The following is a 61,378-nucleotide window of genomic DNA, read 5'->3' on the forward strand; positions in this document are numbered from 1 at the left end:
CCACGAACGGGTTTGCGTTAACATCGACGATTAAATGACAAACGGTTTGGCAGAGGGCATGAGTCGAGTCCCAGCCGCGAAAGCTTCCACGGCTTTCTCGAGACACGTTCGCGCGGCGCGTCAACCCGCTTGAGAAATAGAAGTAGCGTTACGTAAAACTGTGATTAAAGCGCGCGCCTTCGCCCACCGGCTGGCTGAATAAGCCAGATAGATTAGTCGGTGGTGCTGGTACGAGAGCGTCGAAAATCGCGGCGCGATGCGCCACTTTACAAGCGAGCAGCGACGACGACTAATCCCGGCCTCGTGTGAAGCGGCACGAGCGCGATCGCGATTTAAGAAAGGGACGCGCGCGCGCGCGCGCGTTCATCGCGTACACTCGCATTCGCTCCGGTATCTGTCGCGAGTAGGCGCGAGCACGAACGAAAGTAAGCTGAATCGCGTGTCGGAGAGGAGGCGCAGGTAGCGATGGACCGGCGAGCACTTTTGAATGATCGCACGAACCGAGTCGCGGGCCGTGCAGTCGTGGCTGATTAAAGGTTGCTACACTTTTCTTCGCGGTGAGTTTCGCAGCGCGCGATCCGTGTCCGAGTAAGAAAAGGACTCCCGGGAATTTTGAGAGAGAGAGAGAGAGAGAGGATCGCTGAAGAACAAGTTTTCTCACCGTATTTCGCGCCGGACGAAACACGGCAGGAAAAAGTGCAGCGGTCTTTAAGAGCCCTTGAATAATTTCCCGATTGATTTTCGCGCGCATGTGACTTTTTTTGCAGAAATACACCTTAGGACGAATACGCAAACAAACGAATTATTTATGACATATATATGCGAACGCAGAAGGCGTTCTTGCTACTTTCGAACTGTTGCTCGTTCCACTTTCCAAGTATTAATATTAGCCTCTTCTAGCGCCGGGGTATTCTCAATTTCACCTATAATTTGCCCTACGAGATAGCCGGGCTGCGCTTGTAATTCTGGAATTATAGCCCAACACGATTCTCGCTCCTTATCTTATAGTACCCGCTGTAACTGGAAGTGGCTGTTAGGCGAATTACAGGCCGCCGCGATTTTCCGTTAAAAAATTATATCGACGGCGCGTTGCGCGTTTTGCCGCGGACGATTGGAAGCGCTTCGAAATGTGCCGCGCGCGCTCGATCGTCACTATTACGTTCGGTGATTATCGGGCGATCTCGGGCGAAAATAAATTTTTTAATAAAGCTGGACACCAAGATTCTATCATCAACGGCCCGACAACATCGTGAATCCTTGGATCCTTGGCGAATACTAAATACCTAATATTTGATACCGAGTACTTTGCACTTGGACACTCAGTATTTAGCCACTTTCAACTTTCTACCCACTTCCATTCTTAAAGATTTAAATATTTAAATGTCTAAATATTGAAACATTTAATCTACACATAACATCTAAATATTGAAATATTTAAGATACTTTAATACTACCGCTACGATGAAACCAAAGAAAAATTTGGAAAGCTCCACTCCAGCCTCAAGTATCTCCGACCGAAAATAATCCGATGGTCGCGATATTCACGAACGATATTCACGAGTCATGAATTTTTTTAAGATACGCAAAGCGTCAGAAGTCTATCTGAGCCTGCGAATTTATCACGTATACACTGTAAACTGAAGTGTGTTACAATAACATGCTTGAAGCGTGTTAAAGTATGTCTCCACTTTAGACATACAAAAGCAGCAGATTAAATTAACACATATATGTATGTTAAAAGAACATATTTATGTATGTGTTAAATATAGTCGTTTGTATGTGTGTTAATGGTTAGGTTTATTAGTTAGTTTATTAGTTAATGGTTAGGTGTATTAAAATAACACACTTTCAGTGTGTTATGAAAGTATATTAAAATAACATATCTCAAATGTGTTATGAAGATATATCAAAATAACACACCTCAAGTGTGTTGCGAAGGTGAATTGAGCAACATTGCAAATCCAAGTGTGTTATTTTGAAATGCACAAGCATATAAATGAGTGAATCTTTTTTACATATTTCTTCCATTTTAAGTCACACGTTACTTAACATATTACGTTTAAACATATAATAATAATTAACATATATTTAATGATTTAGTCTGTAATAATATGAAAGCAAGTTATTTTTACATTAATTTGTTCAATAGATACGATACTTTTTTGAAGGCGAGTAATCGCCGATTTTGTCGATTTGTGTTCTTCTCACATGTATTTTTTTTAATACACATATGTGTGTTCATTTAAACGTGTGTGTGTGTATAAACAAAATTAGTGTGTTATCATGAACACATTACTAGTGTGTTACGTGACTCGGTGTGTTATCCAATATATCATCCAAGTGTGTTCTCAGTGTATTTCGATTATCATTCTATGTCTAAATAACACACTCTACGTCCCCGGATTGTTGAGGAAAAGTAACACGTTTCTATAGTGTGTTACATGGTGTGTATACAGACAAGTGTGTTATTAAAACACACTTTTGTCACAGACAGAAAACGATTTATTTTGACGCACTTAGTGCCTTAACGCCAGCTAATGTGTCAAAATAACGCACCAACATTCAATTTTAACACACATGTTCCGATGCCAAGACTTTTACAGTGTAATCACGTTCGATCGGTCCAGGAGAATCGCGCTTCGAGTCTCGCGCGGTAGTAACGAGTATATCGATCGATCGGTCGAAAATACTTGTGACGACAGACAGCGTGCATGGCACGTTTACAATCTAGCGTCTTGCTCGAGCGATACCGGCGCGGCGGCGTCCGCGTTTTTGTATAGGTTATACGCCGTGTGTCGGTCCGCTGTAGGCTCAGGTAGGCAGGCGGGCAGGCAGGCAGGCAGGCAGGCAGGCAGACTGGCAGGGTCGCCGGTGCGTTTTTCTTTCCGCAAATCGTCCGTGAGGGAATCGGGCCCGAAGTCTCGCCATCGAGCCTGCCGTGTGTGTATCGAAACGTCGATCGGAAAGTGCGGCCCTTCCGCGGAGCCGAGAGTCCGACGAGTCGACCGGGTCGTCTCGGACTACCGTGGTAAATCTCCGGATTTTTTACCTCGCGGCTAACTATAACGTCGAGCCCAAGGGAAGAGTTGTTAATTCGTTACTCGACATCTCTCGTGCGCGTTCGTGCTTTTCTCTCCGTCTCTCTCCTTCCTCCCGAGACAGACAGAAGGAGAGAGAGAGAGAGAGAGAGAGAGAGAGAGAGAGAGAGAGAGAGAGAGAGAGAGAAAAAGAGAGGTAACTCACACACACGCCCGCTCGGTCCCGTCCAGTTCCCGGAAAAAACGACCGGGCCTTGAGACGGATAAAACATTTACACGCGACAATTTTGCCACACGGTAATAATTAATTTATTATAAATCTCGGCCGGCGCGTGTTACGGCCCGGCCGCTGCGAGTTTCCCCGAGAGAACGCGGCTACCCGCCGAATGTACAACGAACCTTCCGCACGTGTGTACGCGCACGACACGTACGTGTGAGACGTACACGTGCAACTTCATTAGCATGATGTCAACAGTTAATTTGCAGCTCGAATTGGGAGATCGTAGGCTTGCTCGTTTCTTCGGCCGCTTGCTCGCTCGCTCACTCGCTCGCGCGTGCATACCGTGCAAACGTGGAATGTCCGGTCCTCGTTCCAACGGACGCGCGAGATCAGCTTGCTGACTTATGACTGCGCGATAAAATATGCCGTACAACCGTGTGTGCGAAACCGCAGGAGCGGAATCAGCGCGGTTCAGCAAAAACAATGAAAATTGCACTCGACCGGCGAGCTGAATAGTCGCACGCGGAGAGAAAAAGAGAGAGAGAGAGAGAGAGAGAGAGAGAGAGGGAGAGAGAGAGAGAGATCTCGGTTCGTGCGAGCGGATTCGGACGGGAAGTCCGTAGTAATGAGAAACGACACCTCCGTTAGCGCGGCCGCGGGAAAAGTTCGTCCGAACATTCGGCCGCGTTTAAACTCGAGACAACTGAAAACAACCGGTTGATTTCGTTGAGGCCTCCGTAAAGGAGAGTCTTTCTCCGAGTCTATAACCGAGACTCCCCCGCGTGCTCCCCCGTCTATCACCGAGGGAATTGCACCTTTCCCTTCCTGTGCCCTCGTTATTTTTCGATATTCTCGCGTACATCCGCTCGGAAAGTTCATCGCACGACTATGCTCACATTCCCGCTGCCTGCGGCCGCTCTTCGTTCGTTCGTTCGCTCGCCCGCCCGCCCGCCCGCTCGGCCGGGCCTGAAGAATCCCACGCGGTTCGGTCCCAGACGAGTTCCTTACTCCTCCGGCAGGATTGCGAAATCCAGACGGTGAAACTGATACAGAACCGGGCGAAAATCGAACGCGCGCTGCTCGTAAACGCAGGTATGCTCCGCACGGCGGGCATGTGCGGGTGGAAGGGCCGAAATAGCGGTACGTCTACGATTCATAGACGTTTCTACGGACGTTCCGAATGCTAACGATGACAAAGAGAACGCTCCTCCGTCAGGATCGGAAGGGTCGGGCCGCAGGTACGGCGAGGCGGAATTAGTACGAGCTCGCTGGATCGAGCAGCCGGCGACCATGAGCTATGACAGAATGATCGAAAGAGAGAGAGAGAGAGAGAGAGAGAGAGAGAGAGAGAGAGAGAGAGAGAGAGGAGGGACGAAGGAAAGAAGGTTGCGACTCTTTCATTCTCTCTCTCTCTCTCTCTCTCTCTCTCTCTTTCTCTCTCTTCTTCTCGTCCCTATGCTGGCCATAATAATACCGTGATAAACCCTGCCCCGAGCGGAGCCGGTGATCTAGCAGGTCAAATCTGCTCCCTCACGAGTCCTTCCATCGTTGTCCTGTCGCCGTAGACTCGCAAACCTCCGTTTTCCCTCCTTGGCCCCTTCGTCGTTCCCTATTCTTTCCTTCGTCACGTTGAATACGCGCTGCCCACGAGAAAGCGGCATATTTCTTGCGAGATACAGATCGCCGTGGCAACGCGATAACGCGTTGAATTTTCAGCGGCGACGCAGGATCGAACGCGCTCGAAGGGCAGGAAAGGGAAGAAGGGAAGGAAAGGAAAACGCTAGCTTGACTCTCTCTCTCTCTCTCTCTCTCTCTCTCTCTTTCTTTCTTACGGATAATCTATACGCGCGGGACGACAATTGACGCATCTCGCGCACGACGACGACGACGACGCACACGTTCGACAGGACTCGTGGGTGAGTAACCTGATTTTCGATCCGATCGAGATCTCTCACGCATCGCGTAGCGGTGAAACGCGATCAACGCGAGCTTCGTGTCTCGCGCGCACTGCATTATCAATCTTGTAGCATAAACAGAGATACCGGGCGTTTATCGCGTGCGGTCGCACATCCTATAAACATAGATACGGAGTAAACGACGTCGCACTTACCAGAGAAAGAGAGACGCATACATACACACACACACATATATATATATGTATGTATATATATACATACACAGTTAATTTTGTTAAGTTAATTTTGTACTTTTGTTAAAATTATTTGCGTGTAGAAAGTTTTGTGTTAAATTTTTTACACAATCATGTGTTAATTTAACATATCGTTGTTGTGTTACCTAGACTTTCTTGTGTTAAATTAAGATTATCTATTTTCAAGTGTTAAAATGACATTTCCAGGTATTCAAATAGCACAATTTATATGTAAATGCATGAATTCTTGCTATGATGCATATTTTATATGTTGAAGTCAACACCTAAAATGTGTTACTTTCCTCATTATACCGGTTATCTTGTGTTAAATGTATAATGTTAACATTTCTGGTATGTGAAGATTGGATTTTTGACACATAGATCAATCTAACATTTTCATTTCGTTAAATCATAGATCATTACTTTTCCCAAATGTTGAAGTAACATTCATTGTATGTCAATTTAACACAAACTTCTGATTCTTGACGGCATTCAAATGTTAAATTTTTGTGTTAATTTTTTACATACCATGTGTGTTATTCTTTAACATATTTGTTGCATGTTAAATTAACACATAAATAAGAGTGGATGATTTGAAACACATGAAACATGTTAAATTTAACACATCATTTCTTACAGTGTATGTACGTTGCAGTACAAACGTATGCGCACGCGTTCGTACAAGTATTTGTACAACTGCACTCGCTACCTCACGTTATCTCGATCGACAATAGCTTTCCACGCATGTGCACGTTGAGCGTTGATCGTTGACCGACACTCGCGGCCGAAAGCGAAGCGAGCCTGCCGAGTCTTTGCGTGAGCCTGTTGCAAGCGTCGAAATCGTCCGCCCCGCCGGCCGCGCGTCACGTTACTCAATAATTAACTGCCCGCGTCGGCACGACGCGAGCTGAAAGTCGTCGCACGAGCGCAAACTCGATGTAATTCAGTTTAATTTATTCCAATCGAATTGAAATTCCGCTCGAATTAATGGCTCTTTTCTCCATTAAGTTACTCTCAAACCCTATTAAATTCAATTTAAAAACCCGATGAGAGACCCTCCATTATCCTTCCTACTCGTAACTCGCGCAGCGTGCGAGTTAAAATCCGACAATCCCCCGCGAGATGAATCCCGCCAAGTCCCTCGGAGTACGTGTCGATCGCGCCACCGTGTATACTTTTGTCCTTATCGAGAGCAAACTCAAGCGGCACGCGCACGTTCGCAAATAAAATATCGGCGGCAAGGGGCTGTCGCGGCGAGTCGCCGCGAGCGGAGTATTTAATTTCCACGCCGCGGAATCGGGGTGTCTTCCTGCGCGGCGGTGGCGCACGAAGGAATCAATCTCTTTCATCTTCTCCGCGCGACACCTCCCTCGCTTTCGCCGGTCGTCGTAATTCCACGGGACTCGCAGGAGCTCCGAGAGGACGCCACTCGAGAGGAGGTCCACGCTTCCGCCGGTGAGCTTCCGCCGAGACCGCGAAGCGCTTTCGAAGGAAAAGGAAAGCGCGCGCGAGACGTGCGGGAGCAGGCAGCTCTTAGCGTCCTCGCGAGAGGCGAGACACCGCGCGCGCGCGGGTAACGTGCCGGCGATACAACAAGCAGCAGCAGCAGCAGGTGAAGCTCACAGCTGCTGGACAGCTGGACCGATATCTGCTCCCAGCTACATTCCGAGCGCGACGCGATAAGGCTCGGCCGCCGTACCGTCTCCCAGCGCAACGCGCAACGCGCGTCGCGTAATGCACGTAATGTCAGTCAATACGAATTATGCGAGTGCGAGTCCGCCGCGCGGCGCGGCGCGGCGCAACGCCGTCTCGCCGTCTCGCTCGGTCTCGTCGCCGCCGCTCACTTAGCCGCCGATTACTCGCGATTAGATTACCGCTCGCTCAGGCGGCGGACCGCGTTGCGTGGACGGCTATTATCTAACGAGAAGTTAGCTGGTTAAATGGCTGGCTAGCGAGGCAGCTGACTAACGAGTCGCGACGTGTGATTGCACGTTGTACACAAGTTTCCTACCTTCGCGCACCGCGATGACGTCTCGGGCTTTTTCTAGACACTCGTCTGATTGATTCGTCTTCATTTTTACTTGCAATCAACGGAAAGCGTCGACATGTGGTGAGTATTATCGACGAACAGGTCGGCGCTTCAAGTTTCAAAGTCGTCCGCAATCCGTGTTCTCGCGCGAGACGCGCGAGACGCGCGATTGCGTTTTATGGTAATGTTACATTTGACAGCGAGGAAATATCAAACGGCCGCGGAGACCGCGAAAGATCAGCGTGCGACCCGCGTGGCAGGTAATGTGGTCGGCTACGGATTGTTTAGGACAGGGAAACATCCGGCTTCGTCGAGAATGTGTGGACCTCTGTGAGCGTACGATAAATACGTACGATAGCTCCGCGCTGAGCTTCTTTTCAGCTGAGCTTCGTCGACGATTGTCTAGCTCGACGCGGGGCTTCAGGACGTTTCTATCGCAGGAGGCGCCCAGGATATGACGTCAATATGCGTGTCGTCTACGAAGATACGTGCGATACACGCGGCTTGTTTTTACCGTCGATCGTGAGCTCGCGCGACTCCCGAAGACGCTACGTGATGGGCATCGAAGATGCCCTACGGAAAACTGGCGAGTTACGAGCGAGACGTTTTCAAAATGTTTTTCAAACTACGCAAGGAGAACGGATGATGTTAGTCGCGGTCAGGGAAATGTACGTAAATTCCGAGAAATAAATCGGACGGCAAATTATAATATTTCCGAAACTAACAACTGACTGAAATCATGTCGGACGCAGATTGAAATGCGCCGCTGAGTATATTTCACGCAAGTCACGCAGTAGAAACCAATCTACTACTGAATGTCTTAAATAGGACAGATTGTAATATAAATAAAAATTAAACAAGAAAGAAAAAAGATTATAATATGAGACACTTGAACGGATCCCCAAAATAATTTCGAGAAGCAGAAAATTCCTTAATATTTGTTCGACGGTAAAATTAGTACACAAGCTTATCATTATTCGACAAGCAATAACGGCTCTGAATCTCCCTCATTATACCCCGATCGACTCGAAAAACAATACGAATCACCACACTCATGATTCATTAATTATTTACTAAATAATCTAAAATATAAATTATTTACTAAAATTTACTGAAGTAGCTCCAATCTTTTTGGACTTTAATCTATCGGAAGAAAAATGAAACAGCTCTCTGAGTGTATGCAAATTTCTTATTCATTCCGCATGAGGAACGTTAATTCAGGTATAACAGTCCACGCGAATATACCAATCCGCAGTTAATCGCGCTCTCGGCGAAAGCAAGAAAAAGACTGCAGATTATTCACAACAGCTCAGAAATCGAGCTCCGAAATCGAGCGACAATCGAGAGCGAAATAAAAAACCTCCTGCCTCTCGTTCACGACGCGCGCATATGCGTAGTGGAGGTCTCGATCGAGCAATCGGTTCAACTTAAGCCGGCTAATTCCGCGAAGCAGGTCTAAGATGTGTCCGAGGGTCCGACCGCATAGATATGCATTTTGATTTGTTTCGCGTACACGAGCCTTCACTGACTCACTATCGAGTGACTCACGCGCGATATGCGCGAGCGCGAGCGCGGCCGGGCGATCACGCGTTCATACTCACTCGCCGCAAGCGTGCACCATCAGCATGACGAGAAGCGAGGATAAGGTCCTCGCGAGTGCATGGGCTGACTAATTTCGCGATATCGCCCTCCTATAACGCCGCGTCGCATCGTTACCGTCACGTGAGGAGCGCGATGAGGAGCGGGAACAGTCCAAGGTGAAGCGTTACATTGTACAGGGTGATTCCAGGGAACGAGCTGGACTCGTTCAGCCCGCTCTCGTCGACAAACACGACGACGAAAGTAGGAAGATGGACGCTCCAAACGCTCTTAATGACATTTGGAAATTCTGGAAATCCTGTGTGACGTTACTCTTTGAATCTGGTCGAGCGATTTCGCGCTCGAAACGAGCGAGACGACTTCGCAGTGAGCGAAAAATCACTCGGGACTGGAGCGACTCGACGGAGTAGTTCCAACTTCTCGAGTGGACCTAACTTTGCCCGAAGAAATTCACCGAGTAATTTGTACAGAGGGAAAGAAGAGAATTTTATTTGAATAATGGAACATTGACTCTCGGCATTTTTCGCCTCTTCACCGTGCCGCTCCGTCCGTTTTATTTGGCGCCTACATAGGCGCATTTAGATAAAGCGTTGAGGATTAGACGTCGCGCGGTAATATATATAATGTCTGAGTAATATTATAAAGATAAAGCGGACCATTATGACGCAGTTTCATCCGCTCGCACCGCAGGTACACACGACGCTCGCCGCCGGTCCGCCGGGGAAGAGCCGCACGAGAAAATCCTTCGAAGTCTCGCGCAAAAACAAAGCCGGGCGAGCGAGATGACGAGTGATCCGGGTACCCGCAGCGAGGACTATCGGGACAGCGTCTCTTGACCGCGCGGAGAAACGCGATCCGAGCTACGGGTACTCGGAGACCTTCGAGAGCCAGGAAGAGAGAAGAAGACGCATGCACAAGCGCGCGCGCGCGTGTTTCGTGCATCCTTGGGGCCGTGCATGGCTCGTCGGGACGAGGCGACGCGATCCCTCCGAAACCTCGACGAAAATTATTTATCGCAAATTTTCTACCAACCTTCTACGTTTGAATTCCGTCATGGTGGCAACGACAAGGAGAACAACAAGATTTTGTATATCGAGTACAAAAGACTCGACGAATAAATAATTCAATGCCGCGAGAAATGGGGCAAAAGAATGTATCAAATATCCCAGACAACCCGCCTTTGAGACCCGCTCTTGATGAGAGTTTTGTGGAACGGCCTGTACAAGACTGTGTTATATAATTAAAATAGCTGGCTCGTTCCTTTCTCTCTCTCTCTCTCTCTCTCTCTCTCTCTCTCTCTCTCTCTCTCTCTCGCCCTGTTGGTACGAGGAGAACTGCTGGTTTATCGAAGCTCTCCTCGATCAACGGCGAAGGAGTAGATAAGGAGGACAAGCTGGATCGCACCACGGTGGCCGGTCCGAGGGGACGCGGGGGTGATAAAGCGAGAGGGACGTGAGCAGTTTAAAGGAAGAACGATCGACGGCAGTCGCGTGGAGCTCGCGAGGTTCCGTGTTCGTACATTAAATCCGTACGCAGCATACTAATGACAGTTCGCTCGCGCGCGCGCGCGCGGGGCCCTTAGCCTATACGCAGGACTAATATTTATTAAGGAGGCCCTCACGCGCGTCCATTCCGCATGCACGTGGCGTGAGACGCGCGCGTGGGTCGTCGTCCCGGTCGCGTGGTGCAACCACATCAGGGGCCTTCTTAACTGCGCTGCTCATTGTACTCACTTCGCATTACCTTTCCACCACTTGACATTCAGGAGTAACAATAACCGCGATTGATTCCAATATCGTCCCGGAGTTTAACGCTCCGTGCGAGCGCGCGTCCGATTCTCGAGCGTGCGCGAAGCCGCGTGTATTCGTGTCGTGGAAGAGAGAAAAGAGAGAAGAAAGAGACGAGACGTCGCGCGCGGGTTGATTCAGCAGTGTTAAAAAAATATGGGAACGATAAAATAATAATAATAAAATAAACACGAAAACGGGGACAAGGGTGAGACACGAGAGAATGATGAGGTGAATTTATAAATACAAACAAGTGAACTCTCGAGCGCGAAAAGTGTGCACGGAAAATTTCGAAGACAAATAAATAAAGAAGAATCGAGACAAAACGTTGATTTTGAGTGCAATTTTTTAAGTCCTCAGGCGATGCATTTGATATTCTCGAGGACACCTCGCGCGGAGAGTAATTCTCTCCGCGACGATCGTCCCGGAATTGAGCTCGTGAGAGCAGCATTTTGGAAATTAGCCGAGGAGCAGAGCCCCGAAATGACGGCGCATCAAGCGACGGGAGGATATCCTGCCTTAACTTGGTTCGCGTCGTCGGGCGAAACATAAGGTCCACATATTCGGCTTTATCCGCACGGGATGTATATCATTTCGGCGGTGAGGCCGGCGCGCGAGAGAAGAGACGCGCAGCCGAAGGAGGAAGCGCGGCGGGAAAGAGAAATATACGGCGGGAGAGAAAGCAGGAACGCCGCGAAATAACAGACGTAGCGTGTCGCTACCCACCGTGACACGGTATGCACCGCATTTCGTGAATTTTCACATCCGGTGCATTGTGCGAAACGGCGCACCGTGGCATCACGTCGCACCACCCAGACCTTTAAATTACCTGCGGAAGTCGCGGCACGAATCCACCATCGATTATTTCGTCCCCCCTACCTAGCCCCCTCGGGCCCTCGTACTTATATGCGCTCCGTTTGTTATCAGAAACTTTCCCGACCGTTGAGACTGATAACGGAAAAAAAATATAGAAATGACGTTACGCGTTCGTGACTAAATTTAAGTCAACATCGCGATACACCGTACACGTGAGCGACCGAGAACGCTTTGTTATATTTTTTATCTGAAGCTGAGACACTCCAGAAACGGGTTTCTTTATTAACAATTGACATCTATTTGTTCCTTATCGGGTCGGACGATAAGATCAATTATTCTTTAGCACGGCGATGGAATAGACGGCATGACGACGACTGGACGATAGATGCGAAAATCGAACACGTTTCGCCATCTGGTGGGCAACGCTCGTACCTTCGCGCGGTGCGCTTTATTTTACAAAAATATATCGAATGAGAGACGGAGTGAGAGACGGGAAGAAAAAATCAATAAAAATATATTACAAGCTGTCGTTGTATTCCGTGTAATACGATATACTTGTGAGTCCATCTTATTTTTTTTATATGCGCGACAAACTCGTGACTGCGTAACTTTTCTTCTGAATAATCGTCAGAAGATAACTCGTGGTTCGCTTCTTACCCAACAGCGGTTCCGTTATCTTTAATTTTTGAAATGTCAATGTTTGGAATGTCTTATCTGAAATTTGATATTATTGTATACAATATCTTTCAAAGTCTTTTCATAAAAAAAAGTACTCATCCCTTTTAATCTTACGTACTAACGTGGGAAAATGCGGTAAAACTCGAAATCAGTAACCCATCTTTGTTGCTGATAATGTTGCCGATGATAACACGCGCTACGGGAAACTATTTTATCGTAGGTCGACGAAGAAACCGATGAAACTGTTATATTTTATTATTCCCTGTATTATTCTCTCAATTATCCGAGTAAAAATCACGAGAGTGATTTCTGTTAAGAAAAATCAAACCAATAAAAACAATATTATTCCTCGTCTATTTTCTTAATTACTCAAATTTCACGATGTCGTCTGTTTTGACTTGTCATATTAAGCTTTGAAAGACCGAAAACAATTTGTACCAACCATCGTTGTGACACGCGTGAAAAAGTGGTTGTCAACTCGCAGACACTTAATTACTCGATTTGATAACGGAAACTCTATCTCTTCTTATTATTACACCCGTGTTGCTTTATCTTATAAAGCTGCATGAGTCATCATGTTGTTACAACAATTCTACGATATATAAATAGAGGATGAAATGGAATCTACACGCACGTAAGAGAGAGAGAAACTTTTATACTTGTTTTACAAGCTCAATGACGCAAGATCTAACTCTCGCTTCGAGAGAGAGATATTATTTAAATATTAAACTTTAAATCACAGTCGTCTTGAAACAGGAAGATCATTTATAGCCGGCAGCGCGGACAATCATGTATAGCGGCGATTCCACAAATCCCGCTATCAAATAAAGTTCGAAGGCGAAACCGAGAAGAACGAAAAAGAAGCGAGAGAGAGAGAGAGAGAGAGAGAGAAGGAGAAATAGGAAAGTGCGACGGTTTCCCCAGGGAATGCAAATCGAACGCGAATCGAATTTATGAAAAATGTCTCGGTCAGCTCCAAACGCAATTCCCGTCACGTCGGTCACGTATTTCGTTTTACCGCTCCTTTCGGACGAGCGGCCGGGGATTAAATGGCTCTGCCGAATTACACACGGCGAGTGTAAACAGCGAGCGAGAGCTCGCGTCTTTGATTAACCCGCCGCGAGCTGTCGCTCGGGGGAAATTATCAGCGAGATTTAATTACGGATACATCCGGAGCGCGAGCGCGCGTCAGCAGACACGTAAGATTCCCCCGCGCGGTAACCGCGTCCGAGAGAAATAGATGCACTCATCCACTTGTCGACCCTCGAGGAGGATTGGGGTCCACTTGGAGGCTCGGCCGATAGATTTCACCGCGCGCGCGCGCGCGCTCGTTCGCGGATGCCCCATGTTTTGCTTCGATTTCCTCTCATCTAGCCCGACCGCATCGAGCATGAAAACTCGTGCGCGAGGAAGCTAATAAATAAATAAATAAATAAATACGAAATAAGCGACGAACGCGCTCCGACCTATCGTCTGCTGATGCAGCGTGAGCTAGACGTGGCAAAGGTCGGATTGCAAAGCGAACTCGTGCGAGTCAGCCTGACCTGAATTTTTGCGATACGAATTTTTGCCGCGCGCGCGCGCGCGCAGTGCGACGCAGAAATCGGCGAGCGATCAGCAACGTAAACACATTCGCGCGTTTCCGTCAGGATTAGATTTGAACGGTTCCAGTACGTCACGCTAAAATTCCAGCGCGGGAATTGCAGTCGGTGCACATCCGCGATCCGTCAGCACCTTTACCGTGATACGGAGTTTGTCTCGTTTTAGCCGGAATTGGCCGGGGGTCCCCGCGCTCCTCTTCGGATTAGCGAACAACTGGAAGTCGCGGATGCGTCACCTCGCCGAATGTCACGCCTTGGTTTTTTCTCCTTCGCTTTCATCTCGCGCGAGATGAGCTAGCGGTCATTAAAAGCTCCGACGCAGCAAAGTTTGATTTACTGCGAAGAATTGTCTCGAGCGAATTTTGGACATTCTGCGGGCCAGTGCAACGGACATGATGACCCCATCGTCATCGTCATATACATTTCATATTTCATTCTTCTTTTTCTTTTATATATTTTGTATTCATCGTCGACTCGTGTGTACTCCGCATTTGTCACCTGGAGATATTCAAAGGAAAATCTTCCAAATAAAAGTTACTCGTCAAAATTGTTCACACTTCATCAGTTGCATCATTTTATATACTTGCGCATCTCATTGTTGAGTTCGCCCCTCTCCTTCAAACTTTAACTAATATCCTTTTTACGAGAAACAATGGCCTCGCTTTTGCCACACGCTTTTGCTCAGACGATAATCTTCGCGTTGCCAAGGATTCCTCGGGATAAGTAGAGAGTATAAAAATAACCGAGCCGCGATATTATACACCACAATATGCACGTCGTTTGACAATCCCTTCCTGTCGGCTCCCTTCGAGCAAATAAATCTATACGGAATGCACATCGAGCCGTGTGACTCGCACGCAAAACCGCAATTGCATCGCTGCGTGCACGCGCGCGCACGCGTGTGCGAGAGCACGGCGTATACACGCCGAGAAGCAAATTGCTGTTTTATTTCACCAATGTAATCACCGATAATGGCTGGCGGTGCGCGATATTAAAAGAAGTGCAATTTTCGTTCTGTATATATATATATATATATATATATATACCGGGTGTTTCAGACCACACGGGTCACCCGATTTTTTTGTTAACGCGACATTTTGAAGAAAAATATTTCAGACAAAAGTTGTAGGGCTTCAAAGGATCTGTTTACTGACGCTATGAATTTGACCTTGGGATAACCTTGAAAAGTCCAGTCGAGATCAATATAAAAATCTTAAGTGGATACCTCAATTTTTTATTACATCATCTTTTTCTAACAATTAATTTGAACAACTTTTGTCTAAAACATTTTTTTATATACCTAATATTTTTTGAGAATTTAAGAAATACTTGGTAACTTTTTCAATATTTAACTCACGATAAACACTCATTAATTATTTGTCAAAAGAAAAAGTGGTACTAGACTTTTTTGCTCTATTTGGTCTCAAGAATATATTGTTCCGATAGCGCTCTGGTTAATTTGACGATTTTGAAATTTCCAAAAATCAGCAAGTTGACACAAGTCAGGACTCTATTATAGATTATAGTCAGATATTGTAGTCAGGGCGTTATTATAAAAATATATTCTTGAGACTAAATAGAGCAAGAAAGTCTAGTATCACTTTTTCTTCCGACAACTAGTTAGCGAGATATCGTAAGTTAAATATTGAAAAAGTTATCAAGTTTTCCTTCAATATCTAGAAAAATATTAAGCAAATGAAAAAATATTTTGACAAAAGTTGTTCAAATTAATTGGTGGAAAAAAACAGTGTAATAAAAAATCGCAGTTTCCATTTCAGATTCTTATGTTGATCTTGACTGGACTTTTCGAGGTTATCCCAAGGTCAAATTCATAACGTCAGTAAATAGATCCTTTGAAACCCTACAACTTTTGTCTGAAACATTTTTCTCTAAAATGTCGTGTTAACGAAAAAATTGGGTGAGCCGGGTGGTCTGAAACATACATACCCGATATATTAAAAGAATTGAAATTTTCCTTCTACATACACACACACACATAAAACGAAAATTTCAATTTCATGTATATATAAAATTGAAATTTTCGCTTTGTGTGTATGTGTGTGTGTGTGTGTGTGTGTAGAAAGAAAATTTCAATTCTTTTAATTCCGCGCATCTAAAATAAAAGTATTCTATTTGTAAAGTGATTTTTCTCACAGTCTCATATTCTAAGTGAAGCCTTTTACAGAAAAAAGCATTCCTCTTTCGATAAAGCGATTAAAGTGAACCATTCATCTAAAATTTATTAGATATTCTGTTTTCCTCTTATTTTAAGAGGATTTCCTCTTATATCAATTAATTTTCCTTCTATATGAAGAGGAATATGTTCATTTTGAATGTCGGCTTCTTTTGTTCAGTCATGCTCTACCTTCAGACTCATAAAGATAATTTACCCATATTTGGTCAAATACAGTTGATAATCTACTGCAAGAAGTTGAATAATATATTCTTTCTTTTAACTATGTTTCATACAATTGGTTATGATGAACATCTTTGTAGTCCATAATAAAACTAATTGGAAATTTATTTGTTATGATGATCTTATTTCATTCGTGTCTATTATAGAACTGGAACCAGAAGTATATATATATATATATATATATATATATATATATTATTTTTCGCTATACATTATAATAATTTTTTCAAATTAACTAGTATAACCAGCCAGAATAAAATACAGTAAGAATAAATAATAATCCTCTTAAAAAAAGGTTAAATAATCTGTATATAAGAGGAAATTTATATTAAAATCAATAAGATTTGCATTATACGTATAACATATAGTCCTTCTAACTTTAAGAATAATGTGTTCCTCTTAATTTTAAAGGAATCTTCTTAAAGTCATATTTAAGAATAAAATTCTCTAAAATTTAGACGATTCCGTTTATTCTGAAATTATTTCTTTTTGGGTGCGAGCTTCCAGCTATTATCAGCGATTACATTGAAAAACAGCAGATAAACATCACATTCGTAAGGTAAAACGACAAATATATACATGTATAGTAGTACATATGTATAGTATATATTTACTGTTCTCCGCCGGTAGAGTCGCTCGCGAGCGCAAAAGCGGTTAGCGAATCGCGCTCTCCCATTTCGCGATTATGAACTGTCCCAGGCAGCGCGTATTACTTATGTTACATTCGGTGAGCCGCAGAGTAATGCGTTCCATTACCACCGCCAGCGCACGCATTTCTCGCTCGTGTTTGCTCTCTCGGTGGCGTCGGGCGGATCGCGCGACGCTGGAACTATTTATTCTGAGAGAGAGAGAAAACAAGAACGTGAAGAGCGAGCGAGACGAGGAGGAGGAGGAAGGAGAAAGAAAAGGAGAAATTTCCCGGTTAAAAGAAATTGCCGCTCGCCGCATCGGCGTCATTCGAAATCGAATCGATATCTCAGTCTCTCTCGTTAACGCGACCACTTAACGCTTCGATCGTCCGGTCGTCCGAAAGTTCAACTGACCTTCTGATAACTGATTGCGAGGATCGATGCGTGCCCGGAATTTCCCCGGCTGTGAAGGGAGTCTCCGCTGAAGAGAATCGAAAATTTGCGCGCGCCGTTTATCAATTAGGCGAGCGTTTCGCTTAATTGATAAACGACACGCGCGCACGCAACGTTTGTTTATCGCGCTTGCTGCAATTTAATTTGCACGACTACGTATATTATAATTCACACGTATCCCTCCGCCCTTCGTTCCATCCGTCCCCAGTTCCTCATGTCCGATCGTCAATGAGAAAATCGCGGGGGCCGATGACTCTCCGGCATTTTCGCGCGCGCGCGCACGCGGAGCGTCGTAAATTCAGCGCCGTTTCGTCGACGCATTGACGAGAGCGATAAACTAATGAGCGATAAATCGATCGATGCCGTGTAGATGAAGAAACGCGACCGGTTTCGCTGATTAAACAAATTTGTATGAGCGGATTCTGTTAACATCCCGCTGGCCGCAAACCACCCGGCTCGAATTGACACATTTTAAATCTCGATTTCAAGCCCATCGAACGGATTGGAGAGAGAAAGAGAGAGAGAGAGAGAGAGAGAGAGAGAGAGAGAGAGAGAGAGAGAGAGAGAAAGAGAGAGACGCGAGATGTTGGATGTGGTTAATATTTCGTTATTGCGCAACATTTTTTCAAACGTTCAAACACTATAAAATGCTTTTAAGGAGTGGTTGCACGCACAATGTAATTCAGAACGATGTAACATTCGTGTTTTACGAAAACAGTAATAACCACATATATTAATAACACAAAATAAACACTGACACCGTTCCCATGGTTATTAATTTATTACAAGATTGGACGAGTTATCTGTAAATAACTCGCCGGTGTTATTCGTCATTCATCGAAGAAAGAGCAATTTGTTACCGTAACTGTTGCTAACGTAGAGAAATGAACGCCGTTACCACAAGTCGCGTCGCCGACGAGAAAATAACTTGTGGTTATATTATAGATACCGGCTCGTTCAGGGTTATTGTTTATATTAAAGTTAATATATATTAACTGCGGCGTATCTGAGAACTGCGGAGTTACCTGAGAATGACGAAACGTGATCGCCTCGGGCTCATATTAAAGATCGAGAGATACGAGAGAGAGAAAGAGAGAGAGAGACAGACACACACACACACACACACAGAACGGATAATATTTGCATAACATCTCTTATTAATTACTTAGTTATATAAAATCATTATTTTCATGTTACACACGCTTGCGTAATAACAACGTTACGTCATACAATCATATCATAATATCCGTAGACGAAAGACGGAGAGTTACGGTCAATAAGGAGCTTGGTCGCGACCGACTGCTCGGCCGCGCAGATATCGCGCATTATTCGTGCAAATCAATAAAGTATACCTTTTATATAACCAATTAGCGCGAGAGGCGTGATTACATGAAAATCATGATTTCTCCTCGAATGTCGTCACGATCGCGCGGCTGAACTTTCATATCTTTCGGTTAATTGCAGATACGCTACGAAAAGATAAAACGACACGAGATCAATAGATATTCGGAGAAATAATTTTCTTTCCACTTCTCACTGAATCTATTAGCGCGTATGTGTAAAATATTTTACGATCGAGCTCGATTTGTGTATCTAAAATTGTTATCATGGATAATGAATCGTACTCGCCAGCGACGGGGAAGTCATTGATGCTTCGCGATTGATGTTTCTCTGTGAGTATTCGGGAAGAATGAATATCGGCTGTTTTCGTTGAGGAAGTTATTTATGGCTTCGACCTAATAACACTTCGTATCCAACGACCGATTAATTATTTTAATCAGAGCAGGGCTCATTTATCCGATTGCTCGACTCGAATCTCCTGATTTATTCGTTTTTCGAATTTTCGACGTGTCGCGTCGTATTGAGCGAACGAGAGAGAGAGAGAGAGAGAGAGAGAGAGAGAGAGAGAGAGAGAGAGAGAGAGAGAGAGAGAGAGAGAAAAGACTGGTGAACTGTGTGACTCACCGCGCGCGATCACACCCGTTCCCATACATACATCAGATGCATCGGACTGGTATTTCATCTAGCCGCTTATATCGCGTTACGCCCGCGATGGCTATTTGTTTCAAGTGCCCGCCAACACTGTTTTGCGTTTTGCGGGCATTATTAAAATGGGCTATTACACAATTTGCATGGCGACAATGGCATAAGGCGGCGGCGCGCCGGGAAAGGGGCGCCTGTGCGATAAACGGTAATAACGCAATTCCTGATGTGGTGAAGGGTAGGTTTGAGAGGAGAGCGCGGGGGGTGTCCTCCGGGTTCGAGGATGCCTGCCGAGATGGGACAGATCGCGCGAGAACGACTTGGGAGGAAAAAATGTGCCGCTGGAATGTTCCGCTAAAGAGACGAGGAACGTTGACGTCGAAGGATGTAATTATTCCGGCGTGTCCTTTGTCGTCGCGCGCACGCGGTGACTGACGGCGAAGCGTTTTTGTCGCGCGTGTACGTCGCGTCGTGTCGACGACACGACATTTTTCGCCTTGAATGCGGAAGGCACGCATACATACCCGCGGAAGATCGCGTCCTCGCATCCGCATCTGCGATCTCGTTTTCATATCGCGGGGATACGATTAAGATTCTCGCGGGAATTTGAGCTCGCCCGACGGCGACAAGAGCGACGTCCAAGATTGGTGAGAAGCGATTTGTGATCAAACATCGCGACTGCATTACGGTACATTTAAGCAGTACAGATAATGTACCGGTATGTATAATATTTACGGGTACCAGCACGGTGTTCCTTTGTCATTGAAAAATAATTCGAGCGCAAGTTCCCGCGAGCTCGATAAGAGACTGCACCGAGTCCTTTGTCCTGGGATTAAAAGGTTCGCGGACCTCCACGACGGAAATTTTATCCGGTGGATGTCGCCTATGCTTGTCAGCGTATTTACACTGCAAGAATGGCAACGTGACCCGGCCACCTTTCAGAAGGGAACAAATAGTACTCGCGACAAATTGAATACTTCTTGGTGCACTCTTGATGGCGCGAAACCGATCGCGCGTGTATGCACAAGTCCTACGCGAGCCATGCTTTCGCAAACAGCGAGAACAATCGGCACCGCGAATTGCTTGTCGCACGGGCGATACATTGATCTTCTTGTAGGAGCTAAAATGTAACTTTCGGGAAACTAAAGATTCCTCATGAGATAAGACAACAAGAGTCCCGATCAAGTCTCATCAAAAGGTATATCTTCGAAACATTGGGAGGAGGGAGGGGGGACGGGAATCGATTCCCGTAAGTTGTGTATCTTTATATCGGCCGACGAGAAAAAGAAAGAGAGGGCAATAAAAAAGGCCGAATATTTTATCGAAAGACAGGTATATATCGGGTGAGTGCAAAAGTTTCACAGCAGTTCTTACAGATAAGTAGGATGTATAATGTACCAAAAGTAACAGGGAACAATGGTGACTGCCCAAGTAGAATGAGCAAGTCGTTTTTAATAAAACTGCTCGATCCATTTTTCTATCACGAGATCCATCAAAACTTTCTCACTCACGCGATATATAATAATTGTCGCATTCGCCGGAAACGAGCAACGCCGACTCGACGCACAGTCAATTCTCTCTCACCAATTTTATTCATTACTCATCGTTTTAAGTTACAACGCGAAGTGAAACGAGACGGTGCGTATTAGGCTCGTGGTGAGATTGGAAAGTTTCGTTTTCGACTGGAATCCTCGCGTCGGTATCAGCTCGAGCTTTATATCGAAAATTGATGGCCCGAACGTGACTAACGACCAGTGACTCGATATGTTCCCTTAGCCCGATCTCGTTCCTCTCATCTCTTCTCTTCCTGCCACCCTCCCTCCCCCCTCTCCTCTTGCTCTATCATCCCCGCTCGTAAAACGTTTGTCTAGTGACTCGCTTAATTTTATTATCATTTCCCTACGCAACCGTAGCGTTGTTAAATGATCCGAGATGACTCCGTCGAGAGTTAATGCAAGCCCCGTTAACGCAACTCGATATTCTTGGTTATATCGATCGGCAGGACATGCTGCTGCGGGGAGTCGCGGCGCGTATGTCGGATTGTCGTATTTTACAGGATCGAACGAAGCCAGCCGAGAAAACGGGGAAACAGCCGCGATCGGCGCGAGTGGGCGATTTTCGACTCGTATCTCGTTTCTAAAGCAGGCGCCGCAACGAATATAGCTATAGAGAAGATATTCAGAGGTATCGATTGAAATTCGAAATCGTGGCTTGACCTCACCGCTAGAAATGAAATTACGAGCTTTTATTCACCCTAGTTTATTTCGGACGATATTGCGTGCGATAAGTGACCACAGCCGACGGCCGGAAAAATGAAGCCGGTACCGAGGGCGTATCCAGTATAAAAATTGGACCGTCTCGAGAGGAAGCAGTCAGGTCAAAGAAATATCGAGTTTTCTGACAAATAACGCGGCAAATTAAATTCTCGCCGCTGTCACTCGCCGTAGGTTTTCTTCTGCCTCTGCTGACCCGCGACAGTTCGGAGCGATTCGCGAGCAATCTCTCCCCCCCTCCTCGCTTTTTCTAAATGTTTAAGTACTCGGACGATAGAATCCTCAAGACTAATCGGGCTAAAATTGGAGGCTGCTACTCGCTACGTGAGCGAAATCACAAATTTCTTCTAAAACTTCACGCGAGAGATCTCGAATGCATGGCAAATGTAGCACACAGGAGGAGGATTTCACAAGAAAGGAAGACTATTCTCGTGTGCGAACTCTAAATTCGCCAAGGGTAGGAAAATGTGTCGCGGACCAAATAAATCGTCAGTCATGAACAGACGCGAAACACATTCACGCATTTCGATGGCCGATCAAACGGCCTTCGATTAGACTCGCTCGAATCAGTCCTCGCTTGGTCGAAGCGAGACTCCGTATCTGTCCAAACCGATTATCGAAATAAGAAGAACTTAATTCATTCATTCACAACACATATTCCAACTCAAAGCTGCCAAGCTGTCGGCTGAGCCAACCGAGGAGCAGCTTACAGCAGCGATTTTTTCCGCGAGAGTTGAGGGACAAATAAATATCCGGCACGTTCGCGTGGAGAATATTTTATTTATCGCTCGAGCCAATAGTTTCACGCGAGTGCGAACGCGATGCGCGGGAAAAATGTGTCGGTCGTCTCGTTGTAACCACAAATGGGGACTTATTGGCGATCGAACCAGCCGGTCAACGTCGGGTAATCTATCAAGGTAGCGACTTCCCGCGAGTGTCCGGGATGAGCACCTGTGGAATACACGTCCACCGGCGGAAATCCCGGTGGCGGCGGCGGCGGCGGCGGCGGCGGCGGCGGCGGCGGCCGTCGCTCGTCGACGGCTCTCGCGCGAGATTTCGAGTTCGACGCGCGATGAGATATCGCGGTCGTGGGTGGCCGCAGGAATAGAGCAGCGGGTTACACCGTGACCGAGGTACACGAGTACGTTTGATTGGACGAGAATGCCTCGGCGGCGCTCTGCGGCGAGGGTGGGAATAGCCCCGACGCGGGGGTGGGGACCGTGCATGGGGTGAGAGCCGCCAAGTCGCGCGCGGGCTTATATAAACGGGCGGCAAACGCTTCGCCTTCGCAGAGCTGTATCCACCGTCGACAGGACGACGTACCACCGCTGAGCCACGCAGAACCGCTTCTCACACAGCTCCGATCACTTGCCATCCCGGCTCCTACCAGCGCAAAGGTGAGTGTTGCTTGCACCCGGCAGATGCACCCTCCCCGCGTAAGAAGCTCCTTCCGCGTCGATTACAAATCCCGGCACGATTCGTCGTCGCGGCGAGATCGGTCGTTGTTGAATCGCGAGCGACCGAGAGAAAGCACCAACCGGACGCGCTGGATCGAAGGATCCTTGCGAGCACAAGATGATGAGCGACGGAGTCTTTCGCTCTTTCGCTCTTTCGCTCTCGCCGTCGCTGTCGAGACGGGCGTTCGATTGACGAGCAGATCTTTCGCGCGAGAGAGCTTTTTTCCTTCCGCGAGCTGTCCCGGAACGATTTGTCGTCGCGATCGGAGAGATCGTCGGTAACTTTGCGACTGCGAACGGCTGAAAGTACCAACGGGGGAGGAGGCTTGATTTCTCGGCGAGTATTCAGTAATGAGATATTGTTATTCCTCGTTTGATTCGCAGACTGTAGAAACTGTCGTTTGACGGGATTCTGAGATCGATTGGAAAGACGCGTAAAGCTCATTCAGTCGTCCGCTGTTGTTAGCAACAGCGACCTTTCGAGCGCATCGAGCAATATACCCCGAGAATCCCCGCGTTCGCGCGCGATTGTGATCAACACGGCACAAACCGGTGCGCGGCAGATAGAGAAACAGATTTACACTTGATTAGGCAATAATATAACTCGAAGCGCGTTGTCTCGCACAGTAGTGAGACTTCGCGCGCTCCGACTTGGACAGTAGTAAAGTACGTGTCTCTTCGGGCAGTAGTTATCCCCGCGCTTTGTCAGACCGTATAAATCATGGCGAGTACACGTTAATGCTACCCCGTTTCTTGGCACAAGTGCAGCATGTTTGCGCGCATCTCGTTGATTCTAGAGCAAGATAACTTGCAATTCCCTTCGATAGTCGCGTGGAAAATTTATTTTAACCCGCAGGGAAAATTCACGATTAGAAGTAGAATCGCAGTAAATGAAGTAGCGAAGTGCTTTTTTGTGCCTCGGACAGCGAGGATATTACTCATTGAGGTGCTCGAGATCTACTTTGGTCGATATCAATGTGAAAAAAAATTTTGTCTCAAAGATTTTCTCAAAGATGTCATAGAATTAAAACAAGCTAAGCGGCGGGGCGTTTATTCGGGTTCGCATAATAGAACTTCGTTTCCACGCGTCCCTTGTGTAATTCTTAAGCTTGAACTTTGATCTTACCGTGCTTATATAAATCTTTCTGATTCCGAAGAGAAATATTAGAGAAACACGTAAGAACTGAGAGAAAAAGACAACCTATGAAAAAGTGCTTGCTCCTTTTTTGAGCAGTGCACGCGTACGATTTTCTTTCGATCGCACAAGTGCCAAAAATGCGTTTTTGATATCTGTGATATATAAAACAGACAATTGGGCTTGACACTTGGCAGTGTTTTTACTCGGCAGGAACGACCCGAACAGACCCACAGCGGTGTCCGCATGACGAGGGTTGAAACGTGATGGTAGAGAGAAAAAATTTACATAAACTTTGCGTAGCTTCAGTTTCGACGACGAGCGTATTGAGAGGGAACGTCAAACTTCGGAGACAAAGGTTCCAAGTTATTCTCTGGTTAACTTAACTGCGCTAAGTCACGTATCTCTTTCGTCGTAGCGCGCTAAGATATTTCGCAGCTAAAAAGACAGGACAGGAGTCCGTCTGTCATTAGGAAAGTATTTTTTGCATCGGCACGCATCCATGATGAAACGAAGGGCGAGACAGAGGCGCGCTATATGATGGTGACGCGAAGATATCGTGCGGATTAAACGACCACATTGCGAGGATGGTACACGAAATTTCGCAAAGTGCAACTCGTAAATCCGAGCCGAAAACGCGCCGCAGTCTATATATTTAAAAGCTGCATTGTCGAACGCTGCCTCAGTTACAGCGAAATGAGATGGAACGGAGAGAGAGAGAAAGAGAGAGAGAGAGAGAGAGAGAGAGAGAGAGAAACTTGCCCTAATCGAATCGCCGAGTAACGCTACCAATCTACTCGTAAAAATTGTTTACGAGCCGCATCTTCAAACGTAATTAGATATAAAGGCTCGATGCTCGCGCCGGACCGTCGAGCGGACTTACGTTTTTGCTTCCTTCTCGAGAGCGTATAATACGAAAATTCGTTGGCGAGAAATTTCGCGCTGCTTTATTTAATACTAAATGCGAATAAAGACTGTGCCAGAACGGGAGTTTCTCGCGAGATTCCCCGAAAGGAAGATTCTTTTGTTCATTTATTCATTCATTAAAAAGATATTTACTTAATGAGGGAGAGACAAAATCTCAATAGCCTTTTCTAGCATCACTACGTCGGATCTGGGCGATTCGACTAGTTGAAATTAAGTATGGTGTGCAAACAAGGAGAATTCCGCGTTATCGCGCAAAATTCGACGACGGACCAACGTTAACGCATCGCTCCCCCCGTAAAATAGCGTTATCAAGCGCTCACCGCGCGCGCTCGTAACTCGTAGCTTGTGGGCGCGAACCTAAAGGGCGTGAAGCAATACGCGTGTATCCGTAGTAGCGGTAAAAGGGTTAATTGTTGGTACATAAAGCGACCAGCGAGATACGCGCGCCGCAATAGCCAAGAGAGAGAGAGAGAGAGAGAGAGAGAGAGAGAGAGAGAGAGAGAGAGAGAGAGAGAGGAGAGGACGCACGCGGTTTCACACATAGCGCCCTCCACCGGGCGCGCACACAGGCCCGGAAAAAGCCGATGCGCTTATTTAGACACAAAATATGAAGGCATCGGAACCCACACCGCGGCGAACTCATTATGATAATTCGCACAATCGATTAATATCCAATTACAGCCGGCGCGCGCGCCATCGCCGAGCGCGACAGGAATTATGTATACACGCGCTTACGCTCGCAACGGGATTACTCCGCGCGATGTGTATATTCTCGTAATTTCCTCTCTAATTACGATGATCGGCTAATAATGTCGGCTAATCAAGGGCGCGCGCTTTCGAGTTACAAGCGGTTATTCGATTAAATCGCTCCCGGGACAAAAATTGACACTTTTTCAACAGCGCGCGTCGAGACGCGATCGCTTGATGACGATAGGCTGATTACAGGCTGATCATTAGGCGCATTTCATCGAACGATAAACAGTTCGTCGCGATCTTCGCTCACGCGCGTGCATTTTACGCACAGTTATCAGTCGAGACTCACACACATTTGGCATATAGGTTTGCGCGATTTCAACGAGCCTTGTCTTTCGCGAGCGGTAACGTAATCGGCTATGCGAGAATGAGGTGTGCATTCAATCGCGCTGAAGTGGACGTTAATCGTTTAAAAGTTAAAGACAAAAAGACACTTTTTTACGCGTCATTTCTCTACACTGAAACGGTCCAGAACTGGAACGACTGGCCGATGGAATTCAAATATCGAGGAGCTGTTGCGAAGTGGCGAAACTCGCCGCGAAGAGGTCGGAATTTCGGCGGATCGGATTGCGCTGCGGTGACTCTAATAATCGATCGTCAAATATTGACCGACCGTTTGTCCGGCGTGCGGGAATATGCGCGGGCAAATATTTTACGATTGACTTTAGATAGGAACTATACACGCTTGCGGGTATTTACGAAACGATTAGCGACAGTGGCTAGCTGCTACGTTCGGGAAAGGTCGCGTCGCGCCGCGCCGCGCCGTTCCGGCAGGAAATTGTCGAGCTCGAGAATTGGCTCCGGGATTAACGGTGGAAAAGTAAAATGCTGAGCGCACTTTTGCCGACGTTTAAATACGCGAGCTCTTTCGTGAAAGAGCCAGTCGCGATTAATCGCCTCTATAAAAGATGAAAGCGTTCTTGCATCCTTTGTCTCAACGCCGCTACGCCTTCCAGCAGGCACTTTCTTCGCAATTCTAATAATTCGCGATCACGGTAACACACACACACACACATCAAGAGACTACTACTTACTTACCGTTATTATTTTCGAAACGTTATTTCACGGTTTTTTCCGCGTCGGAGATGAGCAGTTCTCTCTCTTGTTACATTCGATTCTATCGTAATCGCGGCGAATCAAACACGGTGGTCGCGCACCGAAGACGACGAGACGTTGCCGGCGTGTTTTTAAAATAATAACATTGGAGGATGGTGAGCGCATGGGCAGCAAATTGTGTGCGGGGCAAAATTCGAAATGCCCGACGAAATGACGCAACGAATAATGTTGTTTCGCCGACGATAAGTTCGCGGCTCCCGTATGAATGGATCCTTAATGGTACCGAGTCCTACCTGTAATCGGAACGCGCTCAAACTTTCGCGCTCAACGAAGCGAAAGCCGCGGGAGCACGTCGCTTGTGAACGCGATATATCCTCGCCGCGGTAAACCATTTAAAATATTTACCCTCAGTCACAGTCGGAACCAGCAGGTGTGTGCTCGTATACATGTACGACACGACGGTTATATATGTGTGTATATATATATATATATATATAGCGTTCATTCTAGAATTTACGTAGCACACCTAAACGTGCTGCCGCCATCGTCGGTCGCCTCGCTCGCGTGTCGTTGATTTATAAAAAATACCTTCATCTAATTTTCCACCTCACGCTCGCCCGAGCGTTATCACAGCGTGTATTTTACACGCATAGTGTTTTCCGATGTGAAAATATACGAAAACGCCGCTGACGAACAGCAGATAATTGACGGCCCTCTACGGTAACACTTAGCACTCGGTACATATTCATTCCGACAGCCGATTACGATTTTTACCGAAATCTCGTGTATTTTTTTCCCCTGTTTTTTCCCGATCAACGCAAACGTATTTCTCTCTCTCTCTCTCTCTCTCTCTCAACGAGAAAGAGAGGAGAGAGAAGAGAGAGAGAGCGGGGGGAGGGGCGGAATTTCGCGTGATTTCGTTTCTAATTTCACTCGATGCGGTAATTTCCGTAAATTTGCACGTCACATGAAAGCTCCGGAGAATAATATTTTCGACCTGCCCAACACCGAGCGCGTTTTTTCCACGCTGTTCGCGAACGATCTCATTCCCGGGCTTACGGCGCCTTTGGAGCCGGCCGCTTTAATTATTTCCGCGGTGCGCGCCGGGGGCACGGTCGTATGTGTTTATCAAGCAAACTCGCGAATCCTCGCAGGAGCCGAGCACATTTTTGAGTGCAAACGCGTTGCCTGGCGTGGGAGTAGCGTCATTGATTTATAGGCAAACTCGGCCGTCGTGTCTATTGCGGCGAGCGCGGAAATTCCATCGGGCGGGCTGAAAAGCGGCTTGTAATATAAGCGCGAACAACAACGAGCAGCACGAATGTCGAGAGAGAGAGAGAGAAAGAGAGCCGAGTCTCTCCAAGTAAAAGCCTACATAACCGATTTAACGGCGGCCGGCGTTTTTCCAACGACCCCTCGCGAGCTCGTCGTTCTGCGAGGGGGAGTTGATCGCGTCGCGTCTCCTTTCGCATTCCTCTCTTTCGGAGGCGATCTCTTCGTGCAGCAAATTTGATTAAACGCTACCTCCCCCTCCGCGACTCTTTCGCGGATATCAGATTGGCTCGAACAGACAACAAACCTTCGTTATCCTGTATTCTCTTGACAGTCACGTTTTCGTACGAAATATCTTGCAACGGGAAGCCCGATCTGACGTTTTTCATTAATTAACAGCGATAACTCTCGCGTGTCCCGATGTGTGAGTAGCTCGTCGTCGCTCCCCGATTTCAGAGAGTGTCAGAGAAAAATCAATATTTTCTAATTTCTTTTTTATTTTCTCACGACGAAAATCAATATTTTCACCGCCCTCGTCGCGAGCAATTTGCACCTTGCGCCTGCGAGGAAGAGAGACGAATGCCTGAGAATTCTGAGCTTTTTATTAGTGCGGAGAAAAAAAATTTATCCCACGGCTTGTGGAAAGGAAACTGTCACGCCGTGGAGATGAATACCCACTCCGCATATAAATAACGCAACGCCAGGCCGTGACGTATGTGGAATGTGGTCGCCAAAGACAGGGAGGGACAGACGCGCGAGTCGAAACTGCCGAAACGTTCGCCCGACCCGAGAAAACATCATCGAGATATTGTTTCCATAAAGGAGAACACGGAGGCGGTCGGTTTGTCTTCTTGATCGAAAAGATACGGCAGCCTCTTAATAATAGAGGTCGAGCCGATGGCACAGCCGAGACTTACACGTGGGGGTACTGTGAGAAACGGCGCAACAATACAGATGTACCCAGAGTTCGTTTCTATGAAGATAAATACACACGAGATGCGGTATTTTCTCGCGCCATGGCTGATTTATCTCGGTATTGCGAAGCTGCGATTTTAAATCGGTTTAATATCAAACGTATCGAATTGCGAAATTCAAATGACCACTTGTGCGGTAACCTCAAGGTGAGATTGTATTGAATAAAACAAATCTTCTTTAAGAGTTCTTCCCAGGTATTCGTCTAACAAACGTCTTCTAGATAAAATCGCAAACGTGCTTCACTTCAATGCTGGTAGAATAATAATCTCGAAATCACACGATTATGCGGAAGTGTTTGAAATTACGTATTATTATGGATGTCGCAGGAGACGAGTACTGAATAATTAATTATGCCTGAATATACGTCAAATACATAATCTGTGACACCAGTGATGGTTCCGCGAACTGACGTTCAATTCGAATTTAATTAATCCCTTGACTGGTGAGCTAAATTTCGTCAAAGCGCTCAAGTTCAGAAAAATGTATTTCCAAAAGTTAAGCAATGTCATTAAAATTTTGTATCTATGGGTTTTTGGCGCCACTGAATATGAAGTCAATATATAACTAAAATCATAATTTTATTTCATCAAAATTGGCTATCTGTTACGAGAAAAAGTTAAATAATAAAGATATACAATACTTTTATATAAAATCAATAAAATAACAAAATATCGAAACAACGAATAAGTATAATTTATGATGATAAGCTATATAATATATGGATAATATTTTGATTTTTAACCATCTCTATTGGTGTTTGTGGGCTCACCAAATTTTTATTTTTCAATTTCATCATGAATAGAGCAACCTCAAAAAACCTTTGAATGTTCAATTTTAGAAATTTTGAATTTTCAGAAATATCAAAACGCAACGTTGCATATCCGCTAATCAAAGGATTAATTCATAACATTGGGAGCAGAATCTAACAATGTGAAGATGATGAAACACTCAAAAGAGAGTTAGAGAGAGAGAGAGAGAGAGAGAGAGAGAGAGAGAGAGAGAGAGAGAAAGAGAAAGAGAAAAAGAGAGCTTCCGAATAAATTACTCATATAATAACTATTGAAAGATAACGAGATAACTAGACCACATATTTTCACTAGAATTTGAGAACCTCCACCGGGAGACAAATTCGCGGGCTCATCGATCGTGTAACGCTAGTCCGTCGGCTCTTGTGTGTTAAAAGTACACGAAGTGTATTAAAAGTACAATGTTAAGTCGCGACATTCAGCTACACGTAGCTCTGCTTGTAAAATAAGACAAGATGTAAAATAAAATAAGAGCGCAAGCAGTGCTCGATCTTTGTACGCTGGCTAGCTCTCTCACGTCGACGACGGAACAAACTGTACAGCAAAAGTCGATGTACGAGTTATGTGGAATAAACATTTCAAAGTTCAGTCTCGAAGACAACGGTCTCTTCGAGATACGAAACGTAGCGAAATATTGTTCTTAGACGTGATTCCTGCCGAGAAATTATTGCCATTTTATAAGTTAGCCGAGATCTCGGGAATCTCCCTTCTTGTTTCATGGGAAATCCAGCGATAATATATATTTACTTTCAAAACCGTTTCCGGGATCGACGGAATACCGGGCGTGCCGCGATGGCGCCGGTCCTCCCTCTGTTGTGAGCTCGCAGTTTTATCATATAAAACCCGTAAAGCGTTCGGTGCACACACCTATCGGCTCTACGTGTCACGGCTTTACGCGCGTAACAGCTGTGCCCGCTCTGTGTGTATTCTCTCAGTTTGGCAAATCCCTCAAGCACTTAAAGTTAGATCAGCGTAAGATTACACGGAGAATGGCAATTTTCTCAAGCGAACGATAATGGCGTTACTTGCGCGCGCTTTGTGTTTGTCGCAGTGTGAGACTCACTTTCCGCAAAGCAACGCGACATGATGCGACGTGCCGCGTCGCAAAGCACACCCGGGCGTGCAATCGGTCGGTCGAACTAGAAGAGAGGAGCTTTTTCGATGCATGTAGTAGTTTGTAAGTTTCGCATCGGGCAGCTCCCCCTCAGAACATGCTGACGCAACGTCCGAGTTGGAAAATTCGGCGGATCGCGTCGACCAGATGTGCGCGTTTTCTTGGGCTTGAAGCTTCGTGATGAATTAATTTAATTCACGCACGACCGACTCCTACAAAGCAGATTTTGATTAAGTGCCACGCCGAAGAGGCAGCTAATATATAAATGTCAAGAAAACGATACATCACTCCGGTACTCGAGGACATCCACGACGAAAGTTCCGTCGAGACGCGTGTATGCATCCATCTCGTTTATACGTTTTCTAATGGGATTAGCGCGTCGCACATGTTACTTGAAGTTTCATAGGAAGAGCTGAGTTTGCCGCGATGATGACACTTTTACTACTTTACCGAAAAGCGAAGTAAACATGACATTACACGCAAAAAAAAAACACTGGGAAAAGGAGGAATCCATTTTTTTCTTTTTGCTTAAACACTTTAATGCTCGACGAAATTAAATGTCACGCGATGTGATGTCGAAGAGAAAAACTCTTTCTTTCTTTCTCTCTCTCTCTCTCTCTCTCTCTGTTTCTTTCCTTCTCTCGCTATTTTTCGCCTACACAATTTTGTTGAGATCACACGTGGTGGAACGTTACGGTCACATTTCCATATTGCGACAGCGCGCTCATCGTCCGCGGCGTGCGAAATTCTCAAAGCAGCCGAAGCCGCGGGTAGACAACAACGATAACAATGGCAGCGATGACAGGAGCGACGGGAAAAAGGATCTTTTCGAAACAAAGGCACTTTACTGTGTGATGTGACTATATACAACGACGGGATTGTCGAAATTCCAGCGCGTTAAAGAATTTCACTGCTGCTGGGCGAGCACGTTCGTAGAATAGCGTTATGCTCTCGTGTTAGCAAGTCCGGCACATTGTTCAATCTTCTAATCTTTCAAAGAACCGCAACAATTTGTCTGAAGCATCATTTCTGTGAAATTTACGCTCTTGATCGCAAGTCGTATATCGTAAAATATGTTACATAAATATCTACCCTCCTTACTGTAGTTCTTCCTTGCAGTAATTTACTGCGAAACGTCAAAGGCTACTTATTTTTCTAACAATATTTTAATATTTTCCACATCCGACATGTTTTTAATAATGATGAAGATACTGGAAATCGAATTGCCGATTCGGTCAATACTTTCTCTCTTGATCGTCAGATATTCATTCGAGATACGTTTGCGAAAATCGAACTTTCGCCGGCGCATATTCGAGTCGACAATATAATTTCTAAGGCGGGCGCAAATGTCGAATGGGAGGATCGGCGGGATTACAAACGAACGTGCATCGAGAATGATAAAATGACACATCTTTATGGAGTTATGGGAAATTTTTGAAACAATATTTGCAGCTCTCGAGAGGAAAAACAGACCGCCCGTCTGTGTCCGGGTGTGCTGCGAATCTTCGAGTGCTCGTCGAGTTTACCTCCGAGTGGAGCGCGAAGTCGCGAATGCTCGAATTCACATAACGGCTAAATCGCTTATCGATCGGACAGGCGTGTTGTAGTTGGCCCGGTTGACGTGTCGACGAGAGAAAAGTCACGCTTTTCGAGGAAACTGCGAACCTATCTCGCCCTTCGCGGTGAGAGCGTGTCAAAATGAAGGCCGATACGCCGAGCGCGTAAACCGATTGTGACCGCACCTACGCGAGAGAACTCGCGATATTTCTCGCCGATCGAGATATCGAATGCATCATCTCCGGAGGCGCGGAGAGAGCGGGGAGAGACGACGGAAGCTCTAAATGACACAGTTCTTAATTACACTGGCAAATTTTACTCGCGCGATTATTCTACTCCCTTTTCCATTAAAGTCCGGCAAACTGTCGAGAGAGCTAAAGCGACACTTCGAGAGTACATGACGAATGTTCTCAGCAGAGCTGCTACGAGAGAACGAACAACAACACTTCATTTCGCGTCCACTTTGCGCGAAAATAACGATTTCCCTGCCCCCGTCGTGCATCTCTACGGTCGGATGAAACGTTCCGGTACGGTTAACCGCTGTTTAAAAGTTCGCAGAAAGCGGTTACCACTTACAAAGTACATATCACCAGAAGCAAAGTGCGAGAGAGAAAGAGAGAGAGGGAGAGAGAGAAAGAGCAAATAGAAGTTAATAAAATTTCAATTTGTTTCGCGTTCTTTTTCGCTGCAGCCCTACCACCCCGCTCTCGTCAGCTCCTCTCCCCGTAGAAAATTATTTCAACCGTATAAATCGCTCTGCTACGTTTGATTACATGTGACGGGGGATAAGCGCGGAAGATTCATGTCCACGCTACAGTCCACGTAATTTTATAGCGTTTACGGTCACTAACTCGAACGGAAGATGCGGTAATGGAAACGGACGTTTACGTCCGGCCGACGGAGTGGATTTTTCGGCGGAAGCTCCTTGCGGATTTGCTCCTTCGCCGATGGGAAACGACTCGGAGAGCCTTTTCCTTCCTTCCTTCGAGTATCTCGTGCGGACTGGAGGGCGGGAGGAGGGTGACGAATTTTACGCCGATGTGCGACTGTGGCGTCGCTCTTTTTCCCGCGCGTCGACGCTTTATTCATCCCGTACGCTCGTTTTTCGGAAATATTTACTGTCGATTCGTAATCGACAATTGTTATCAACTGCACCGGCGCGGCACCACCGCAGTGAAATAACGGCAGCGTGCGATTGTCATTATTAAAACGTCGCTGCGCCGCGACAACGCGATAAGTCACGCGGAGTGCGTTCACCGCGATTGCGTAACACACCGCGCGCAAACCGTTCAGATCGAACTTTACGATACTCTGACGAGTGCATACCGGGTCGGTATGCATCACCTCGGTTGATTTCTCCCTCGCTTACGGCGACGTGTATATGTCTGCCGTGTCGTGTTACCGTTATCCGACGATCCGAGGAGGAGAAGAGAGAGAGGAGAAACGGACGTGCGAGAGCACTCCGAAATCAGAATCTTATTAATCGCGACGAGAAGCCATAAAAAGCCGAGATAAGTCGTAAACCGGCGTGAACGATATCGAGACGTTACAAAGTGCTTCCTTCCTCCACTTTCCACAGCCGCGCTCGCGCTCGCGCTCGCTCACACTTGCGAGACGACATCGCCGTCTCGGGACAAATACTTCTATAAAGGCACCACGTACGTATGCCTGTTCGTATTGACCGCCGAGCTGCTCATAAAAACGCGCTAAAACCGTTATTGAGGAGAGGTTCGCGAAGAAAGGCCTCTTTTCCTCCCTCTCTCTCATCTCGTGTCTACTTTTTACAATCCGTACCGCGTATGACGAGAATCTAATTTCTTGGGCGCCGCGTTACCTTCGTGACGTATCGCTCTCGCGATGAGACGCGACGCGTCGCGCGCACTTTCTCGCCGATGGATTCGCTTCGCTCGGGAACCAATCTATCCTTCGGAGAACACACACACACATTTCTCAAGAGCGGATCGAGTCGTAAATAGCGCGACCGTGTGCCTTCCCCGTAAATGTATTCTACATGAAAATGGATCTACGGGGCGTTGTGTGTTCTTTCACGAGGACTACTGACCCAATACGCGCGCGCGTCGTCCTGTGGTCCTGTGAGCCAGCGACCTGTGTGGTCTTGACACGGAAGTCGTCGGCTCTAGTCGCCGAGCACTTGACAAAAGAAGAAAAACGGCCGAAGCGCGATTTACGGATTCGGTCAGATATCGATTGCTCTCGCGAGGGAATCGACACGAGTTTCGGCAACCGACAGACTCTCCGGCCGGTGTTAAAGCCGATGTGAAATAAAGCCGGAGGTGCCGCGTTATATCCAACATAAACTCGTTCGCAGCCCCTGATAAGCACTGTTCCGCGAGAGCAAATATGCTAATGAGCCTCGCTATCTGGCCGCCGGACTAGTCTTCCGCGCGGGAAACTTCGGAGTGTGGATACGCTCGATTAACGCAACGACGCGCGGTCGCCCCATCTCTCCCCTCCGTCCTCCTCTCAAGGGGGAACAAGATCGAACGTAATTGTTATTTTAGCGGATCACCGCTAAAATAACAATCGGCTGGGCTCTCGAAATGCGCGCCGCAATGCGTGACGCAATGAATTGTAATATATACATAATCAGCACGCATCAAGAACAATACCTGATGGCTGATTGAAAGACCGATCGATCGATCGATCTGTCGCGAATTAATTTGCGCCTATGTTGGCACACGTACGCCGTACCTACGTGCCTATCGCATAATTATTCTTACGACATGAAACATCAATATTAGCAGAAGCAGAATGTGCCGACGTAACGCTGCGGATCGCCTTGCCCTGTCGCAGGGGGTGTGACGACGACGACGACGACGACGACGACAACGACAACGACGGTGTCGACTAACCCAGATCGGTTTGTCGATCGAGTTCGTCATTAGCACAACGGTCGTATTTACTCAGTCTTTTTCTGCTCGGCGAAAGGAACGTACCTACGTAACGTAGATTACTCGAGAAGCTGTTGCTCTTTCTCCCGCTCTGTAGCTACGGAGAAAATTCTCCGATAAGACCTAGACCTTACGTTTTTCTTTAATGAAAACCCGATATCGCTAGTAAACATTCCAGATCCGCTGGCGGTAAGTCAAGTCAAGGAAAGTTCACCGGTGATCATTTCACGCCTCTCTTTCTCTCTCTCTCTCTCTCTCTCTCTCTCTCTCTCTTCTGTTTTGCGAATGTAACGAAACGGGGAGTTTTTCTGTTGTGCCAACGTTATTCCGGGCGGAACCGATCAAAGAAGTAGAAAGAGTGAAAATGAGTTGGCGAGAAGAGGAGGAAGAGAGGGACGTTGACGTAAATGCAGGAACGCATGCCGAACACGTTCCAAAGTGCGGCGTTTTTGACGCAAGTTCGTCAAACAACGCAATCTGCCGTCGCGATGGTTCGCGTAAATGCTCTTACCGCTCGATTTTCGTGGGATTAATAGCGTGTGTCCGCGGGCAAAGGACAAACTTTTGCATTGTGCGTCACGCGATTGTTCCCCAAGTCGTGCCTGTACACGTTTTATTTTCGCCCCGTTCGATACGTACGAGACGGACAGCGTAGGGTAAGTGCACTGCGTACACGATGCTCTTCGACCACCCTCGACCGCCGTCGCCGCCATCACCACCACCAGCACGATAACTTCGAAACACATTTAAATGCATCTACAATGACGACAAAGTTGCTACGGCGAACAATGTATCGTGCGGAATCGGCTCGGCTACGTTAGTCGTGTTATCTGGCGTACGCGCGCGCGGAAACATTTCACGAAGACGACATCGCTGACGGCACGTGTGTCGGCGGCGAAATTGCGCGACTCCCCCGCAATTTAGCTCCGAGCTCGTCAAGAGTACCTAAACTAATAGAATGGGCTGATTAAAGTAGAATTACGGTCGAAAACAAAGAAGGAAGAAGAATATAAAAAAAAATGTGACGATTTTCGGGAATAATTGTGAACCTTTGAGCGATCTGCTTTAATGTAATTTTCCCGATACGTTCGGTTTATGAAACTCGTGGGACACGATAAATTAAGAGAGACACGTAGAAATAATTGGCGCGATTCTCGGAGATTCTCTCAGAGACGCGCTCGAATCGCGAACGGGTGACAAAAAGATCGGAAAAAGGTCCATCCTATCGCGGGATATATTATTATATTTATTATGCATGATTAATCGCTCTGTGATGAATCGCGCGTGATGAAGTTGACTGCTAGGCTGGTGAAATGCAATTGTATATCCGTGAGCCGGCTCCGAAATTACCGGATATCGCTCGAAATCCCATAAAGCAACGATTGCGATACGCGATCGGCGATCATTTGAATTTGGTCATGCGTGGCTCTTATCTGCGCCGGGATTTTACAGCGCTGCCATTCCGCATGATATCCGCACACGATACGTGAATAATAAAAAGACAGTTGCAGTCACGAATGACGTTGTTTGGAAACCAACTCCGCCACGATAGATCCAAAGTATAATATTGACATTGGACAAAATTGATAAGGGAAAGAAATAAAGAAAGAGAGGAAGGAAGAGAAAGAGAGAAAAATGTTACATTGTAGTTCTAAACGACGCGCACGTTAGTATCCTACGCGTACAAAAAGAAAAAAATCCTATGAATAAAATTGGGAAAATAAATAAAACTCAGGGAAATAAAACCAACGTATTCACGACAGTTAAAAAAATGCAGAAGTAAATAATTCATGGGCAAAAGGAACCGGAAGCATGAAAACAGAAAATCGTCAATGTCGTCGATATCATTATCTTTCCGTATATAGTAATATGGTTATTTGCTACCCACACCCCGCGTCATTCTTATTGACTCAAATTAATTCTTCGCGATCGAAATGAGAAATCAGAAAAAATAAGCAAAACGAAGATACAGAGGAAGAGGGAGGAAAGAGAGTGTTTTCAGCGCGGCGAGATCGACTCCGAGTTAATCGACAAATGTACATTCGCGAGTATCTCAGCATGGTGATTCAACGACATCCCGCGCGATGAGATTGATACGTGTCACTACATAACGGTGAGCAAATATTTTTGGGCCGAACGAGGCGTTCTCCCCGAGGCTGCGGGACGAAGGAAAATAAAAGCCCCTAAAAGGACGGAAGCAAGAAAAACGGTCGGCGACTGGAAGATCGTCGAGCCGCTACAATTTCTCGGGATCGAAACTCGATTATCGCGTTATTAGATTCAGCGCGCGGCTGCGATGGCACTACCGGGGCGACAATTATCGAGAACGTGTTTTCTAGGAAAATAAATTTTTATCGGAATAACGACGTTAGCCGCGAGTGTACTTAGCATACCCCCGCGCGCTGCGTGCCACATGGGCCGCCTTTCGGCTTACTTCTTTTTTCTTTCCTTCCTCGAGGATGTGATTCGATTTATCCTGCTCGCGTCTCACCCCCCGTGTGCTAACTCTTCCCCTTCCCCCGTCATCTTTGCCGGTAACAGTTACGTCTAAGTAAATCGGACGATAAATTCGACGAAATTACGTAGATTTATGGCTCGCGCAACTTCTCTCAGCGACAGTGAAGTGAGAACGACGGCGCCGGAGTCGTCTAATTCGCATTAATGGCAACCTGAGGGAATTAAAGACGAAGTTTCAACGTTTTCCGGACGTTTATTTCGGAGCGGCGAGCGCTTTTCCTTTACTAGTTATCCTCGATACGCGTATCGTTAAAATGCCGACGTAATTCGCTTAACAAGTAAACGGTACAGCCAACGCGGAACGCTGTGCGCATAACCGAAACTACGGTATAAAAAGGAGATGAAAAAATGTACTCTCGTGTTTTTCTTCCTCTCTTTTTTTTCCTCTATATACGGCCAATAATAATACGGATCGCAAGATCGACCTGTTCTCGGTTAATCAACACTGCGTGCTCTCCGATAGAAACGCAATTTGCAGTCACGTGGATGTATTGTGCTTTTGCTAATATTAGTATTTCGCATCACACGAGTGTAATTACGTGGCGCGGTATCGCCACGCAAACGCACAGGCGGTACGTTTGATAAATCGGTGGATTGAACTACTGACAACTAAATAATGATAAGGCAATAAAATTCTCCAAATGCAGGGAGAATTTGAGGGAAATGCGGATTTTCATTTAATAAACTCTTTCGTTTCACTTTTAACAAACGCACTGTGCAGAAAAAAGAGGGAAATGTAAAAATATTCCGCGAGATCGATTGCACACATAACATAATAATTTCGATTCGTGTATGGTGAAAGAGAAAGAGAAAAAGAGGAGGGGGGAACAGAGTGTCATCTCTGATACATATTCCATGTACGCGCCGCGCTATCCGCAAACGGATATGAAAACCGCAGATATGGCGCTGTGACCGTCAATTATTTCGAACAACGAATCCAATTATACCGCCCACACTACAAGGCGCCGCGTCGTTCAAAGCCAACCATGATTGCACCGCAATAAAATGCTAATTGAATGAACGTCGTGAAAACAAGCACTTCGCGAAATCTGCGTGTCTGCGGCTCGAATGGGAATTTCAATGGCATGCCATTGGCCTCGTCCGAAATATACAGTCACTTTCAAGTTTCATTCTTTCGAATAATCGACTGGAGTAAGTGTCGCTTTTCGTCGGAGTACCGGCGATAGAGTGCGTATATATTGAGCAGCACATATTAATAATAATTCGACATTTTTACTTTTAAATTTCGCTCGCTCTTTGTTCTCGGCGAGCTCGTCAAAATGCTTCTCCTCATACCGAAGACTTCTTATACAATGACAGATTTTACATACCTGGACATGCATGACGTCGCTCCGCATCCTCCATCCTGCTTCCCCGATTCAGCATCCCGCTGCTCCAGCATCGCACACCCTCGTGGCACTGACACACTGACACTCGCGCGGGTGACAACGGATAAACACGCGATCTGAAAAATACCGATACGAGAGATAATTATTACCGATCCGGCGGATCCGCGGTATATACGCGTCGCTCGCCGTCTCGAAACGCAATGTCACACTCGGCAAGATACGCGACAACACGAGGACAAGTTTGAGCGCCGTGAAGGTCCCGGATGTTTGGAGAGTGTTGATTGAGATCGCTCGGCCGTACAATGGCGAAACGTTGACTATTCGCGGGAAATGGCGCGTGACCCTTTTTATCTATTGTTTTGGTACTCTTGCGCACCGCGTATCTTTCCGCAGCCGAGTGTTTATGTTTCGCAACCGAAAGTGCGCCACGAACGGGTTTGCGAGTGACGCGTTCTTCCGCGAAGTATTGAATCCGCACCGAGTACCCGTCGAATGAAAATATCGGATAAACTTCTGGAAACCAGCCACCACGCCTAATTGCTAGAAATTTAATGTCAAATTTTATGCAAATAAAATCTGTTATGTATTGTTATCCAGCGCTACGCTATTTTCTCAGACTTATCTGTGCGCTACGATTATATGTGTGTTTATGCGAAAACATATTTGTTCAGACCCAATTTAAAACCTAACCTAATCGACTGCAATGTAGTTGCAGTCCATCTTTTAATTTCAAGCATACAAAGAGATCATGAAAGGGGAAAGTTGGTCATTTTCTGCACACATCAACTACATCCATCTATTGTTCTTGATTGAATTGCTTGCGTATTTTCCGCGAATGAATAAATAATCTCCAAGCAAGGTAATGAATGTCGAGATTTTCCAGTTAGAGTTTTAGCAAGGAGAACGCGAAAAAAGCCGCTCGCGTACGCGAACGACCCGGTTTTCTTCTTCTACGAACTATCGTTAGAGGCAATATTCCGGAAAATTGTTATGTAACCTCCCAAGGTCAAAGAACGCATGTTGTTCCATTTAAAGCCCGCTGCAGCTCTAAATTCACCGCCGCAGCTTCGTGGGGTGCGCTGTTAAGCGCAAAATAGGAATTCTGCCCGTATACTTATGTCATGTACACCGGCGAACGATGGCGGAATGTTCTTTGTGAATGTGAAGCTGAATAGTTTGTTAGCCGAGCACGCTCGAACGCGCCAACTTTTCCCCGCGTTCCGAAGAGGAGAGGCCATTGTTTCGTTGCTCGCACCTCTCGCGAATTTTCAGCCATCTCGCGCTCTTCTCGCTTGCTTCTTATCTCCGTCTTACTTTGCGTCTCACCAAAGGGCACCGGGAGGAAGGGAGGGAAGGAGGAAGGAGGGAGAGAAGGCGAATTTCTCGCGTCTTAAGAGTCGCATCGCAACGTACGACCACGCGCGATAACTTGGGGACAATATCGCATGTTGCTTCACCAAACGCAGCTAAGCGTTAACATCGTCCGATATCGCTTTTCGACATAATTCGACGTTCGAATCTGAAAATTTCGGTCTGGAAATTGTGCTGTGGCGAGATCCTGTAACTCGTTGTGCAGTCGTTACGATAACGATCTGTCGTTGCGCAGGTATAATATATGGCAGAGAAGATGCGCAACATTATATAACGAACCGAAAACTGTCTTTATTAGCATATAACAAGTTACAGAATCCCGCTACTGCGGAGCAAGTCGTACGTGTATATATATATATATATATATACATCAGGCACCTTCCCTTTAAATAAACACCAGAAGAGCAGATAGATATCCCTCGCGGCGCAGACCTTCCTTATCTTTACAGCTTTTATGAGGCTTACGACGAGGATCGACGACCCGGAAGCAGCGTGAATCACGCCGCAAGAAGCGCCTCTCCTCTCGTTACCTCAAATCAATAAGACGAACAGAAGTAAAAAGAAGGGAAAAGACATTGTGCGTCTCAGGAGGAGACATTTGTAGTTTTTTTTTACCCTGTGTATAGAGCAAAATTCGAGGTGTAACTCTCTTTACGAGTTCGCGTTCACCGTCGGCCCTGTGATTTTTGTAAAGCCAAGCGGACGCTTCAAACGCGCACAAGCACGTTGCTCGTGTCACCTTTCCGCAACTACCGTCTGAATTATTATTATTGTATATTCGAGAGATTCCGATATATATATATATATATATACGCTCCGGTTAAATTCCATCTCGTCGGATTCGAAATTTACGACGCGAGAGAAGACGCGAAACTCTGCGAGTTTCCCACCCCATAGCGCGGGTGGTGTACGTCTCGAGACAGTTCTTGGTGCTCAATCTATCGCTGAGATGTACGAGACGGCGGTGGCGGCGGCGGAGCTCTCCGTAATCAGGAACATTTCTCTCTCCCGGGGTTTACTGCCCTTTAATCCGGCGACGTGTGCATGGCGAAGCGTATCCGTTAACATCGCCGTACGTAATTCTCCATTAAACGACGCTGCAGACAGTAGTCTCTCTAACGGCAGAGAGCACGGAACGGTGAATATCGCGGTGAATTACGTGTTACACGGGAGGTGCGTACGAACGTGACGCGTATTCGCGTGACTTACGACCGTATTTATGTCTAATTTCACATTGAATGTGATTGCGCTTCGATACCGAGGCCCTCCTCGGTGTAACTTTTCAAGAGCACATGTGCCTGTGTATCGTCTCCCGTACGAGACCGTAAGGTCTCGCTCGACTAGATAGTCATGTAAATTTCTTACAATCACGCGATTATTTCTGTTTAGATGCAGTCCAGAGTAACGATCCTGTGCACGCTGTTGGCGCTCGTTGCCGTCTCGAGCCTCCTAGTGGACGCAATACCGCATAGGTAAATTCCATTCGACGAGATTGAACGACGGATCGACAAGAGAGCAAAGCAACGGGGACTGCTGGCTACAAGTGTTATAAGTGTAAACAAAACGCAGGGTCGCGTATATGAAAGTTCCCCGCTAGCTTTCTCTCCCTTCTTTTGTTCTCTCTCTCTCTCTCTCTCTCTCTTTCTCTCTCTCTCTCTCTCTCTCCCTCTCTCTCTCCCTCTCTCTCTCTTTCTCTCTCTCTCTGCCCCTCTTTCTCTCTCACACACACGCATAGGCGAATATATTCGTGCCAATAAATCCCGATATTATTAATAAAATCAAGGCTATAAAATTTGCACGAAAAAGAGAAATAGAGGGAGTCAACGTGGTTTTCAATCGAGTCGATTTGACCGGTTACGTAAATATACATACATATATTCGCCATGCGAATGAAACTACATAATTTGTTAAACAGAGATTTTCAGATGCAATCATTTGTACGAATTGCGCGATCGCGGTTGCTTTTAGTGTATGTATGTATGTGTGCGCGTTTGCATGCTCGTGTGTTCGCAACTAAACGAATATGTTGAACGAGAACGGAAGTGCATCTGTTTGCGCGTCGAACAGTTTAACCCAGTTCCGCGTTTGACGACGCACCGAGCCGATAGAAAGGAATACACAGAAAGTGACTCGATCGTCGCCAAATGGCGTTTCAGACAACGACGGATAATTTTGAGTTATGCGCGCGGCTGTTTTTTTCCCATTCTTAACTGCATTATACAATATTTGTCGAACGTCTCTGTCGCCGTGTCCACGCGCGGTTTTTCTTGGTCTCGTTTCAAAAAGATTGCGAGTTCGGCGACCGATCGATTTCACTGCCGTTAAGTTACGTGTTTTTCCGCTTGTTTCCTGCTATCGTATCACCGCGCGGCGAGATTGAGACAGCGAAAGAGAGAAACAGAGAGAGAGAGAGAGAGAGAGAGAGAGAGAGAGAGAGAGAGAGAGAGAGAGAGAGAGAGAAGGAAAGAGAAAAAGAAACGCTCACGCAAACTTGTTGCAATCGTAATAATCGAACGATCCAATTTTACGCACGGCCATGAAAGTTACTGGGATCAGCAAGACGACATAGACCGGGACGAGTTTCTAGAGATACTCTCTCGTCTCAGTCGCACCGTAATGAGCCATCCTGAAATGGAAAAGTAAGGAAATGTGATAACAATCTCAACATTAGAGTGCATGCTTTTATCCTGGACACTGGAATCGCGCATTGTCAGTGATAATTATAATTCGGATAATTATTATCCGTGTCAGAGTGAAAAAGTTCGCTCCGATTTTTCAGTGAAATTTGTCTCGAGTGCGCTCAATGTGAACGAAAATTTTATCATTCATCAACCGAGCACAATTGTATAATTTTGTCCAAGTTCCTTTCGTTTATAATTTTTCGCCAATGTTTCAGCGGTTTACGTTTCTATCGTAAGAAGAGCTAGTCTTTACCGTCGAATAATACAGAAAGGAAAATCGAAGCGAGTTATTCAACCGACACGCAGTATTAACTCATTTCGAGAAAGAATCGTAAGAATTCGGGACGCAAGTTTCAAGTCCTCGAGCAAGCGCTTTTGCCGCTCGCCGGCGAAGGACTTCCATGTGCTTTTCAAAACGGTCGACATCGCATACGTCTAATGAAACATGATAACCGCACGTTTTCTCGCAGCACCAAGCGAGGATTGGATTTGGGTCTAAGTCGCGGCTTCAGCGGTTCTCAATCGGCGAAACACATGATGGGGCTCGCAGCAGCGAACTACGCCGGCGGTCCCGGACGGAGGCGTCGCTCGGAACAGGCGTAGATGGCAGATTCAAACGCCGATGCAAAGAAATTATTACCCGTAATATCACTTTCGACTTGATCCTCCTACCACTCTGTCTCTACCTCGAGCTTGAAGCTGATGTGTGAAAATTTGCCGTTGCCAGTGGTGTGACTAGGCGAGCGTCCGCGCGCTCCAGAGATATTCGACCATTAATTCCACTTAGACTTACAGTGCGAGGGGGAGTGTATATTGTAGTGTACATCTTTGTCTCCTCGAGTCGTAAATAATGAGCGAGCTTGTCGCGCGAGCTCAAAAATTACGGTTCCAATAAATCGTTTGGGTGTTACTCGCGTCTCGAGCGTCGCGCGCGCGCGCGCGATCGAGTTTTAGCTATATAATCTATTCTTCATCTCTCCCCTGTAGTTCTTCGCACTCGAAGCCCTTCGCGCGTCCCTACTACCGTGACTAGTTGCACCACTGATCGTTCGTGTCCGCTGAATTGCGTGCGCTGCTGAATTGCACATTTTGTTCCAAGTGTCAATTTCTTTTCGATGACGCTACTTGGAGAGAAGAGACCAATGCGGGATCTCGCGTGTAGGCGCTTCTGCCTCAAATTCATTTCATATGGAGATGTATACGTGTTTCTTTAATTGTAGTATAGCCATGAATCGGATTATTAAAAAGACAGTTCGTTTTAATTGCGCACAAATCCAGTCGGAGAGAGCACGGTTGTATTAATTAATAAACGACACGACATGAAAAATGTCACGGATTTATTTAGATCGAGCCCAGCTGCGACTCATTCACACCCACACATACACACACACACGCGCGCGCGCGCGCGCGCACGCGCATAACTGTATGTCAAAATCAATGTTTCGCAATGATTTTATGGATTAACATAGCTCGGATTAACATAATCGGCTTTCGCGCGATTGAAACTCCTCGTCCGCCGTCCCGCCGGCCGGCGAGGAAGAAATCGAAAGCACGGAACGAGGAAACGTCTCCAAGTATTTATCATTGTTGCGCAGTGTACCGCTGAAATTGATTTCCCATCTGGAGTACGTTGCGCGCGCGAGTCGTGCGCGCGGATTAACAACTTTATCCATCCCATGAGATAAATGAAGAGGATACGGCGTTTCGCTGATCCGACAGGCTCCTGCGAGTCGCAAGCCTCCGCGAATCGATGACGCACCGTTTCCGGACTCGATTTATTCTAGTCATTACGATCTGCAATTGAAATCGTACCATTTTCGCCCCACGTTCCTCCGAGCGCCGCACCGAACGGTAGAGAGTTTTTTTTCTCCCCCTAACCCTTTACGCGGGGAATAATCTTTCTTACGAGCGACAAAACATCCGCTTCGTTATACTTTCATATCTCGACGTATTGTACGATTACGCTCGCGCTCGTTCTCAATCTTGTCCGCTCCCACCCCTCCCCCTCTCCTCCTTATTTTTTCTGACTTTCCTAGTGAGTCTTGTAAAAAGAAAAAAAAAGAGAATCGTCGTATCTAATATATGATAATTATATAATCGGTGTTGTTCGCGCTCATTAGGGCAGAAGTGCTTAAACCTCATCGTCTCGTCGACGAGGACGATACGCGAATTTCTCTCTCTCGTCTCGTCGGCGAGAAAGATCGCGATTTCGCGCGTCGGGAATTAGAATCGCGCGAGTAATATCGTATTTATCGTAATTTCCAACGGCCCCTCTTTTACGTCCACTTATTTTACTTGAAGAACCGAGAGAACTCCTCTCACACGAGGCGCGTCGCTTGAGACTAGTTTGAACGATTCTACCACTTTAAATCACTTCATGTCCATTGACTTATGTATTGCCTGTAACACACGCTACGTGCACCGGCTGCACCGTGCTCGTATAGAGGAAGAAAAATATCGTACAAAACGTGCGACCTAGAGATAGTGAGACCTCTCGTCCCTTTTCGTGTTACTTTCTCGTTAGACTTAGATAAGTAGACACCAGGGATGCGCAACGTCCTGCCTTCGTCCCGCTTCGAAATTAAAGCGAACAGCGGAGTGGTGCGCGTCATATTGGTTGCTTCTTTTTTCTTTCTATTCCTTTTTTTTAATAGTACCAACCACGTTATATTAAACATTCACGCGCCACTGAATCACGGTGATATTGTAGGACAAACGATAGCTCACAAAAATAACACGTACATTGTTTTATAGCTTTTTCCATTTAACGCGATCAATTAGTTGAAATAACTTTTGCGGTTCCCCGAATGAACCTACGGCTGCATCGACATTGGATGTCGATGTGGAACAGATTCTATGCACAGCGAGGGCTGATTTATTTTCATTTCTAGCCAAGTGCGACCCACTTCAATATCTCAGTTGCGCATTCCTGCCAACAGGTGGTAACCAAAACGCACAGTGAGTGTTGGTAATGCGTTTCTGAATACGTTCGGGAAGAAATAACACGCGATACAACCCGAAGGGCTCGGAGCAACAGCACGTTAAATCGAATAAATCCCGCTAGATTCTATTACGTCGAAAGATTATGAGGGTACCTGCAAGTTTCTATATATATTCCATATATTGTGTTAGAAATAACAGAGTGTGATGTCTACGAAATGCAGATGATGCGATTATGACCAAATTTACGAAATTTACGAAGCGCCAAGATTTAGCTCGCTTATTCTCCTATTTAAGACGCGCTTACGTTCGTCCCGAAACGAATACACACTGTGTTGTGCGGCCTATGAAATAATATATTAGCTGATAAATAATTCAACAGATGCAGAAAAGAGAGCGAAGTGGCATACCGTTTCTCGCTTGATATACGAGTTAACAGCGATCTCTTCGAATCCTCATACGATAACTATATCGTCCGACGCGGACGCGAAAGCGAGAATTTTATTCCCTCGTAAAATTATTCGATATTATAGAAATGTGTGTACGAATGTGCCCATGGACGAAGCGATCCGCCCGATCGCGATCGCGAAGTCCCGGTTTGGTTATCACCGATCCCAGAGCGAAGCGCGTGAAGTCGAGACCTGTCGTTTCTGTGTGTATTATAAAGAGATTTATTGCCTCTAGTGGAAACTGATCGTAAATAAAAGTTACCTACTTTAACCCAGCCATGCGCGAACGTTATTTATTCCGACGATGCTCACGCAACGCGTGTCCTCGCGTTTAACGTTAAACCACGATTCACGCTCTACTTGTCGCTGGATATTCGGAAGAGCAACACGACGCGCTCGTGTCGGTTGCGCTTTTCCACGGTAAATTGAAATTTTTGCCGATTCAAATTGTAAAAACAAGGAACATAATCCGCGAGTCTCTCTTTCAGCCTTGAACAATGTCTGTCGTTTCCGTAATATGCTCGAAATAACATTTCACTCGCACTATTGTTAACACGCGCGGACGATTCCGTCAATAGTGTCAAATCTATCGAATGTCAACGGCAAATGGGAGATCGTCAACGGTATCGCCGTGTGTGACTCGGCATTGTTCCAATCCGAGATACAGCGCGATCCTTGAGCAGGATCGTTTTACACGAATCACAGGAAGAAGCTGACTCATTGGTGTATAGCCGTCGTTAAGTAACTGACGTTCGACATTTCTATTAAGTGCCGAAACGTCGCAGAAACCCGTTTTTGTCACAGAATTTACGTAAGTGTGACGCTGTGTAACCGCGTGTAACCGCAGACTCACACACACGCAGAGAGACATGAGCGTTACACGCACGAAACGCGTGGTATGGTGAGCGCAACGCGCATCGCTGCAGCCTATCCACATTTCCCAGTCAAGACTCGTTAATGCAGGATCATCGAGCTCGCCAACTCGTGAATCGCGCAGTCACGAAGCGTGCTCGGCTCGCATGACTTCGCGCTGCATGACGCGCAGACATCACATGTGTTTCGTGTTGTCTCCTACTCTTTGCTCACGCTTGATAAGCCAGGCTGCTTTCATGTGTTCGGCAGCGAGTCGATAACGTCATATCGTAGACGCCAGTCGGGTGCGGCGCGTCGAGAGAGACGAGAGTATCGTAAAGAGAGACATCATACAAAACTACGTAAGTATAACGGAGGTTATCACGGGTAAAACTACACTACGCGAATCTGCGTTCCTGATTCAACGTTAAATAGTCGTCTAATTCGGGCCGTCTTATTCAGTAATCTATATTTGTTGTGAATTTGTTATTGTTGTGAAAGTTATATGTAAAATATTGTCGCAGTTCAAAGATCAATCGGGTGTATTTAGGGCTAAATTTAGTGTTCAGAATACGAACCGTGATCTCGTTATGGTTTAAAGTGAACTCAGTCTCTTTCTCGAAACGTATTAAACGTCCAAAATATCGGGTCGAGTTATAAATCGATCGTATAGATTATCACGAGGTAAATATATAGTTTTCTTTTCCCCTTTTCTCTTTTTTAGACTCGTCGGAAAGATCAATAAGTTGCTTGTTAGTCGAGAGGATACAAGTCGTTGATAATAATGACAAATAGATACTACAGTTGGGTTTTATCGTAAAATATGTCCTAAGAAAACATAAACTTATACAGTAATAAAATAGGAATTATTTGTGGTTCGATGCGATATGAGGAGAAGCAGATTCACCATCATTATAAAATTTTAAAATAAATTGGATACGACGCTGAATATGAATACGAATAGCTTAGCCCAACGTTTATCTTGTTATTCTCATCAAACGGTTTTTTATCATTTGATTAACTCATTAAGGCCCATGCTTAAACCAGTAGAGATATGAGAAAAGTAACTATTTGGTTTCTGGCATGGGTTCTAGCAATGACTATTGGTGCTTCAAATTGGTTGAAAAAAGATTTTTGTAAACAAATTGTTGTAAACAAATTAAGAAAAATTAAAATTTTACAGATAAACTAACCGCCCCAATCTATTCTACGAGAAAAATCACTAAAGAAACATGTGTTACATTTTTTATTTTCCGCTTCATTTGTTGTTAAAAAATTACAAACAATCTCTATATATATATGCTTGCTCCAGCCCATGCCTAGACCAGTAGAGATATGAAAAAAGTAACTATTGAGTTTCTAGCATGGGTCCTAGCAATGATTATTGGTGTTCCAATTTGGTTGAAAAATTGTTTACAACAATTTGTTTACAAAAATTTTTTTCAATACTTTAAGTATGGGCCTTAATGGGTTAATCGAGTCGATGGTATTACGAATTGTGATTATAAAATCATTTCACCAATTCGTAAATTTTTTATCTCTTCGATTTTACTCTTATTTTTCGCTTTAAAGTTGAAGGATTTTTTCTCTCTTTTTTTTAGTTTTAGACATGACTTTCTGCTATTTTTATTTCATTTATATATTGACTTTTTATTTATTTTTATTTACGCTCACACATTATTTTAATATTATATGTAACGCGATATTTAGTACGTACATATCTGTTTTTAATTCATTATCTTGAGCTGAATATGCCCCATATGCTAACAATAATTAAGTATACGTATAATTATTACTAGCACGATCGAGAAACATTCGAGAAAGTATTTTATTTTTCATTGAGACACATGGAATGCCAAGTGATAATATAGTTATCAGCAAAACGACGTTACAATCTAGATTACACTCCAGAATTCTACGGTTTAAGATAAAGGCCGGACAAGTTTCGAGGAAAATAACTTTGAGCAACACGAATTTCTCAATGCAGACGATTGATTTACTCTATGAGTCTGTTCTTTTAAGTTAAAGTGAAACAACTATATTTTTTCTCACTCTAACTTATTGCACCAGTTCAGCAGTACAGCTAAAGAGAACAGACCATGTATGTTACACTAGTCATTCATACATGCACGATTCAATCTCCGATCGAATAAATTTCAGGATCATCGCGGTGCCGGTATAACCGGGCAAATGGATTTGCTGAGAAGACAAGGCTCAAATTACCATTCTGGAAAGTGTGGTGTTTGCGTGAGCGTAATTGTACTCGGAACCTTCATCGGGTGTATGTTATTAGCGTATACAACATTTGCGAGTCCCACTTCTAAGTATGATACATTGCAGCAGGTGGTGTTTGTAAGTAATACGTTGACAGTAATTATTCAGTCATATCGCGTACTGTTAGTAGGTGACGTTAATTTGTCACGTCGAGTCATAAGTAACTTCCGTCTTCTTTTCTCTGTTCGTAAATGTAATTTCGTGCGCAAGTGCGTTTCATAATAGGATCTGATCCAACAATATGCGCGTCATTATTGACAATAGCTTGCATTTCCATCTATGGTGAATAACTTCATCAACTCTTCCCGCACGTGTTCAGCTACATGTTTGTTGCCTCTGTGGGAAGTTATTCGTGACTCGACCCATACGATAATTCTGATATTATATAAAGTTCGCCGGAGGACTTGAAGCTGCTTGAAAGATATATAATAAAGGGAGACGCGGTCAATTCGCGGCACCCTCATTTTCCCTCATATGAGAGTAATCATTGTTTCGACAGCTGTTCCGTCATGGTGACCGAACTCCTACAGAGACTTATCCTAAGGACCCTTACATAAATTACTCTTGGCCCGGAGGCTGGGGCGCTATGACCAAGGTTCGCAAGACATCGGCAAATACCGTTAGAAACCGAGATCTCTTGTGTACATAATGTAAATCAGCCGAGGAAGATAATAACGATATACTTAGCACGATATACGAGTACAACGTATGTTTTGAAATAAGAATCCATGTGTACATGTATCTAGACTCTCAGAGCAAAATAAATCGTATCATTCGTAAGACACGCGATTTGAGCGCGCGTAATGACGTATGGTGCATCATTTATGGTGAAATATACTTTCAGAAAGGAATGCTGCAGCTGTACAACGTGGGTCAATGGATTCGCAAAGAGTACGGCGAGGCGATCGGTAAGAAATACGAAAGTGCGAGCACGTTGGTACGTAGCACCTATGCCGATCGGTGCATCATGTCGGCACAAACGCTTCTCGCGGGATTGTTCCCACCGAGTCCCGAGGACATGTTCGTGTCCGGCTTGGAATGGACACCTATTCCAGTGCATGCGATACCACGAGAGATGGACAAGGTATATGATTCACGATTGGATTTGAAAACGATAATCTGTATTAACATATTTCGTACGATGTTCCGATGTTTTTCTCAAGGCTCACACGTTAAGGCAAAAAGTAATATCGATTTTTAATTTAGCGTTCCATTCATATGCGATTACAAGGAAATACGCAAATAAGATATTTCGTGACCCATCCTTCTCAATTTGTTAAACATTAGATCTCGTATTATTTCGTACGCGACCCATCCTTCAATCTGTCAAAAATTAGATCTCGTAGTATTTCGTAAGTGATATCTTAAAACGTGCGTGTTATCTTAAATACTTTATTTTCTTAACTTATTACTTTATTTTCTTATTTTAATACTTATTATAATACTTTATTTACTTAACAACTTCATTATTTGGAAAAGGAAAATGCGCGCTTTGCTATATTAAGGTTGTGGGAAACTGAGAAAGCTTCAAATCGACGTTCATAGCTTATTACAATTTTACAAATAATTATAGTTTCTCATGAAACTCCGATTAACTCCGATTTCCTTGTAATTATTTTACAAAAAAAAAAATAGCAGTGCAAAATGTCGAATGATAATCCACGAATCTGAACCTTGTTTAAAATTCTAAGATCACGAATAATGCACAGCTACAAACAAACCGGCTTAAAACGATGAGAAACGTGACAATGAAAACACTTATTTTTCAAGATAACGATATTATTACAGCTGATAGCGGTGAAATCGTCATGCCCGCGGTTGGCGGCTGCTCTGAAGCAGGCTTATCTGGAGGAGGAAGAAAGATCGGGCGAGAAGATGGCTGATTATTACAAAGAACTGACCGAACATACCGGAAAAAATATGAGCACTATCACGGACGTCGAGTTTCTGTATAATACCCTCGAGATCGAAGAAGAACATGGGCTGAAACTTCCGACATGGACGCGGAAATTTTACAACGACGAAATGCGCGAAATAGCCGCTCGCAGTTTGGCGATCTTCACCGACGGTGTCGTTCAGAAACGTCTTCGGGGAGGTACGTCGGTACGTTGTTATGTACGTTGTATGAAAAATATACGCGGCATCGCCGCGGTGATATATCGGTTTCGAATTGTGTCGCGAGATTTTACTTGCCGCTACGAAATATCACAGAAACTTGTTCCGATATCCGCACAGGTCCGTTGGTGAAAGAGATTCTACAACATATGGAGGAGAGGAACAATGCTCAGCTGCGATCGAAGCGTACTTACTTCTATTCCGCTCACGACATAACCATCGTCAACGTGATGAGAACAATGGGATTTACAAGTGAATACCTCAAACCAGAATACGGGGCGATGCTGATTCTCGAGTTGCATCATGCCGATAATGAGAATCAAGAAGTGAAGGTAGATTTAAAGAGAGAATTATTGCTTCAATTTACGATGCAATTACGGACAAAATCTATAATTGCAAATTGCTGTCGACTATTTCGGTCCTCACGAACGTTACGAAGAACGTTACTCAGAACGTTACGAATTATGAGATATTAGTTGCACTTGGCAATGGGCCGTGATAAATCGAGATAATGAATGCGATCGATCATCATGCATAATTACTAGGAATTATACATAATTAGCGTAGTTACGAGGATTGTGTCCGAGCTTTATTAAATATCCCTCAGCTTTCTATTACAACAACCGAATAATTATACGTATCTGCCACATCTGAACACAGCTAAAATAACCTGATGTTTGTATGTATGCGTGTGCTTTTATTGCAGATTTTATATTTAAAAAGCGCGGAAAACAGAGAAACGTCACTCCTGCAAATACCAAATTGCCCGAGGCCATGTTTATTGCAGAATCTGAAGCAAGCGTGGCGCGAAGTAATACCAGATAACTGGGATGAGGAATGCAAAATGTGATAAAACGTGAAGTTTCGTGTGTGACAAAAACGACATGTTAAAATTATTACGAATACATTATCTACGTATGTGTCAATAATGTATCGTATATAACGTATAACGTATGTCAACAACGACTGTCTTATGTTAATAATGTAAAATATTAATCAATAGTAAAAAGTATTACTATTGATATATTAACGTTTGCATTGTACGTTATTTATGATCAACGTCTTTTACACGTGCACGAAAATGACTGTAATACATCGAATAGAATTTCTTTGGATAAAATAATACAAAGCATAAAATATTAAATCATATTTTTACATATATAACCGCATCAAGCTGCGATTATCCGTTAGAAGCTACGAAAGATTGAAAAGTGACAGGTACACGCGAAAATGACGAGCCATCGAATAATAATCATCGAAATATGAATGATAAGATTTGAATCTAGACCCAAAATAACTAAGGTTCTCCGGTAAACCGTGGTGATAGGTGCGAAAATGACGAGTCATGAAATATTAATCAACGAAATATGAGTGATAAGGTTTTAATCTAGATTCGAAATAATTAAAATCCTTGCAAATCGCAACGACATGCGATTTAAAATTGAAAAACTTTGGTGAAAACTCGTTGGAAAGCAGATATTTTTGAGCATGCGAATCTCGTGTAATCGTTTCTTCGGCCTTTGTTTCTTTTATCCTATCTTTTTAGGATTGGATAAAATAAGTTAATAATATAAGATTAAGGATTTATATGTCATCAACTAATATTAATGTAAATATCAAGAGTAAAAAGCATATTTACGTTATAATATTATTTTTTAATTGCATTTTTTGTATCATGTTACGGTTATGTTAGCTTTAATTTTAAATTGACACAAAATTATTTTTAATGAAATGGCTGGAGCAACAATGCGACACTGAGATTACGAACTATTTTAAATTGCTATAATAAAACAAATGTAAAATAAATTTACGTCTGAACAGCTCCTGAAATTCCTCTTAATAAAATATATCCTTAACACTATTTCTTCGCAACACAATTTTAACATAATTTGACTTTGCACAATCACAAAACTGAACATCGCATAAACGCAAAACTTTATCACAATACTTATTCATTTCACTCATACAGGTACAAAGCTCGACACCCGACGATATTTCGCGCACGAGATTCTTCCCTTCCCCGAGCCGGAAGCATAAAGAACAACGATTTATACTGCTATTGATGAACTCTGCTATTATGCGACATACGCACGAGACTTCATTTGTGGTACTCCCGACGACATGATTTCGCGAGATATTCATTTTCGATCACTAGTTAACAATATTTCGCCATGACAAACATATGAAATTTACTTTCGTTACTCCCGACAAGCACACGTGCAAGACTTACTTTTGGTAATTCGAACTTGCGAAAAAGATGCGCCAGCAGCCTCTCGAATCCTACATTGAACGTTGTAGTCCGTTACATTGTTATCGCGACGGTTGCAATTTTCAATGTTACGTAGTCCACTGAATGTACATCACTCGCGTACAATATTCCGTTGAAAATGGACCGCTCTTCAAGAAGTCCGCCATGACGAAAAAACTCACGAAACTTCACTTGACACTTCCGATAAATAACCGTCACTTGCAACAAATATTGAAGGATGTTATACTATATCTCGATGTTTAACGACGAATCCACGCGCGAGACTCGTACAGTAAGTCAGAAGCATGAAACTCAGTAATGCGAATCCGAATGTCGTTATGGGATGCAAAACTTTACTGGACGTTCCGACGATTCACTCGTTTCACGATATTCACTTCCCGCAGCTATTTAATGACAATTCACAGTAACACACGCACATAATTCACTTTCGGCATTCCCAGTGACGACGATTGAGACATGTGGCTCAGTTACGGCAAGCCAAAATTACAAAGAAACATGAGCGACAATTTTTCGCACGCAACATTATCCCGCAGCCCGCGCTATAACTGATCATAGCTCTAACAGCGCCGCGATTGGGATTTGAGGCAATCAAGTCGACCAATCATGGTAATTCGTTTCTTTGGCGCTACTTCGTGATTCGCTTAACTAGCGCTATGAATCCGAGATATTGAAATTTCTGCAATACCGTCTCTTAGCTTATACCCATATTCATAGTCAGGTCTTATATTTGAAGCCTCTTTATATCCATCTTTAGATGCTGCACGGATTATTTTATTGGCTACAGATCTGAAGATTTAATTATTTAATAAGCTCACCCTTTAGTGTATGTCTACAACCTCGTTTCAAGAAAATATTTTATCTCTAAGCCGTAAGCTCTAAGCTGTAAGCTGAAAACTGTTAAATAAACCTAAAGGCTCGTCTACAATAGCTGTAAGAGTAAGGCTGTAAGGCTGTAACGTAAGCTGTCAGCGAATGAAAATATTTCATTTCGTGCCTTGCAACCTTACAGCCTTACTCTTACAGCTAATGTAGACGAGCCTTAAAACGTAAGGCATAAAACATGACGTATATCAGCCAATGAGAGAAGGGTTATTCGGACTTGGTGGTTAGTGATAATGCGTTTGTAAACACGCAGTTTCTTTACTTTCTACATAAGCAAGATGGATTTACGTCAAGCTCTCCTGCTAACAACGGTGTTGTGTTCGTGGAATGTGCATCTTTTACAAATATATGGAGTACAAAATCGGAGGTTATATCGGCGAGCGAGGTTATATCCACGATCAACGGTGTATTCTTTTTGACACGACAAAACATCCTCTTCGCTGATTGGCTGAAAATTATATGTCGACTTTAAGCTCTACGCTTTAGGCCGTAGGAATTGAGTTTTGCGCAATTCGCTTAGATCTAACGGCTACAGCTTAAATACTGCGCGGGAATGTCTTAGAGACAGAAATGACATCACTTAACACTTACGGCTTAGAGCTTACATCCTCTTAAAGCAAGGTTGTAGACATACATTTATTGGCTCATTTGAATAACGGACTAATGAATACTGTAAGCTCCTTATTAACCCGCTAAAATAATGGGTCAATACATTTAAAGCGTGGTCTACAATGGCCGCAAGCAGTAAGAAGTAAGCGTGAATAATAAGAAGTGGATCAACTACAGTTGTTTATTTTTGTCATAATCGACTGTGATTAGTTTATTTCTTACCGCTTACGCTTACTTCTTAAGGCTCGTCTACATTAGCTGTAAGAGTAAGGCTGTAACGTAAAGCGTCGTCTACAATGGCAGTAAGCAGTAAGAAGTAAGTGTAAGCGGTAAGAAATAAACCAATCACAGTCGATTGTGACAAAAATAATCAACTGTGGTTGGTCCATTTCTTACTGTTCACGCTTACTTCTTACTGCTTACTGCCATTGTAGACGACACTTAAGCTGTCAGCGAATGAAAATATTTCATTTCGTGTCTTGCAACCTTACAGTCTTACTCTTAAGGCTCGTCTACATTAGCTGTAAGAGTAAGGCTGTAAGGTTGCAAGACACGAAAGGAAATATTTTCATTCGCTGACAGCTTACGTTACAGCCTTACAGCCTTACTCTTACAGCTATTGTAGACGAGCCTTTACAGCTAATGTAAACGAGCCTTTAAAGGCCCATCTACAATGGCTGCAAGAATAAGGTTGTAAGCGTAAGCAGTAAGAAATAAACCAAACACAATCGATTATTATAAGAATAATACGCTTAGAACCTTATTCTTACAGCCAAACGCTTAGAACCTTATTCTTGCAGTAGATGGGCCTTAAGGCCCATCTACAATGGCTGCAATGGAAATAATACCACAATCGATTATTATAAGAATAATCGATAATGGTTGGTCCATTTCTTAAGCCAGCGCCACACGGTGCTTGTTTTCGTGCTGGAATGCTTGCTGGATGAAAATATTGCGTTCTGATTGGTGCATTTCCATCCATCTTCGGAAATATATCAATCAGAACGCAGTATTTTCATCCAGCAAGTAATCCAGCACGAAAACAAGCACCGTATGCCGCTGGCTTTACTGCTTACGCTTATAACCTTATTCTTGCAGCCATTGTAGATGGGCCTTTAGATACCGACTTAATTTCCAACTCTCACCAATAGGTGGCACCAGCAACGAATATTGTGACTGATAGCAGAGAGTAACCTGAGAGCGGCCAATACGACATTTTCTGCGACACCGACTTTCCGCACTGGGAAAGGATGCCATCTGCATCCATTTTGAGAGGGGAACTACGATAGTACATCCACTTTCAGGTCTCGGTGGTAAAATCTGCATGTGGTGGAAGTCCATGCTACATCCACTTTCAGGCGGTTTATGTCCGTGCTGCAATGACAGTTGCCATCTCTATGCCAGACTATGCCCGGTGGTCTAAAAAGAGCGGGAGAGAGGGGGGGAGGAGCAGAAAAAATAAAAGTACGTATTAAATGTTAAATCTTCGAATATATATTGCCGTATCAAAGTCTCTTCTATAATAAACAATTTGACATGTATGGAGACGCATGATGTATCGTTGTCCGCGTCCCGTTCACTTCGTCTTGTTTTTTAATTCAGCATCCCGTCCGCTCCGGACATTCGCTCATGGCACTGACAGTGGCCGTCGGTGAGCATTCGATCCGCTCGGAGGAGCACGTGTTATTCACGTAATTAACGTGACGAGACTCCGATTATAAATATCCCGCGAGTCGACGAAATATTTGAACTTTTAAAAAAAGCATCAAAGAAAATCACGTTAATGTTGTCATGGGTAAAATCTCACCCCGGTATATATTTTCTTATTTCCGAAATAAAAAAAGCCAAACGAATGCAATTAAATGTTATTTATCATCATTGAATATTAAATGAAAAGTAGAAGAGTTATTGTCCGCAGCGGATAATCTCCCTGTATAAAATGTCGAACTGAAACATATTAAAAAGTATTGACATTTTGAATACGTCTGAATTCTGCTTTCTGATCCGAAGAAAGGGAAAATAAAAAGTATTAGTTCCCATTAAATTTCATCGTGTTAAATGCGAGATGGCAGTAGTGAATGCTTCGCATTAACAAGGACTCAATTCGTTTCAAATATGCCTTGTATTCAATCGCAATCGATAATTTTTAAATGCGAACTTTCGTATTGAAAAATATTCGTATTGATAAATATACTTCTTCTCCTAATCGTTTTCGGATTCAGAGGCATATGGCCGGATAAAATTTCTAAAGAACGGGTATAAAAAAAAAAACTAAAGAAGCGACAACTTGTATACTAAAAATATCAAGAAACTGAACAGCAGTCAGTTTGACAAAATCGCAATGTACAGAAAATCGAAATTTTCTGGGATGTCCATGGAGGAGACATGGACATTTGAACGGTATTTTCACCGTTTCCTTATTTCCCCCGTCCGCATTAAAAAAGTATTCACCCGCGATCCAATCTGACAGCAGAATTCACGACAAAATCTCGTGAATGCGAAACAATACTTTTAAATACGACATTTTATACAGGACTAATATTTAATAAGAGCGTGACTAAATTCGCATAGGATGAAATTCCATTCTTTAACGCTACCATGATCTTTAATTATTCTCTGAAAACGGCGTCACAACAACTTACACTCTGTACAATTAGTTGCTAACACATTTTCTAATCGTATACATTCCTCTTTAATTAACATAAAGCTAACAAATGTCCGATGCATCGACAGAGTAATTTTCTTTATTTTCAGTAACCAATAAATAGAGTGCATCAATGTCGCGTACAATTGAAAGGCCTCCTAGCATTCCCCTCGTCGTTCCGAAACCTTCGAGAAAACAAGAGGCGCTCAAAGGCAAGTCTCTCTTGCTTCAACCGCCGCCGAGGCCCGCAATGTTTACATCGCGCCGATTGTGTTGATCGGCTCGCGAGCGAAGACACTTTTTGCCCTTCGTATTATAATACTCGCGCACCTCATGTATTCGACCTCATTCCATCAGCAGCAGCCGTGCGCGACGCTCTCGTCACTTCCGTCTCGTGTAATTAAAAGAAATCTATATCTCGTCGGTCCTCGAGATACTCAATCGGCATCGCGTCGGCATCTCATTCATTAACTGCACGGTCGAATCGCGAGTATCAGCATTAGAAGCGTGAGCGAGTGAAATCCGGAGGACTTCAGCAGTCGAGAAGCAGAACGCCGGCAGCGATACGTCACGTTTCCAGGTATGTGGAATCATTTATTACGCGGGAAGTCTCCGATAACGAGAGCGTACGTTTGATGAATTTTCCGGGAATAAGAAGTCGGAATTTCGCGCTCGGCATTCACAATCCGTCATCATCCGACTAGTAATCATCACTTTATGAATTTGCAATTACTCTCATCAATCTCTGTCTGTCTATCTATTTATTGCGTTGTTATATACAAAAGATATTGATCCAGACAGAGACGGATAACGGGACGATAACCATGGACGTGGATCTCGAATTCATCATGTTCTCAATCAAACATTCTGAATCATTCCCAATTCCTGTGTGAGAATATTGGTCTTGTGTAGAATATTCAACGTCATATCGCTTCTTAGACTGCGACCTTTTTTGTTTTCGGTCAGCGCTTCTTTCAAGTTTGTTTACTCTTGTTACGGGATCTGAATTTAAATGTCCATCCGTAAAAGAATATTTTCGAGAGCACACAACTGTTGTCTCCGCTTCTTATTGTCATTTTCTTTCGTCAGCTCTTTCAAGAGCTCCTATCTAGACATTCAATGTCAATAAAGAAAAAAAATCGTAGCGAATATTCTCCACTCATCCCGACCAACCATTTTTTCTCTACCGCAGCTTACCAACCAAGAACGCTAAATTTTTGTTCCAGACGTTGCGGGAAGCAAGTCCGGCGGACGCGGATGCCGCACCGGAGGATCCGGTTCGGGCAGAGCAGGGTCGGCCGGAAGGTAAAGTTTACAAGTTTCCTACACATCTGTGTTCAACTCTTTACGATCTTTGCCTTTGTAACTTGCTCTTATCATCTCTCTCATCAGCTCTCTTGAAAGCTTCAAGTCCCATTTAAATTTTCAATGTTGGAACAAAAATATAAAGATAAAAATTCCGTATCAAAATATATCCGTATTTTCGATTGGTCCCGATCAAAGATATTCTCTCTCTACCGCAGGTTATCAACCGGGAAAATTATTTTTCTGTTTCAGTTGTTGCGGAAAGCAACAGCAATCCGGTGGACGCGGATGCCGCACCGGAGGATCCGGTTCGGGCGAAGCAGAGTCGGCTTGAAGGTAAGTTTACAGGTTTACTATAGTCCTCTGTTTGACTTGGCGATCTAGAGCTGGGATATAATTTCCGTCTCGACTTGAATTACGATCGCAGAGGGTAAACTACTCTTTTACTCGTCCGCACTCGTTGGTCAAATCTGATAAGAAAATGTGAATTTTTTGTTACAGAGTTGAAGCGGAACGTGGCCGGCTCTGACTGCAAGTCGTTTCGGTGAGTCAAAATGAAAAGAGAAACAATATTCTGCATGACGGATGTGGGACTAAAAAATATCGTTCGAGTCAATGCGAATTGCAAATAGATACTTGCATGTGTATATTTGTGACGTTGAATAAAATACATTGCTCGAAACAATCAGGGGATTACTTGATCGATAGCCTGCATTACATACAAGATTTAAAATACTGAATGATTCTCTTTTGATGTTCAGTCATCTGAATAAGAGAATATTCATATGTACAAATGCGACACCGACATCAGCTCTTTGCTTTATTTTTATTTTCAAGCGGGCCGCAGAATTACTTAACGATTTAATTATTTGACAATATTCAATTGTCCGTATAAAATATATTCATAAATAAATGCCGATATCGTTAGCTACTTTTCTTTTATTTACAAACAGGCTGTTAGAATTATTTGGCAATATTGTCCATTCATCACAATCCCTATTGTCTCGAGTAGCGTATAATGCGCGTAGAAATTGCGCCAGCGCACGCCGAGCTTGAGGTATCCTCGCTCGCGTGCCTTTGAATATCGTGACCGTGGTTGTCAATATACGCGTTTTTACTCGCGTTGCTAACAAAGAACTTAAATTCTCATTTCGCCAAAGTTTCGCGAACGTAAGCTTCGTCGTGACAGAGCTATAATGCATGAAAACTTTGCGCCGCTCCTCTCTCTTTGCGCTCCCTAAGGGGGACCGGTTTCTGATTGTCTAATCTTTCCTCGCGTGCATTCGCGTCACGAATATTTCACTCGTAGATATCGATAATCCCACATTTTCGCGACTTTTTAGACGCAATCGCGAAAAGCACCGTAAAAATCAGTTGGACGAGTCAAAACTTTTCACACGATTCTTACTCCTCGCCGAACGAGTTTATAGTCCGTTTCGCAGCACGCAAAAAGTTTCCACCGATGGCGAGTAAAACGTTCGTTAAT

General features: G+C 44.7%; 2 protein-coding genes across 3 annotated transcripts; both read left to right on the plus strand.

Moving 5' to 3' along the window:
• Positions 1-22,933: 22,933 nt before the first annotated feature.
• On the plus strand, positions 22,934-47,217 carry Dh31 (diuretic hormone class 2). Of its 2 annotated transcripts, XM_011153461.2 has the most exons (4): positions 22,938-23,068; positions 42,262-42,344; positions 43,416-43,511; positions 44,024-47,217. In XM_011153461.2, the coding sequence occupies exons 2-4, from the start codon at positions 42,262-42,264 to the stop codon at positions 44,154-44,156; spliced, it is 312 nt and encodes a 103-aa protein (XP_011151763.1). In that variant the 5' UTR covers positions 22,938-23,068; the 3' UTR covers positions 44,157-47,217. The 2 variants fall into 2 exon arrangements, with proteins under 2 accessions (XP_025160820.1, XP_011151763.1); XM_025305035.1 differs by lacking the exon at positions 43,416-43,511 and having other exon boundaries at positions 22,934-23,068.
• A 716-nt stretch (positions 47,218-47,933) lies between these two features.
• On the plus strand, positions 47,934-53,978 carry Past1 (putative achaete scute target 1). The gene is made up of 7 exons (XM_011153460.3): positions 47,934-48,156; positions 49,955-50,146; positions 50,568-50,663; positions 50,913-51,152; positions 51,857-52,163; positions 52,304-52,515; positions 52,890-53,978. Exons 2-7 carry the CDS (start codon positions 49,985-49,987, stop codon positions 53,031-53,033), a joined length of 1,161 nt encoding a protein of 386 aa, XP_011151762.1. The 5' UTR covers positions 47,934-48,156; positions 49,955-49,984; the 3' UTR covers positions 53,034-53,978.
• The last annotated feature ends 7,400 nt before the right edge of the window (positions 53,979-61,378 follow it).

The sequence above is a fragment of the Harpegnathos saltator genome, unplaced genomic scaffold, assembly GCF_003227715.2.
Source record: "Harpegnathos saltator strain DR-91 unplaced genomic scaffold, Hsal_v8.6 scaffold67, whole genome shotgun sequence".
NCBI lineage: Eukaryota > Metazoa > Arthropoda > Insecta > Hymenoptera > Formicidae > Harpegnathos > Harpegnathos saltator.

Excerpts from the sequence above, each read along its gene's own strand:
- Dh31 (XM_011153461.2), top strand. The coding sequence starts at position 42,262 with ATGCAGTCCAGAGTAACGATCCTGTGCACGCTGTTGGCGCTCGTTGCC. Across the intron at positions 42,345-43,415 it reads GTGGACGCAATACCGCATAG|TTACTGGGATCAGCAAGACG; the intron begins GTAAATTCCATT and ends CGGCCATGAAAG. Across the intron at positions 43,512-44,023 it reads AGCCATCCTGAAATGGAAAA|CACCAAGCGAGGATTGGATT; the intron begins GTAAGGAAATGT and ends GTTTTCTCGCAG.
- Past1 (XM_011153460.3), top strand. The coding sequence starts at position 49,985 with ATGGATTTGCTGAGAAGACAAGGCTCAAATTACCATTCTGGAAAGTGT. Across the intron at positions 50,147-50,567 it reads CATTGCAGCAGGTGGTGTTT|CTGTTCCGTCATGGTGACCG; the intron begins GTAAGTAATACG and ends TTGTTTCGACAG. Across the intron at positions 51,153-51,856 it reads TACCACGAGAGATGGACAAG|CTGATAGCGGTGAAATCGTC; the intron begins GTATATGATTCA and ends ATATTATTACAG.